The 72,089-nt window shown below is 42.6% G+C and overlaps 1 pseudogene; it reads left to right on the plus strand.

Annotated features, from left to right (window-relative positions):
* Window positions 1-20,995: 20,995 nt before the first annotated feature.
* On the plus strand, window positions 20,996-36,537 carry LOC138514632 (olfactory receptor 10V1-like; annotated as a pseudogene).
* Window positions 36,538-72,089: the final 35,552 nt, after the last annotated feature.

The following is a 72,089-nucleotide window of genomic DNA, read 5'->3' on the forward strand; positions in this document are numbered from 1 at the left end:
TGTGTGACCTTGGCCCCCGCTGCTGCCCGCCCAGCATCATCGCATCGAAGTTCGGAGAGGGTCAGGTGAGAGTGTGACCATATAGACAAGTCAAGAATTTAGAAAGTAAGTGTTCTGCTCAATGTGCTGCGTGACGACATGTGCTGTACCACCCGCACTGCCCACTGGCCACCCGGGGGGTGTGCCTGGCCTGTTGCTCACTGCAGCCCGGTAGGGGGGTTAGTCAGTGTAGTGGTGTCTGTCAGCAAACTGACTGTGCATAATTGAACACAGCAGCAGGCCAGGGCAGCTGAGCCAGCTAGGGGGCCAGCCAGCCCAGTGTTGGACGGGCAGGCCTGTGGTGGCACGTGGCATGCCACACCCCGCACGCATTGGCAGAGACAGACTGATATAGCTGCTCAGGCTGACTCTGGGCCACTGGCACCCCGGCACGCCGCATATACCACTACCAATATTTAAAGTAGGCGCTGCACGGAAGCTGGGCAATAATGGCATTCATATGTGGTTGTCAAACTCTCGTCTCTCCGGTTTTGCAATATATGTCTTCTTGAACTGGTCCTGTACAGTAACAGCGTTTCTGGGGTGCACAGCAGGTTTCCACCATCCATTTGACATTTTCGCACAGCAGCTCTCTCTGCACTCACCAGATGTACTCAGACTGGACTGTGTTTTGAAATAAGCCAAGTGCACTATATTTGTTGTGCCAAACAGTTCCATCAGTTATGTTACTTATGTTACATTTGTTTGACATTTGATTTTCCAAATGCCAGTCCACTGCACCCTCATCCTTTCCCAGCACGGATGAGGTGTGCTGCTGATTGAATATTTACTGCTGGTGCCAGCCAGGTGCTGGTCACTCAGTGGTCTAAGGTCTTGCCATCAAACAATGGCAGCACCAGCACGGCCACGGTGCACTGGTGAAAACGAATTTAGGAACCGACAGTGCACCTGGCTGGCTGCACCACCATCAACCTTCTTCCTAACCTTATAACAAACAAAAAATAGGCACCAGCCAGTGCCACCCCACATTTAATATGGACCTCATTTCCAGGGGAGCAGGCCGGATTGACTACAGCAAATATTAAAACGTCATCGTAGTAAGCAAGAATAGAAAGTACTCAGGGCCTTATTACACGGATGGCGGTAAGGATTTACCGGTACCGGTAAAATACCGGTACCGGTAAATCATTACCGCCTTACTATGAGGTCCCTTTGCGGGTTGGGGAATTTAACGCCTGCTTTTTGCAGGCGTTAAAAACCAATCCGCAAAGAGACCCAGGGAGCTAATTACGGTACCGCAATTTGCGGTACCGTAATTAGCACCTTCCCCATTCCCATTATGCCCTATGGGGCAAAAATGGGAATGGGGAAGGGCAATGGTGGAAGGGGGAATTACCGCCCCACCAACCTTGGAATGGGGCGGTAATTCCCCTTTCCGCCAAGGCGGTGCCGGTATTTTACCGGCATGAACCATGTCGCTAATAGCGCCATGGTTCTCCGCCATCCGTGTAATGAGGCCCTCAGTGTTTTATTCAAGGCAGAGGAAAGCAGGATATGGTTCTGATCTGGAGTGGGCCCTGCCCTCGGCGTGGGCCACGGTGCTGGTGTCTGTCTGTGTGCAGCAAGGCCCTGCTGGAAGTGTCAGTCCGGCTATTCGACTACTATGTGACCTCGCCTACTGTACAGAAGGATGCACATGTGTCATCACACCTGCTCATATGGATGGATGCTGTGATTGAGGTGGCGTATTTACAGTGCAATGTCAATTCATTCCTTTTGTGAAAGACTGTTTCAGTAGTACCAAGGGGGAGGTTTTTGGATAAAAACGGATGCAAATTGTGTATTTTACAGAATATTTTCTTTTGCCATGCTGATGGATCTCATTCAGAACTCTAGATTTCATTGTCATATAGAAATAAAATTTTAATTGGATGTTCCCCCCATAACAAATTTGTGGTGTGTAACTGATAATAGATGTGGCTTGTAGAAGTGTAAGGTTTTATTAATGAAATATGTATTGTGTAATAAACCCTGTTAGTTTTCCTTAAATATTAAGCTTCAACAGTTTCTAGTTATACCTGCAAAATTAAGGAAATCGTAGTGACCGGCGGCCCGACCCCAACCCCTTTCTGATCCTACCGGCATGGGGGCGGCACCTCCGAGCAGCACTTCACCCCCCTGGCATCAAAACCTGGCTCCACCACTGCATAGGAGTACTGGCAGGCATATATTGGCAGGGCTTGCTTTGTGCCTAGTGCCAGTAATGATAATATTAAAAAAAAAAAAAAAACTCAAAGCGAACATTATGTTCTCATATGGGAATACAAGCACATGTTGGTGGAGCCAGCATGGAAATCTATGGGCATAGCTAGCATGGAAATGCTTTTTATACTGTACTGGCACATATTGCAGGGACCGGCATTACAATCCATTGGAAAATGCGCCTTTGCGCTTTTGGTGACTTGCATCTATTATACTTTTTTCATATGTTACCCTACACCCTACAAAACTGATTGCATGCCAGGGGAGTGATTGGAAGGGTAGAGGGGGGACAGGAGACTGCACATACTCACAGCAGTCCTTAAGTGCATGCTTTCAGACTTAAAGGAGAGATTTAACTGCTTGCACCATTGAAGCTGCACTAGAATGATCTCATTATAATGTGTATAGAAGTGGGATGCCCCCACACAAATAAGCTTGCCCCCCCAACATCTCTGGTGTATGTATATTCTTCATGTGTCGCCCCCCTCCCTTCTCCAGTAAGGGGAAATGTGTCAGTCCAGTCTCCCCATTCAGTCTCCCAGTGTCTTTGGTGGTGGTGAATCCCCCCCCCTGTGTATATGTGGCAATGCTATCTATGCTGCACGATACGTCCCTAGAACAATGTGTCCTCTAATCCCACTACTGTGTCTTGGTCTGTGCTTTTCCTATAATCCATTGGGCCGGTCACCCCAGCCCATCGTCCTCACTATCTCCGACGTCACCGTCCGACTCTGCATCTCTGCCGTCACTGTCAACATCGTCTTGGAAGCATAGTCGTCTTAATACTGCTCCTCCCCACTGCCCTTCTCCTATGTCAATCATGCTCCTGCAGTCCACCCTCACAGAGGACCCGGTATTAAATTTTTTTGGCAGCATAACTTGCCCATCATATCTCCTGCTTTGCTCTCTCTCTGCTTGCTCTTCCCTCCCCATGCAATCCTCAAAACGTGCTAAACCCAACTTTACTTTCACTTCTCTAATTGCAAGCTCTTCCTCCTACTTGTATCGTCGCTCTCTTGCGAGCCGCTCTATCTCTAACTTTCCCCTCTTAATCTCTGCTTGCTTTTCCCTTTCTTCTCATTCCCTTTTCCAGCCTTCTGTTTTTCCCTCTGCACTTTCTCGTATTCTTCCTTCTCTTCCCTCTCTCGTCTCTCTACTTCTTCCAGTATTTCTGCCCATTCGCTTGCCTCAATTGTGTCCTTAGCATCCATTGCATCCTGAGTTGGTCTTCCTGCTTCTCGCACTGTCTTCCCATTACTTTAATCAATATTTGTCCTCCCACCCATTTGTTCACTGCTATATTCTCCAGTCTTTCCCGTCTCCCCTCTGTTTCCAGGTCGTTCTCTTTTACGGCTGCTTGGATCTCACTGCACACTCTAATGTCTCCTCCTGTGCTTTCTGTTCCTGCACTTGTTTGTCTGGCAACATTCCTCCCCTCCCTTCTGCTTTATGCTAGAGTTGCAAATATTGGGTTGGTGTACGAAGCCGCTGCTTGCAATTCCCTAGCTGGATATAATCCCTGTGCCCCTGCTGTTGCCCCATCGCCCTCATCCTCAGGAGGAGGTGGAGGAGCGGGACCGAGGGATTTTCGCTGGGGCCTCCTGTTGGATCGGCATCCATTGATGGCGCACCACATCCCTTCAGTCGTCCAGGAACATGCTCCAAAACATGAATATTGCATTTGTTTGCTCAATTTCTTCCCCTTGCAGTCTTCTTGTATGTGTGTACATAATAATTGCTGCACATATTTGGAGAAGCTCCCACCTTTCGGCCATGGTTTAGGCAGTTTACCATCTGTGCTCTGTGTCCATTCTGTGCTATATTTGCAAATTCTGACCTTATATGACGGAAGGGACCAGCACATATGCTTCCTGCAGTATTAGCTGAGGTTGATAATTGCCCTCCTAAAATTGGTGAAGCATCGTGTGTCGTATTAGCATATGCGGAATATCTGGTTGCCTTTGACAATACCATAGGTGGTTTGAGGCGTTCCGCTTCTGCCCTATGGGACTATGCCAGGACAAACGGATTGACCATCAATCTGGACAAAACAAAAGTCCTTAGATTCACGAGAAGAAGAGTATCGCGAGTGAACCTGATAGTACATGAAAATCTTATACCCTATGCTCCATCCTATCGCTACCTAGGAGTTGAAATTGAGCCTCTTGGCGATTACTTACTATGTAGACAGGGTCATATTACTAGGGGGATGCAAGCTATAGCATTAATTTCCTCCTTTACAAACAAGCAGGCTGGCTTTACCCTCTGGGGAACGCGCCACCTTTATATTCAAGTGTTTGCCCCCATGATTATATATGGCCTTGAGTCATTGCACACATTAGACCTAGCGTGGCTACAAGTGTTGGAGGGCAAGTTCTGGCGACGGATATTGGGGCTACCCCCAGGGGTCCCTATGGCCCTGATTAGACTTGAACTGGGTCTTCCTTCTCTGAAGGCAAGGGTATTGAAGAAAAGAGCAGGGTTTTACCTTAAGATGCTAGGTGGCACTATGAACCCCCTATTAACTGTGATACATCAGGAGGTGACCAAAAAATATACTACTTCGCCCCTAAATAAAGATATGACCAAATTTCTCATAGATATTGGATGGACACATAGAGGGGCTACTGTCACCAAGGAAACCTTAAACACACTAGGAAAAAAAGTGGATGTCTGGGATTGGCTCGAGAACTTTACACACATAGGTAGCCTTAAGACACACCATTTTGTGAAATATAGATTATACAATTTTATGAAACCGCAAGCCTGTCTATATCTATGCCCCTCGAGAAGACTTAGACGCTTCATCATACTGTTTCGACTGGAGCAATTGCCTACTTTGCACATCAGAGGAGCATGGGATAATATCCCGGCTGCTGAGCGTATATGCCGTCTTTGTAAATCCTCAGAATGTCCGGAGACAGCTAGACATCTTCTTACGGAATGTCTGACTCTGAAGAATACATTCTTACGCTATCTGGGTGAATTCGTGCACGATCCTACAACTATATGCGAAATGTCAATCTGGCAATATTGCACTAACACCTGCAATATGCACTTATTCATTGCATTATATAACGTCTGGCAACAGGTCGAACTTAGCCTGGCCCGTGGAATAGAATTAATACAAATACTGGGGATATCAAGGAATACACTGAGTACTCTTTATGAGATAGAAATTGAATTGATTATGGTCTAAAAATACTCACTTCAATGACATCTGAGATGCAAGTTGTGCTATGTAATACATTCAGATATGAACTTCTGTAAATAGCATAAGGAAAGTTGTTAACTGTCCTTTTTAGTTGATTTCTACATTGTTATTAATTCATGTTTTTTTTTGTATATTTATGATATGTGTATAATGTTTGTAATTTGTAATATGTGTAAAGTTTAAATTTATTTTCAATCTATACCACATTAAAGAATTATTATTAGTAGTGGTGTCCCCCCCACATTAATTATACAATACATGATGTTTAATACTTACTTGACTCCAAGTTGGGGCTTTTGATACTTCTGCTGCTTATTCAACACAGGTACTTTTACTTTATGTTAACCTCACACTTTTCAGATAATAGTTTACCTTGCAAGATCTGATACCTCTCCGGCTCTCGACCAATACCTTGGGAGTGCTCCACGCACCTCCCTTCTGCAGCTCTCTACCTCCTTAGTCACACCCACCAATCATGCGCATGCTCCTTCCACACATCGCATCAGAAAAACCACCACTCTGCCAAACTTAAATCATCAAAATGTTTGCACCTCCTCATGCTTACCAAATCCTATACACAAACCTCACTGGTGACGTCACCGCTATAATGTATAAGTGAATGACATAAAATTGCCAATACCTGCTCACTCACAATGTTGCCCACAAACCCTTCCCAATGGCACTGAGATCTAAATAAATGCAAATGACATATTCACAGCCATTGTCCTACCTCCTAACCGGGAATACCAATGTTTCACATGCTCAATCTGTATCTACAACTTTGTCTTGTAAATAAAATGCCTCTGTGCAACTTAACCAGAAGAACACCTTCTGCTATTCAAGCTAGCTTCATTTGCTAAGCCCTATATGCAGGGATACCATCATCAATGGCCCGAACTACAATGCCCAATCCACAGGAAATCCAATATTTAAATAACTTGCCACCCGTACCCTCAAGTCAACCATCTAGGCTAATTGCCTCAACCAATCTCCTCAAGATCGAATGTTCCCTAACCACTTGACAAATCACATCTACCTCTGCTCTTTTCTCGACAATACTTCACAATACTCAACAATACTTATCAATGCTCAACACCACCCTGCACCCAACATTTCCTGAACACCTCCCCTATATGCCGTATGGCTGAGTCAATACTTACACTCCGTGATCCGCTGATGCTGCTCTGCCACTGGCTCTCCCTAAAACTGTAACTCCACCATCCTGGTCTGCTGGGCATCTCACGGACTACAGGCAGGATTTTCTCCAAGGCGGCTGCTGAGGCCTCTGCACAGAGTGCACCTCTGTGTGGTCCTCGCATTCCGTGGGCTAGCCCACAACCCTCCAGGCATTGGGATGGAAGAGGCAGCTTTGTGCCTAACGAGCGTAGCAACCCGCCCTCTGCTACCAATTTGGAACAAGTATGCCGGAGGACAAAATTGCCACTCAGCAGAGTACCCAGGGCCCAACGAACCCTCCCAACGAAATGACAGAGGACTCAGCCATGGGCAAGTTAGAACTGTCTTTTATTTTCGAAACAGACAGGGATCATACAGGAAAAAACACATTCTCCACCAATCACAGCTCCTGAGCCTGTGTCACAAGCTTTTATCACTGGATTACATTACAGTTTCGAACCCTTCCCCAAAAACCTAAGAGCGTGTTCTATCGGGTATCTCGGGTACTATTACCTATTGGGTTCACCTATACGAGTGGTTTCACTAGTCCTTCCATGTCAGGTGGGTTTGCACGGCTGCAGGATGGCCATTGGACCTTGCTCCTTGCCCTTTATATTCCATCCCAGGATTTGGGCTCCCTGATAGGCTGGAGTGGGCCTCCTCAGGCCTGGGACCCTGCTCTGTTCACAGAGCTCAGTTTACTTTCTCAAGGTAATGACAAAGATGGTGTATTCCAATTGTTGCCACTGCTATAGCCACCTAGAGTGAGAGAGTGCCTGAAAGTTGCAATGTTCTTTGAGCAACACATGTAACAATTCTGTCTGTCTTCGCTGGGAACCGCTTCACTTCCCACCCCGGGTAAAGGACCATTGTTCAGCTTGGCTGTGTCACGAAGGTGAGGACTGTAAATCTGAGCTTTTCGGTCTGCAATTAGTGAGGATTTATTGTTATTTTTCAGGTGGCTCCCTGCACTGAGAACCAGGAATGTTCCACCCGCCCTTGTCCTTGGCTGCAAGCACTGGCCCTTTGCTTAATGCTGCAGAATCGGCATCTGATGTTCCTTATTCCTAGGCCTGTGGCTTCACGTGAATTCATTACAGTCATTGTATGGTTTCCCTACATATATATTCTATAATTCTCCTTAGGGTTAGTAGCATTTGGCTCTTCCAGGTTCCTTATATTTCCCTGTAGTTCCATATAGTTCGTTGCAGTGAAGCGATTGCGAGCTACATCTGTGCGACTCTTTGCTTTATTGCATTTCTGTGTTTGGCTAGTGAAAGGAAAAAAGGCTTCTGTCAGTTTGTATATTTGTATCCGTCCTCTGTCTACAGAACTGTGAATGCATGTTGTTCATGTGTGTGCGTGCGTGTCTGTGTAACTTCGTGCAGGGATGCAAATTTGCTTCGTGACTAATGTTACTATGAGGTGGTGTCACTAATGACATCAGCACAACTGGATGTTTATCATTAGTCGACCTGGTCCAGTGCTGAGGCACCTGTATCCATGAACACATCAGCTGGATAGGGTTTGAACGGTTTTCTAATAGAGTATCTGCTCACATACGTGGGTTGTACTGGCCCTCCTTGGGGCTGGCCAAACAGCGACTGGCATCTCTTATTTCTCCTTCTGCGGGCTGTCATGCGTAGAGGGGACATGAGGGCCATTCCAGGGACCCTCTCTTCAAACTTCTGAATATTGTAGCCTATGTTTCTAAATGGTGATGTGTATGATAGATGTTTTCTGTTCTGTTGCAGGTGAGGATTCCCCAGAGAAAGATCAGGCTGGACCATCTACCAGTAAAGGCAAGGTAGCAGTGTCTGGTGAACAAGCTCAGTACTTACAGGTAACAGTGAGCAGGCCTGATTACTCTTCCTCCTCAGAAAGTGTGGCTACTGATGTGGTTGACATATTTCAGGACATTACACATGAGCCCAAACACCACAACCGAGGAGGAGGAGGTGTTCCTCCAGTTCATGTAGAGGCTGGGTCAGAGGGAGAGACCCATGTCACCCTGGCCTTGTCTGTTGTGACCATGTTATGTGGGTCCTCAGCTGCAGGACCTGCATCTGGGTCAGTACCATTCTCAACAACATCAGTGGAGTCAGCAATGCTTGTTGGGCCCAGTACATTTGGTGCAGGACGTCATGCACAGACTCTTGGGTTACTATGACAGTGCAGTCCATTTTCATTATGCCTGGCTAGTCACAAACACATGGGGGCCACTTGGCCACATCAATTTCAGTGGGAGGAAGAGTTGCTGCATGTGAGCAACAGACAGGGATAAGTCCTGCATCAGTTGACTCAAAATATTACCCAGATGGGCAATGTACATGGGCAATGTAGTGGTAGCAGCCATTGGGTATCTTCACCAGGATATGCATCAAAATATGGTGCCATTGAGGGACAGCATGCACCAAGAGATGGTGGCATTTAAGGTAAGCACGCACCAGGACATGGTGACATCGAGGGAAAGCATACACCTGGACATCATGGCATTGTGGGACCGCATCCACCAAGACATGACTGCCATTGGTGGGTTGTTGCATGCCTCCGTCATTCATTGCTGTGGCAACAGTTTGTCAAACTTTGCCACTGCATGTTTTCAGTAGCGTCCCAGTCAAGCATGGACCACTGTATGGTGGGTCCCAGTGACTGTGGACATGTTGCCTCTCCTGTATTGACATGTGGTATGCATGCTGTTTGTTTGATCCCTCCCTGTTGGTGTGTAGACGTTGAGGGTGGTGTTTGGCTTCTCTGCTGGTGTGATGTGACCTGTTGGCAGTGCAGTTCTTCTTTAGGAGGTGTATTTGTTATGTGGTCTGTTTCTGTTATGGCCAACACATTTTGGTCTTCAAATGTGTTCTTCGTAGTCAAAATTATGTTCCAGTGCACAGACTGGTCTGTGATATATCACCTGCCGGTGTAGGTGCTAACATCGTGTCACAGAGAGCGCACCACTCTGCCACTCAGAGGGGTGTAGATGTTGTCCTTTTGTTGAATCTGTGTGGGTCATGGGCTCCTACAGTAATGAATATAGTCTTCCGTCAGTGTGATGTGTGATTATGTGCATTATTTTCGATGTTCACAATCTGCTTTTCCTGGGATGAACGGCTCTTCAGAAGACCACACTCTGAAAAGGCATGTAAGAGGAGCAGCTCAACTCATGCAGCAGAAATTGTAATTTAGGCCCTATCGAATGCAGAGAAGCCGAGTGTGGAGAGGTTTGAAGCCAAAGAAAGGATGGAGAAGGGACAAGAAGTGTATTAAACATAATAGAACCTATGTGACAGCTGTACCTCATTTTCATGGCACTCAATTGTATGCTATGAGGTAGAGTGCTAGATGCAGCATACGTGCACAGTGAATGGTATTTGGTTTCATGCAACAGAAATTGAGCAGATCTCTTACCTTGGCTAAGCAGTGCTGTTGCAGCACACATTATTGTGTTCTGGCTAAACTGGCCTCACAGCAGACCACAAGAACATGCATGTTTATAATGTGTCAACAGTGTTAGTAAAGCAGGCCTCACAGTGAGCCACTAGTTCATGTGGTAACATTATCCTAAGTGGTCTTGTATATTGCCTTTCTGCCACTATTTTTGGCCTTTCTGCACTTGGCTCTGTAAGAAAAAGAGGGGACGGGTGGACATTAGTCGGACAGTGGGAGAGGCAGATGCAAAACCTGCAGTGTTGATGGCTGCTGGTTTGAAGTAACCAGTTCCTGCGTGCCAATCTGCTTTCTATGGTATTAGCAGAGAATCTTAGGAGTATGTTATGCACTGGGAAGAGGCTACGATTTGATGGACTACATGGTTTTCGGTCTAGTTAGCATCTTATGTGGGAGAGTTTGATAGGGTTAAAGAGGAGAGCTTAGGCATGGTTCAGTTACTGTTAAAATGCTTTCAGGCTAGACCTGTGGCAGGTGTGTAGGTGTGTGTGTAGGTGTGTAGGTGTAGGTGTGTGTGTAGGTGTGTGTGTAGGTGTGTGTGTAGGTGTGTAGGTGTGTGTGTGTGTGTGTGTGTGTGTGTGTGAGTTGGTACAAGCTCTTCGAAGGCGGTAAGTTAGTCAGAGGAATGGGGAGTAGGCAAAACAACCTTCAACCCTGCACTTTCACCACTGGCCCTTTAAAGACAGATTCCGTTGTGTCACTAGCTCACTAATTCCTTTGCCCTCTGCCCATACAGATTTATCCTGGACATCAATTTGACTCTACAATAGCACGCAGCTCCGCTACAGAAGCATTTGCTGTGACCGTCATCGTTGCAAATCTACAAGCCCAATTCACTTCATCCACCCTTGACCCCAGACCCGAGCACAAGGTTTGTGTTACTACTACAAGATGCAACTCTCCAAGATCATTGCAGATCCCACCTACCCTTGAAAAGGTGTCTGAAGTTATCCTGTTTTTAAAAGTTCTCTTCATGTATGCTCTCCCTTTCAGGGAGACACAATCCTGAGGCCCGGAAGAAGGCACCACCACTGGGAGCCGAAACGTCCAAGGACTTGGCTCTACAGCAGCTCATCCACATTACATTTAGGGAATCCCATTCCCGAAATGGACCTAGGATTGGTCATTATTTTACTGCAGTTAGACCTACACTAGTTGGTGTCTTTTTGAGGACACACACTTTTACTTTCTTCACAAAAGATATCTTAGATTGTATTTTCACCACTATGCCTACTTTGTACGTGTATTTGTTTACTATGGTACCCAATTATGCTACGTACCTGCCTCTGCTTGAACTGATTTTTTGTTTAAATGTGGAGTCAGTACTGAAAAAGATGAGAAAAATATGAAATAAACTCCATATTATAGCCAATGAAACAAAGCTAGTTTAATTTTCCAATTGTTACAGACTGCTTGATTTCTTTACTGTAACTTTGCTGATGTGTTACTTTCATCTCAGACCATAGGATAGGTATACAGACTTTAATGCCAATATATCCTGTATGAAAAGTAAATCATACACAACTAGCAGTATGATCAAACCAATACTGGCGGCTACCTCTCTTTGTTATACCTCGTTTTACAGCCCTAGGTTTGCCAGTCAGGTCTGTCACTCATTATATTGTTACTAGCTCACATTGCCACTGTCAATCCCTTTCTCACTTTCTCTCTCACAAGTCAGTATATTGCATCTGTGAGTTGGCAGATAAGGGGAGTGGGCCTCTTGTAACTCCACTCAATAAGCTACATGCCAAGGGTTATGGGAGAGAAGAACCTTTGGTTCAAAGAAAGGCCTACTTGAAATCTGGGGCAACAGTCACCCATTTTGCCTTTCTTAGTAAGCTAGTTGGCAGGCTGTGGACACTGCAAACCTCACTGTAGCATGCCGAGGTGCTGCGCTAAGTGGTCTTCTGGGAATACTGCCCACCAGGCGTTCATCAGGAGGTCAGGGCAGGGCTCTACCTTTCTGTCTTACAAAATATCCAAAACACTTCTCAGCCAGGCAGACATGACATTCCATCTGCCCCTAACAGCCACAGCTCACCAGGTTTAGAGGAGGCACCAGGACTTTGGCATCAGAGTGATGCAGCAACCCTGCAAAGGGTTCTTCACAGTGAAACAAGGGCCAGAAAAGATAAAAGGGTGAGTCCTCAATAGCGCAGCACCTTGGCCTAAGGTGCAGCTGCTGAATGAAGATCAGCAAGTCAGAACATTTTTTGTTGTTCGGCGGGAGGAATACATTAGGCAGTCTAAAAACACTGAAATGTTGAGTTTGGAGTCTCTCAGACTCCTTGCAAGGTAAGGGTCTCTGGCTGTTGTCCCAGCAATGTTTTTTGACACAGCTAAATGATGGCGCCAAGGCAAAACAGCCATACCTTTCTCATCCAGATATTAAGGGCTGTCCTTCCAAACGGAGGGAGGGGCTGTCACAGATTTGTATATGCACAAGGTGTGTGCTGCTCCCCACAGGGGGTCTCCTGCAGCAGGAAGGGGCTGCCTCAACGTTTAACTGTTATGTATGCAAAAAAGAGAAAGCAGCAGAAAAGCTGCCTTCACAATAGTTGGTATGATGTCTGAGGAAGAACATGATACAATTGTGTTTGCAGAGGATTGGCAATGCAGGCCTTGCAGTAGACCCATGTATAAGTAATGACACTGCAAGTAGTCCATGTGTTGTTTCTGGGTAGTAATGCTGTGAGGCATGTGTGGGTGTCCTGTGTGTTCATTTGAATGTTTGCGACACCTAGAGGGAGACAGGCTTACAGTGTGTTGTGTCTGTGATTGTGCACAGACTCATTGCCACTCCGAGACAGGCATTCTCAGGATGTTATGTTTGGGCAGGAAGGACTTGCCCTCTTTCACTGTTAAAAACCCATCAGGATGAGGGTTTGTAGTGTGCCCGCAACACAGGGAGTGGTTTATGCAAATAAAGTTTGCATCACATGTGTGACAGTGGCCTATCCCTGCACCCTTTGCCCCACTAATGGTATGGGTGAGACATGTGGATTGGGACAAAAACCTTCCTTCACCTCCACAGGTATCCCTCAGCATGTTGCGATGTTATGCAGGACACAACATGCCAGTATGATATTACATACTGCTGGTTGTGTATATAGCAATACACCACCCGACTGTTAAAGGGAGCAGAACTGTGACTTGAGCATTGCGAATTTGCACTCCACTATGCCCTTGTGGACAGTTCTGCTGCATTGTAGTGGGTCTCACCTGGGTTTGCAGGATTCCTGAGGGGTTTCAAAAAGAATGGATGAGAATGGGTATGCACTGTCCAGTGCAAATTTGTAAGTAGGACATATTGGTTAGTTTGCATCCATGGTAGGTGGTTATTCTGCATTTAGTTGTTTTTGTGTGTGGTTTGAAGTGTGTGATGGGTGATATTCACCAGGGAACTACAATTTGTCAAAGTTCCAGATGCCAGAGCCTGATGGATATGGGAATGGCGAATGTAGCAGTCATGACTGCAGCCAGAAAAATCGGCATTCACGTGTATTACATGGCTATTTGCATCGCAAATGACCTGCACATTGATGGAAGGCCAATTTTCTCTATTCTATTATGTATGCTTTGTTTCTCTGGTGGTTTCAGTGCTACATGCATGCAGTCAATGGCTCCAAGGGCCTGGGGAAACTGTGCAATGGCATATAATTCCCGTGCCACTATTTAGCATGCCTGCAGATTGGAGGGGATGTCTATATGGTTGCACAGCCATGCCATGATGCACTGTAAGACCTGTTGCAGGCACCGTAATTGGGTGGACTGCGATTTGCCCCCTACAAGACTGTGGTCTGCTGCAATGAACCAGTGGCCAATAATTGAAGGGCAGATAACAAGTTCTCTTGTGGAGTCAATGCATGTGAGCTTATGGTGCATGATGCCAAGTCAGCCTCCCACTCCCTGACCATGTCCAAAATGCCACTTGGGGGCAATCAGCATGTGCCAAAGATCTCCTCATCTGACTTTAGTAAAATGGTGGTCTCGATGTGGAAGATCCCGGGCATCCTCCTCCTTGCTTTTCGTAAAAGCACCAGAGCGAGCAATGCGCTGTCGGGCATTTCCGCTGTGTTTCTCCATGCATGCGTGCTGTTTATATATTTTGCTTTCTTTGTGGTGATGGGCTGCTAATGCTTTGGAGCACAATGTGCTTTGGCAGGGTGCAGTGTGCATATGGCAAGCACAAAGTGGATTTTGTGTAGAGCATTTAGTATTTTGCACTGCGCAAAGTATACTTTTTTGGCGCAAAGTCACTTTTCACAACACAAAACGTCCTAAATCAGACCCAAATAATTTAGATGCTAGTTCTGTTTAATTGCAGAAAATAGATATTTATGAATCACACAATGCTGGCATTTAGCACAGGCAGCACCATACAGTAGATCATGCCTTGATCACTATCATTATGAAAAGGGGAAATGCATAATTATGCACCAATAATGATTGCACTTCATGTTCCTTGGTTTTGCAAATCTACGGTGGTTGACAGAGCGTTCTCAACGGTATTACCCAAATTGACCTTTTACAATTGACCGTTTGCACAATTGACCTAATTATAGTGGTCCTAATTGACCTTCTGCACAATTGACCTATATATTATTTTAGTTATTTTATATATGTATTGGGTTGATTTTGGATTATAAACAATATAAGGGGATTGGGTGGGGGTTCAGGGGGTTTTGGATTGGGTGGGGGGTTTCGGGGGGCTTCCCCCTGCATACATGTCCTAATTGACCTTATAAATTAGGTCAATTCTCCCGAGGTCATTTCTCCCAAGGTGAATTGTGAAACGGTCAATTAGTATACAACCGGCAGTTGAGCCGCCCATACCTTGTGGAACTCCCTTCCTTTGCATATTCATCACATTGCTGATTATCTGTGTTTTCGAAAAGCATTGAAAACTTTTTGTTTCATACCTGAATCTATGGTGGGTGTTCACCCTCTTTTCTTTACTCTTTTTCATCGTTTTACCAGTTGTCTGGCCCACTCCTTGACAGTCTCTAGCGCTAGGATACCTTTTGGTTGCAGTAGCAAATTTACATATTTCATTAACATAATATCAGCCAGCACAATGCCTGATGCAATTTTATTTATTTTTATTTTTTACTTTTTTCACTACAAAGGGAAGACGTACATTTAAAAATACACAGCTCACATCAAGTGTGCTACACACTTATTTCTATTTTTTACAATGAAGTGACCATTGCAGCACATAAATGCTTCACACCAATATTTGAATATGTTGAATTGCTCATACGCCCACAAAGCTTCATAAACACACTGACATGTGCAGAGGCATAGAATAACACGATGCTACCCTTAAGCTTCCAGCACAACGATGGCATTCACCTAAAGGTGATCAGCTTGTTCTTGGTGCCTGTTGCACACCTGTAGAATACAGTAATGAAGGTCAAATATTACAGAGACACTCAGGGGCCGATTCATGGAACAAACGTGCACCGAAAATCTTGGCGCAAACAGGCGCAAGCAGGCGCAAGCGCAAAAAAACAGGCGCACGCGCACGCGTGCGATTCATGGAAGTCCCTGTGCGTGTTTACCTCGGGATGTGCGCCAAACCCGTGCATGGCGCACAAGTCACTGCAACATCCCGAAAGGCGTGCGCAACGCGCACAGTGAAAGCGCACAACCTCGGCGCATACACCAGAAAGTGGGCGGAACACGGGGCGTAACGCGCGGAATGGGGAACAACGCGCGAAAATAAGGGCGTAACTGGGGATGTACTGCAGGGAAGCAGACGGAACGCCCACACGCACTCGAACCACACGTATTCATGGAATCGAATAGGGCAAAGCCACGCACAGCCAAAGACACGAAACACGTCCGCCACACGAAGGCAGGCGGTAGCGTCCCTGCGCATTCCAAAAGTGGCAACATACAGCAATTGGGCCTGTGCGAGCGGGGCACGTGTATATCGGGGGTGCGCGGGAAGTTACACACGCGATTGAGCGGGGCACGTGTATATCGGGGGTGCGTGGGAAGTTACACACGCGATTGAGCGGGGTACGTGTATTTCGGGGGTGCGCGGGAAGTTATACATGCGATTGAGCGGGGTACGTGTTTTTCGGGGGTGCGCGTGAACTTTTTCACGCGATCGGGCCTGCACCTACAGAGCAGTGTGTAACATGTAATTGCCTTTGATATGTGGGTGGATGTGATAGTTGTTGGGCCTTTTGGCAGGGGAGGATGGCCATTACAGACATGATTGGTGGGACCCAGGTGCAGGGAGGCATGGATGGGACATGGGCGAGGGCCTGGTGGAGGGTGCCCCATGACTGCTGGGGGGTGGGGGTGGTGGGAGACATGAGTTGGACATGGGTGGGGGCCTGCTGGCAGGTGCCCCACAGTGCTGGGGGGTGGGGGTGGTGGGGAACATGAGTTGGACATGGGTGGGGGCCTGCTGGCAGGTGCCCCACAGTGCTGGGGGGTGGGGGTGGTGGGGAACATGAGTTGGACATTGGTGGGGGCCTGCTGGCAGGTGCCCCACAGTGCTGGGCGGTGGGGGTGGTGGGGAACATGAGTTGGACATGGGTGGGGGCCTGCTGGCAGGTGCCCCACAGTGCTGGGGGGTGGGGGGGTGGGAGACATGGGTGGGGGCCTGGTGGAGGGTGCCCCTGGTGGCTGGGGTGGTGGGAGACATGAGTTGCACATGGGTGGGGGCCTGCTGGCAGGTGCCCCACAGTGCTGGGGGGTGGGGGTGGTGGGGAACATGAGTTCGACATAGGTGGGGCAGAAACAACTGCAAAACCCTTGTATTTTGAGGGTGCACAAACAGATGCTGGAAAATCCTTTGTGAGCGAAACTGCAATACAAAGCACAGCTATTCTAAAGAGAAGAAACAAAAACATAACCTTTAGAAGGAGGTCACAATGCCTGGTAACCAAGCCAATTCTTCTGCTTGAATGCAACCCAATGGGCTGCTGCAACGACAGCAGCATTTGGGATCTACACGTTTTCCAAATCTGCAGCTCATTACCATGGGATAAGCTGTTGCACAGCTTACCAAGTTGCTACTGGGCAACAACTGTTTGAAATTCAGGCTACAACACGACACTGATCTGCCTTAAATAGGTGGCTGGAATTACATGTTTTCCAAGGGGCTTCTGCGGATTGGGTGATAAATGGCAGGAATAGTTCGGTATTATTTGTTTAAAGGTTTACTTTTTTAAGTACAGGAAAGTTTTGCAGAATAGTTTCAGTAATCCATACTTTCTGGAGCTTTTCAGCCCTGTATGTTTTCTCCTGACTGCAGAAGGCACAGGTGTTTTATTTAAGAGACAGTAAAAGAGGATATATTTTTTGTAAACATTTTTGGTACTCTGGTCTTACAAAATACAACAACTACACGGAGTACATTTTATAAATCGTGATCTGAGAAATTCTATAATGCTTATGTTATAATTTAATTTCAGTGTTGAGAAGAAATTGTGGTAATATGAAAATGATATTTAATATGAATTGCGGGAAATTGCCTAATTCGGATAATTCCCGTTTAAACATTCGGTGCACATTCATCAAATAAGGATGTTCTGTCCCACTGCACACACTGCGAGCATGAAGTGTTCTTTTGGAATGCTTTACATGTTTTGATTTTACCGGGGACATGGCATTTCTCCAACACGGTACTTGATGGATCATGTCTAGTTTGGTGGGTGACATGAATTAGGTTATGTTTGTGGTGAAAACAAGCCACGGATGTCCCTACATACTGCCTTTTGACAAAGCAGAGAGGTATAGAGTACGTCGGTGGTGTAAGGCCTAAATAACGTGTATATGTGTGATCTTGTACTAATGGGAACAGTGGAGTTAATATAATCAGCACTTGGATAGAGCTGTGAATCTTAGCATGCTAAAGGTCACGTAACCCACTAACCAATATAAGCTCAAACTCTGCATACTTATCTCACTCAAAACACTCACACAAGCATCTCTCACACAACAAGCCGCACGCACTTCACAAGATTGCAACAACACATAAGCCGGAGCAACAGCACACGCGGACTGACACCGATCCAATACCCGCACCAAAGCTCATTATCTGGTGTATACCGAGCTGAAGCTGCCAACAGAACACCACTCCTCTCACTATCCTACTCCCGCTTCACCTTATTAACCCATCCCACCTTATCATTTACAGATCCGCCATAGCGCCTGGGGACCAATTCCGTTGGTGATGGTGCGTGGTACAAATACCTTTAACATTTAACATAGCGCCTAGGAAATAGCGTAGCTACGAAAACTCCATGTGTTCACTGCATGCAAGAAATGCAAGCCCTGCAGCATTCATTTGGTGTTCGTCTCTCATCTCTAAAATAGCCAAGGCTGAAGGTCAGGTCAGCCGAAAACATGACATGGGTCTGTCAGTATCGTCCCATGGGAGGAACAAGCTGACACTTTAGCAACACGGGAAGTAACAGCCAACACGTTGATTCGCATGTGCACTTTAGGAAAAAAACGGCATAATGGAGTAATTGCGTCGCAAGTTTTTTTAAAATCAATAAAAACATTTTCAAACTGACCGTCCAACTAGCAAATGATAAGAGGGGATAGGAGATTGCAAAGCAGACTAGTGTATATTTTGGACAGGAGATACGATAAGTGTTTTTAAGGGTCCAGTTCAAAATACACACCAAGGTAAGATGAAGATAGCAGACTGCTACTCTCTCTCTATTTATATATATCACACATGTCATGCTAAGATTCCAGGTGGACAAAAGATGTTGGAAGTTCAGGAGTTTGGCAGCCAGATTCTGTTCAAGAGCGGCTGGCAGTGCAGAGGATCACATGATTGCAGGTTAAGGCAGCGAACAGCCACGGAGGGAAATTATTGTATCAGTGACGTTGGGTACCTGTCACGTTAAGGTAAATAAGAACCATTTTTAATGTCTAATTTTATATTACAAAGACTTGAAAGGCAAAGCATACCGATTCTGGTTACGTAAGGTTGAATCAGAGACCCCATTTTAATTTAAAAAACATGAACTGTACAGCCAAATAGCATAGTGCTAAAGAAATTGCTAAACTAATGGTATAGTCATTTTATTAAAACACGGCCCAGGAAGGGGTAATCTAAAGGGAGTAGTGAGAGAAATAGTGTAGTGCTGCACACACTAAGATAAGATGAATAGAGTAGAGTTGTCTTATATATATGTACATCACACAGTAGATGGTAAGATCATAAGAGGAAAAGGACACTGGAATTTCAGGCGCTTGGCAGGTGGACGCAAGATTCTGTTCGATGGCTGGTGGGAGTGAAGAGGTTCACGTAATTGTAGGTCAAGAAGTAAACAGCACCAGCGTGAGTGTCCTTGCTCAGCTACTTTTTCACTATGTCATATTGAGCTAATTTACAACCAGTTTTAATTTCTAATTTTATATTACGAAGACTTGAAAGGCAAAGCATGAAGATTTTGATTTCCTTAGGATGAATCAGAAGTGCTCATTTTAATTTATTAAAGTGCAGTAAGATTTGCAATACAAAGGATACAGATTCTGGTTTCGTACTTTTGAATCAGAGACCCCACATTAAGTGTTTACAGAACAGTGAGTTGTGAAGCGGTAATCTAAAGTAAGCTGTGAGAGAAATAGCATAGTGCTACACAAAGTTCTAAACTATTAGTATAGACATTTTAATACAATGACCCAGGAAGGGGTAATCTGCATTGAGTGTAGCATGCAATTGTTGACGCCATAGATTTTGAGAAATGTTTTTTTATTTTATTTTTTGGAAGCTGATATTCTTTAGAGTCCATATTGTGAGCAGAATAACACATTGCTTTGGACTTTGCTTTTAGAATAAACAACTAAGGTTTGGGTTTGTGTGTAGGGGCAAGTGAGATGAGGCTGTGTGTAGGGGCAACTAGCAAGAATGTGTTTCTAAGATTGGGAAGAATCGCAACATAATTTGCTTGGAAATCAATGCTGGTACTTAGTGGGACGGAAGGTTGCAGCAATGGTGATCACATTGTTGGGCAGAACAACAGAGCATTGATGAATGACTTAGTTTAACTTTAGTGAATGGTAATGTTCAGGGCTGCTATATAGAACTGACTGCTAAACATTCCAACTTGTGTTTTTGACAACCTTCACGGTCTAGTGACTGTGCAACGAAAGTTAAATGAGTATTTTATTTGTTAGCAATAAATTACAAATTCAAATGTGCTCATCCATAATACATATTAAGAACCCCCCTTGGCCCATTCATTCCAAAAAGGGTTGGCGTGGGGGCAAGTGCATGGTCAAGCATGTTTTGTGGGAGTGGATATAACAATTGATCACATACTCAATTGTTGTATTTCTTGATGATTGAATTAGCAGAATTCTGTGCTCATCCCCTGAGAAGACCTTTTCTTAAAACTGATGCTTTCAGAGAGGTCGCAGGGGACAAAGACAGAACGAGAAGCCCCTGGTAAACAGGATGCGTTCATAATTGTCAAAGTGAAGCCAGTCCAGGCTAAGAGGTTGGAAGGACACCAGGGTTAGATTGCAGGTCACCCCGTTCCTGGAAATCGTAGGAATTCAACCACAGGCTGACGCCGAAATTAGAACCCTGTTGGCCTGCACCAAAGTGACAGCCATTATGCATTGAGCTGTTCCAGCTTCAATGGCGAAACGCGTGCCACCATGCAGTGAACACAATTGCTCACAAGCATTGAAAGGAGACTACAGACAAAGGGTTGTGGACGAGCATGGCGCAACCATAAAGGCTTTCATTCAAACCATGAAACAAAGGGAAGAGACACAAAATACCCCTATTACCCATGTGGAAGAACACATATGTAGCATCCATGGGCATCAGCCCACTTTTTCAGTGCGCGTACACTGCCCTCCATCACCCCGGCTACTGAGCAATAAAAATGAGCACTTTTCATGTTTTAAGTGTTCCCGCTTCTGCAAATTCTGCCAGAGACAGGATCTGAACTAAGATGGTTGAGATCAAAGGAAAGTCACTTAACCACATAAGGGTCTGCTTGGCTCACCTCTGACATGTCTCACTACGAAGTTACTCTTCTGGGACTAGTTGGATACACTGTTTTAGATAATACATGTGTGCACCCTTTACACTTTGAGCAGGATCATGATATGATGGGTTATTTATAACGCACTTAATACCCAGAGGTTTCTAAGCGGGTACCGGGCATGGATCCTGTGTTGCTCCGTGTAGTCTTGCTTCCAAGGCGAGCACGTTGCCCCTAAGCTTTCCTCCTGAGACATTCAACAATTACAATCATAAGAAGGTATGGAAAATCAATCTTCTAAGAGACAACTGCTTCTTTGTCCATCATGTGTACTTTCTTCAATTCGGAAAAAACAATTAAATTAAATGTGCTTATTTCACTTTACCAACTCTTCATTTACTGTATGGTCCCTTGCCATTACTATATATGAAACGCGTCACAGCCTGAACTGTCTCTCAAACTCTGACCTCCTACATACCCTTTTGGCACCATATGGGGTTGGCTACTAATACCTGTTCCTATCTCCTATCATAAAAAATAAAATTTGAATCATACATGAAGGCTAGATTGGAAGCCCATGTCTGGTTCAAACTCACAACCCTTAACCTTTGTGCGTTTGTGGCTTCGGTAACAACGTGCAACCATAACACACGTAAACTTCAGGCGCTTAGCCCACTGGGTAAAACAAACATTGCTTGCAATCAAGGAATGAAGCGGACACATAACTACATTTCAGGCAGCAAGAAAGTCCCTTAAAACGTCATTGTTGCGTGGGGAATACTATAGAACTGCAGACAGACATTTGTTAGGCGGGCATGGTGCAAAAATAAAGGAATTTGTTTAACAAATGGGGCCATAGTTACCAGGAAACAGGGGGGATCAGGCACCACACGCTCCTTATTACCCACATGCAGTAACATCCAGGCCTCGTGCAAAGAGTCCAAGTGGGATAAAAAAAAGTTCACAGCAAACAAATAGCCTTACCTCTCACTGACAAGGGGCAACAAAAAAAAAAACTTTATTGAAACAAGCATACACTCCACACCCAATGAAATGATGCATACATCTCTACCAAACTCTACACCCAATTAGGTACTGCTTACATCACACTACTTACACAAAAACACTATTTATTCAGGAAAAAACCCTAGACGGACAATCCAAGTAAGTAAGTGGCCTTTTTCCATGAAAATATAGCTACACTGGTTTTCAATGTTAAGTTCTCTTTTAATTTAAATTAATAAATAAATAATCCTTATGCAGCATATAAGCGCGGATGTATATTTGTTAGGCATAAACACAGGTACGAAACAGTTTTAAAATGTCTATACAATTGTAATCTCCCAGTATTCAGAAGCTGAATGCCAATTTGCACCCCCTTCAACAGTGCCTATAACAATTGGACATGCTGTGCATTTCTGAATATTCATATGGCCCACACGCCCTTTTGGATTAGTTGGGAGTCACAGGAACTAATCTACCGGCAACGTGACTATCATATTAAATTATTTTAATACATTAGCACACAGATTGATGAACGTTCCGTACCTGGATATTGCTTTAGTGATAGTAGCATGGGCCACTTCAGCTAAAGGTGCCACATGTACAGCAGCACCTCGTAGGCATCACTGGAAGTTCACCTCCGTGTCAGGGCCACACAGCAATGCAGTGCAGGTATGCAAATCAGGTGAAGCTTGCTCTTATCTCAATGTGATGAAATCGTCATTGTCTTAGAGGGCAGTTCCATCATATACTTACCTTTAACAGCTCTCAGGGATGTAACGTCCAAACACCTGCAGGATTTTCTCTCATTGGAGATCTTCGGTGCAGGGTTGGGTGACATCATTGAGATTAGAGCATGGAGCCATGTTTGCCATGCACCATTATGTAGGTGTTTGAAAAAGCAAGTCAACATCACTTCTAAATGTAAGGTTAAAGTGGAAGGGAGGATAGCTCAGGGGCAACGTGCTCACCTTGGAAGCAAGACAATACGGAGCAACACAGGTACGATCCCGGGTCCGTGCTTAGAAACCTCTGGGTATTAAGCGTGTTATGAATAACCTATCATATCATCTCATATCAATGGGCCACGTCCGCTAAAAAGCCAGGCATGCACTTCACCATTGATAACAGACACAGCATGCTCACCTCCAGATAAGAGCTACACACCAATGCAGTATCAGCATGCAAATTGGATGAAAATCTTGCTTTTATCTACATAGGAGAATGTTATTGTCTTACAGCGAAAGGTTATTTCATGCATAACGTTATCACCCAAGACTGACAGCTCTCAAGAATCCAGATACCATCCTCATAAGCCTTTCAAATTCATTAGGGATCTTCACTGTGATGTAGGTTGACACATTTGATATTGCAGGAATGATGCATGTTTACCATTCACCATCAATAGATTGGTGGTTTAAAAAAAGGAAGAAAATCCATTTTCCCTGAAATGTGATAGTAGAGCAGGTTATTTCAGCTAAATAGTCACACATGCACAGCACCACCAGGTAGCCATTACTGGAACATCTAAGCCGCACAGCAATGCAAAATGGGTATACAATGGATCTACCGATACAACAGTAGCAATTTCCTCTTAATAGTAAAAGCAAGCTTCTCAGCTAACTTTTATACCCATAGTGAAATGCTGTGTGGTTCTAAGCTGGAGGTGAGCATGTGTGGCTTTCTAGCTGATATGGTCTCCTATTTTAATTATGGTGTTTCAGTGTTCATTTGTATTCACTATAGATGCATTTATTAAAAGTAAATCATGTGTGGATATGAAGGTGACGTTGAAGAAAACAATTCAAACCCAATCAAAACAATCACTGGCAATGCCAACAGTTTGGGCTTTGTGTAGGAATGGCAAAGGCACTTGCTGGGCATTGATGGTAGCAGGTGCAAAATGGTTCGAGTACCTCGGCATCTAATAGCAGTGCCTGACAAATGCCTAATGCATGCACACAATCCAAAACTGTTGGCTTTGCCAATGCTTATTTTTAACAGAACTTCATTGAAGGACACACAGAGAGCTTATAAATGGAGTGCCTGAAGGCAGACCTGTTGGACTTTTGTACTACACCAGTAGCAGGTTTACAACTCCAACTACGTCATTAGCTTGCAGAAGACTGCTTTGAAGAAACACTGGCAGGCACTTCAAGAGCAAAGTTTGATGGTAAGGCTTGGTTAAAGCAAACTTGTAGAGTTCCCATGAGGTGGTGTTTTGGGTGGGAATGACCACATGGCCACGGTCAATCAAAGGGTGGGCAAATAACCAAACAACACTGACAAGCTCCTCGTATGCCATTTTCCCCTATCTGTACTCTAATGCAATAGTTTCAGTTTATAGCCCAAATAAAACATTGGGAAAACAGAATCTAAGATGAGAAAGACCTCTCTGATGAAAGCCCCATATGCTATACCTCAAAACAAGCAAACGGTTTGGCATTAGTATAAGCCTCTGATTCACATTTTCCAAGTTTTGCCATAATGGTACTATATGGGCATCAAGGCATATCTTGGCAGTGCCTAACACATGCCTATTATTAACTATACAATAGGCAAACTCAAGGCTTTGCCAAAGCTTGTTTTTAAAAGGAATATAAATCAAGTGACTAAATAAACACCCACTTGTTTAAATCAATTTGATTACATCAGGAGGTGGCTTAGCTGCTTTATAGCTGAAATAAAGCCATTACCTTTAACAAGGCTGCTCAAAAGGTACAGAGCTAAACTCAAAGAGAACCGATGGGTATGAGTTTTGGGAAGGGAGGGGCAGGTGGGGGTTGGGACTGGCATGGCTGTGGCTGGTCTGTGGGTGGGTAAATAGCCAAACAACACCTAAAGGCTTTGTGTCCCTCAACACATCACATCTCTCTCCTATCTTCACTTCCCATGACAACATTTTCAGCTAATAGGCAGTGCTTTCAGTGCCTCCTAAAATCCAAAACTCAAACACATACAGCTGAAGTCACTTTCTAAAATGGAAGATGCAGACTCCTTTTGTGTGGATTGATTTAATGAGAATACAATTTTGTATGTGCCCCGCCTTAATCTGTCAAATAAAGCACTGGTATTCATGAACTGATTATATTGCTAGCTCGAGTGACAGTACTGTCTTTCTCCCCTTTAAAACACGACAGATGAGAAGTGGAAATCTAACATATGTGACAGAGTTCATCTTCCTGTCCATGACAAACATTCCTGAGATGCAGGTTCTGCTCTTTCTGTTGTTTTCCGCGCTGTTTATTGTGATCCTTCTGGGAAACATCAGTATCATGGTCCTGGTGAAGTCGGACCGTCGCTTGCACAGCCCCATGTACTTCTTCCTGGCCAACTTGTCCTTCTGTGAGTTCTTCTACACCTGCAGTGTGGTGCCAAAAATGCTGGCCAATTTCCTTGTGAAGAACCCAACCATCTCTGTTGTGGGCTGTGCTTTCCAGATGTTCTTCTTCATCGGTCTGGGAGGTGCCGACTGTTTCCTTCTTGCAGTTATGTCCTATGACCGCTACGTAGCCATCTGCAACCCCTTGCGCTATAACACTGTGATGACCATGAGTTTGTGCTGCAAGCTTGTGGCCAGTTCCTTGTTACTCAGCTCCTTGCTCTCCCTGGAGCTGGCCATCCTTATATTCCGGCTGCCTTTTTGTGGGGACAACCACATTCAGCATTTCTTCTGTGAAATCCCTGTCGTGCTGACGTTGGCCTGCACGGACACCTCAGTCCACGAGGCGGCTCTCTTCATTGCATGCATGCTGGTCTTGATGATCCCTTTCCTGCTCATCTGTGTCTCCTACACCTTCATCATCTCAACGGTGGTGAGAATTCAGTCTACGCAGGGTAGGCGCAGGGCGTTCTCCACCTGCACATCTCACCTCACAGTGGTCCTTCTGCAGTATGGTGTTGTCGGCTTTATGTACCTACGCCCTAAGTCACTCCACTCTCCAGAACAGGACAGACTCATCTCACTTGTGTATGTGTTTGGGACGCCTCTTTTGAATCCACTCATTTATACCCTAAGAAACAAGGAAATTAAGGCAGCATTGAGGAAGGGACTTACGCTCACAAAGGTGTCCTTCTGCACTGAGAATGGTAAAAAGTAGAATCTTCATGAACCGCAACTGGCACATTGTGCAACACAGCACCAAGCTTACAGCCTTTTCATTTACCTACAAAGCAGTTCAACTGACTGGCGCCTCTACCTTTGTGTCATTTAAACAGTACTTGTGATTTAGTGAAAGTGTAATCTCTGACAAAGTTCCATGTCTGGGTCTGGGGATCACCGGAGGAGAGGGGGGTGTGACTCGGGAGTACTTCCCTCGGCCAGTGGATGATGGGTCCATAGCAGAAGAGGCAGAATCTCCTTGTCACCCTTCCTTGGTCCCATCCCTTGGCAGAGAACAGTCACCCAAAACCCACAAGCTACTTTCCAACAATGCGGGAACCCAACATTCTTACCCTGTCAACCTGGCACCCCAATAAGGGGTCACAAGTTACCCAGACATGGTATGCAGTGGTTTACAGGTTGTGTAATCCTGCAGGTATACAAACCCACTTCTTATAAACCCTTGGAAACTCACAGACCTGCTCACACAATCTAACAATCCATGAAATGACCAACCATCAGCAAAAGATGTGGGGAAGTAGACATGGTAAACACTATAAGTAATACCCCTAATACCATACAACTCCACTTACCCCTTCAGCAAGGTGATCCAGGCCCAACATATGCAGCCCGTGCAGCCGAGCTCAGGTCCCTTGGGAATTCAAAGATAGCCACCAGGCCTGATACAGGTTTAGTTCAGCCCCTTCAGCCTCAGCGGGGCTCAAGTGAGACTAGAAAGCATAGCCCGTCACAGCCAACCAGCTCTTAGAACTCATAACTGCAGATCCTTGCACTTTTCATTCCCCAATGGCAGGTTCTACAGCTCCATAAAAAAGGGTGTCAGCCATTCAGTGGGGATAGGACATTGGAGGAGCTTGAGTCTGGAGATTGGAGTTGACTGGAGATATGCAGCAGAGGAGCCTGGAGAGCAAGAGACATAAATAAAGGGAGAGAAGATTAATTAGGAGTTAAGAGAAAGGAGTAGTTGCAGCACAAGTGGGTGGTAGTGCCAGTATTGAAGAGGTGAGTAGCTTGCAGGATGGTAGTTCGCTCAGAGAGTAGTTTTAGGAGTGCCCAGGAGGTGGTTTATGAATGCCAGGAGGAGATGGTGCTAGGACACAGGAGGCAGAGTGAATGCCAGATGGGGTTGATTACATCAGGGAACAGTAGTGTCAGTATCCAGAAATTGGTTGGTGGAAACCAGGAGGAGGTGTTTACATCAGAAGGAGGTGTTCTGATGGTGAGAGTCTGGCAGTGATGGTTGTAGTGAGAGACTTAAATAGTAAGAAGGCAGAGGTAGTCCCACCGCAACAAGAGTAAGAGAGGAATCTGGATAACTGTTCAAGATGATGAGTGGAGACAAGAGATGGAAAATGAAAGAGCAAGAGAGAAAAGGGAAACAGAGAGAATCATGACCCTATGGGAAGACGGGGAGAATTGTGATCCCCACAGAAAGAGGGGGTTGACAGCACCAAGTGGTAGTGGGAACCTTATGATATTGGAGATGGCAACAATAAGCAGTGTGAACGTTGCAAAAAAAAAAAGGAATAAGACAGGCAGAGCAAAAGGTAGATCAGAACCACATAGAAAGAAACCTTGTTAGATGTGAAGGCCTGATGGGGTAGGAGATACTGGGTAAAGTAGCATAAAACCCCAAACCAGGGGCAAGAAAAAGTTAGGAAGACGAAGTGGAATTGGCCAGAAAGTATCAAGAAGACGTAAGAAGGAGAAATAAAAAATAGTTCAGCAAGCACAAGTGAATCCTAGAGGGCCATATCACTCCCCAGGCAGGACCAGAAGGTAGGAGGAGGCACACAATTGGAGCTGGAATATTATCATAGAAGTAAAGAGGCAACCGTGTACAGACTGGAAGGCATAGAGAACATGCTAGTACTGAGCTCGCTCCATCTCTCACTCTGCTTCTCCATGGAGACTATCCATGATAGTGTGTCTGCTGGTTGAATTACGTCTTACAAAAGAAACTACTGGACAGAGGATTGCAGAACCCCTGGTAAACCCACAATGCCAAGAGCGTCAGATACAAATAAATAAAATACAATTACAAATTACAGAGTCTAAAGAGGACAGCAGGACCTCCCTTTGAAACTAGCTAAGACCGGGAGGTCATTAAATAATCAAGACAAGCTTGGGAGGCCCCAGCATGATGAATCAGAGGGACATTGTGGTGTCATTATGCTGTAGTGCAGGGTTGTCCAACACCAGGAGTCGAGGGCCAGATCCATGTCGAGATTTCAGGATACCCCTCATTAATATTCATGAGATACATTTACAATTATTCAAAATATATGAAAATTATTCCTCATGAATGCTAATAAGGGATATCCTGAATGCTCATCAGGATTATGGCCCCCGAGGTTGGACACCCTGCTGTAGAGGGGTCAATGAGGAGGTTAAAGATCAGTCTTGATTTTCTTTTGCATCCCTTTTTATTTTGGCCTATTCTGGCAACCCAGTCCCTAATGAAAGCCTGTGAAATTATATATTGGTCTTGACATACTTCTTGATCCCATTCAGCATTTCTGGGATCCAATCAATGACATCACAGTAATTGTCTGCGTTCTTCGAGTGTTGTCATTGGATCCAGTTCTTCTGCTAAACCTTCCGCTAACCCTTTGATGGTTCCTGAAGTTCCACAATACCAAACACTGTACCCAAAACCTGCTAATGGCCAAATGTTCTGTTCCAAAGCTACATGTGTAAGTTTTACTTTATACTCGGCATCCATGCACGTTATTGAGTGGAAATTTTGCTGGGAAAAGGTTGCCAACAAAAACTGCACCACCCAAAATGTTAAAAATAGCAGAGTCCGAACAATGGGCCTCATTACGAGGTTGGAGGTAGCCTTGCCAGTTTTACTGGCAAGGCTACCTCCAAACACGCATCTGGGTCTGGCACCCGTGAATGTGCAAGTACCGGGCTATTCCGGCCCAGCGAGACCCGGTAATTGCCGTTTCAAGGGTGCCGGGGCCCAGCACATCCCCATTCCCATTGAGCCCCGCAGGGCTCAATGGGAATGGGGAAGGTGGCAGCACCGGTACCGTTAATAATGGTACCGGTGCTACCATCATGTTCTGCTCGCGGTTGCCAGTACGGCCACCAGGTCAGACCTGGTGGCTGCAAGGGCACCTGCGAGCAGATCTCCTAGTATGGTGGTACGGTAGCAATGGTGCCAGTAGCGATACCGGCGCCATTGTTGCCTTACCGCCATACTTGTAATGAGGCCCATGACTGTCAGATGATCCCCTCAATCTGACCCCAAATGTTTCAGTACAATTCAAATGCCTATGAAGATTCAGAAAATGTGAAGGTATTTAAATATCCAATTAATCATATTACAAATGTGTATAACTAAAAAAAGGAACTAAGAGAAACAAAACATGATATATGATATGATATGATATTTTATTTGTATCACGCTCGTACACAAGTGTTTCAGAGAGCGACAAGGCAAGGGAGGGGAGCAGGGGAGAACAAAACAACGATCTTACTAGGCCCAGTGACATTGAGAACGTGCAAGTGCATGGGAAAGGGAAAGGGGAAAAGTGCATAAAAGTAAAAATAAAAGTTAAGGGCAGGTAACCCCACTTGAATACAAAAACAAAAAATAATAAAAAACACAGAAAACCTCACAAAAATGTACATTAAATTCAAAAGTAGAACAATGGAGTATAGCCCTGCACTCAAGGTCACATAGAGGAGGGTAAGAACAGGGCAATTAAGCATCAGTGACCCCAACCCACAGTTATAAATATTTCAACAACAAACACAATTTTGGAAAAGCACCATAAATCCAGACCTAATGTCCATAAATCAAAATTAAAGAAAACAAAAAAGATTGAAATATTCATTTAAGCCGCATGGGGCTATTACCTCAAGACGGTCTTTCCATGCTGCCAAATCTCCATCTTTTTTTAAATATCTGAATTACGTGGAACCTCATTTAGATGACATCATCACAAAGTTGATTGTAGTGTCTGACCACAGGGGACTTAAAGAGATTATTATTTCAGATTTTGACCTGTGCCCATTCCATTAGAACGTGGCTTCTCTTTTCCATTTGCCAATGTACAAAAGGCCACAAGCACACCTTTTACTAATCATTATATTACCAGTTATGCATGTCACAAAATTCATTAACCTGATTTGTTGGCCCTTGTGGGGATGGCTCACACTATCTCCTTTTATAACAGTACTGGAATTCTCAAAATGTAGACAAGGCAATGGTGCTTTTATCTGTGTGTACAAATGGCTTTGATTGTCCTTCACTTGACACGAATGCGTGGACAAGTACATCTCAGAGAAAACAACTACTCGAGTAGGTTAAAAAAGGTTAATACAGGTTGTCATGGGAACGATCTTAATAGGTAGCCGTCTGCTTTAATAACATTCTAATTGAGTAATATGATAGTATGTATTTGCTTACTTTGATGTGAATATTTGGAAATTACATTCAAATCAGGTGCTTCTTATTTTGGAGGCAATTGTAACAGTTAAGTATGTTGTTTGTGTTGTGCTGAAGGCAATGGCCCTCATTACAACACCAGCAGTAACCAATGGCGCTATTAGCGCCATGGTTTCTGCCGGTATTGTAACGAGTCCGCCATGGTGCAATGGGGAATTACCACCCCATTCCAAGGTTGGCGGGGCGGTAATTCCCCATGCACCATTGGCCCTTCCCCATTCCCATTTTTGCCCCATAGGGCTCAATGGGAATGGGGAAGGCGGTAATTACGGTACCGCAAATTGCGGTACCGTAATTACCTTCAAGGTCCCTTTGTGGGTCCCTACTTTAACGGCTGGTCCAGACCAGCTGTTAAGTTCGGGAGCCGCAAAGGGACCTTGTAATTAGGCGCTAAGGGGTTGACGGCGCCGCAGCCTTTTACGGCGCCGTTAACCCCTTTGCGCCAGGGTCGTAATGAGGCCCAATGTGTTATCAAATAACTGTTCAGGATTCCCTCTCAAGAAATTTAAATTTAATTGCAAGCTGACTTTGAGCCAATTGTTGACCTTTCAAAAACTAATCTCTGCACTCAACATTTGTGAATAAGGTAAATTTGATATAAGAGATCTAGGGTGGAAATACAAAAATCTAACAAATTATTCTGATCTGTTTTTGAAATATATTTCTATTAAACCTTTTCTTCAGTAATAGTTATTTCTAGAAAATTGAAAGAGGATGAACTGAGTTTGAAAGAGAATTCATTCTAGAATGAATAGCATGCAGAGTATCGACAAATCATTCTAAAAAAAGGTTTATCACCTGACCAAGTGCCTATGACATACTCAATGTACTTTTACAAAACAACACATTTGGATGCCTTCCAGATGGAGCCACTATGTGATGCTCTTCAGTGAAATACATACATGTATTTGCAGACAACAGGGAATTGTGTGATGTAGGACAAAGTGTAATAATCGTAAAGTAAAAGTCTTCTTATCTCTAATTTGATGAGATAGTAAGAGCAACCATTCAACTGCATCAAGGGCATGTGGGATTGATGTATAAAGACTTTTGGCATCCAAATAAAATAAAAGCCACATGTATTCCATATGTTGCAAATGGTTAATAACATCTGTAGAATGACATTAATACGTGGAAGCATTTTGAATGAATGGCTGCAAGTAGACACCCAATGGTTACCCTAGGCTATCAGTGGCTGTAACAATGTAACTACCTGGGGGATGGTTTAAGTCTTATGAATGCTAGGAACAATGTTCTATAAAGACACTTATTGATGCTCTAACAATTAAAACTGTTTGCTATATTCAGTAATCCTTTTTTCATCACACGCATCTGTCAAGAGTGTATTAAAAAATGTTTACTTCAGTAGTTGGATTGAGAGATTGAGAGATGTATTAGCATCTCTCACTTGAGACACATATTACATGTGGTATTTGTTAGAGTCCCTGATAAATAAGGAACAGCCTTTGACAGCAGCCTTGAAATAAAAAAAATCATTTTGTGATAATCTTCTAACCAAATCCCATTGATTTTCTGCAAAGAGGCCAGATTTTCGAAGTCATAAATTAACAGATTCAAAATTCTTAATCTTTGTGCCCACAACCAAGTGCGGTGACTGTCGGCTCTGAGCCCTTTGAACCGCCTTTTCCAACTATTAAAAGCTGCTCCGTGGCATTGAACCCCCGCGGCGGAAAGCCGGAAGAGGAACAACCGGCACGGTATGAGGACCATGAGATTCTGACAAAAACAGCACACTCCCTACCACGGAACAGAAGACATATTGACTCGATGTCCAAAATAAACAAATGCAAATTTGATCGGAGGCAACCACATATATGAAAAAGAACACCCGTCCCCTGCACTTATCTGTCGCCTAAAGAAGCCAAAACATTCAGTATATAAATAATAGTCATTATGTTGTAGTGATCAGTATTTGGATGAATAAAGTAATCATACTATGTAGAGAGCAAAACTTATTAGGTATCCAAATTGTTATTATAAAAAATGGATTCATCGTTTAAAGCAGAAAACAGCTGAACCCTTTTCTAAGTATAGACAGCTGAAACCAGCGCGTTTTAAGAAGCAATTCTCTTCATCAGGGCTGTAATCAGTGTTATCATTTACAGGTTCTGAAAGTAATATCAGTCTGATGAATCGAGATTATTAACTATTGTGACATTATAGGCTTGATCAATGACCCCTGCATTTAGAGTAACATTTTGCTAACAATAACACTCTAATTTGAACTATGCACACTACATTTGGCCCTTTTGTAATATTCAAACAACTCCTTACTTAATGAATAGTGTAAGTAGTCTGGATCCGGCATTGACATTAAGTCATGGACCCCTTTAGGGGTATGATTCGATTTATGGACACTTGTTACACCGCTCGCCCTGCGAGGAGCCTCTCACTCAGGAACACTTACCTTAAGACGTCTTCTGTCCTGCCCTTCTCTGCGCTTCCGCTTCTCAAATGGGGTATGGCGCCTCTACCCACGCTGGCATTTCCCTCAGCTCCGCTTGTCGGGGTCGAGGCATTTCGTGGGCGCAGCCATGTTGGGCCCAATGCACATGCTCCGCGCATGCGCAGTGTTTCAAGCGCTTGACAACAACGGCTTGTGGTCCAACCCTCGTTCTGGAGCCGGCGCCACTTATTCCCCGGTAGTGCTCAGCTTCCTTGCAACTTAATGAGGTTGATTCTTTTTCCTCCTTGCTGCACTCCGGAACCCTTGTTCTTTCTGCCTAGTGCCCTTTGCCTTTCGCTCCTGGCTTAGCCCTTGATTCCTTCCTTCCTTGCAGTTCTGCCTGCCGCTCCCACCTTAGGTCCTGCCCTGTTGTTCCCACCTTTAGTTCTGTCCTGCTGTCCCACCGCTCCTTGGTTTTGTTCCGTCTTTTTGGTTCTCTTTCTTTCATTTCCTTTCTCCATCTGTGAGCCCCAGCCCGTTCCTTGCCATTCCTTTATCCAGTTCTGGGACTCCTGCTGGTTACTTCTGCTAGTCGGTTTCGAACATAAAGACACCAACGGGCATTCCCAGTCAGTGTTTGCACTGTTCCTGCACCACATAAATCCTGGGAAGAGCCATGCTGTGGTGTGGGAGCTGATTCAGGACTCCCCAGTCGCACCCTGGTGGGTCCTGGGTTGGTTTCTCGCATTATAAAACCTTCACAACTCAAGACAGTCTAGCGTCAACCACACAACCTTCAGGAAAACCAGTTACGCAGCGCCAACGAGATGCATCGCTTAATAGATTCAGTTGCCTATCCACCAGCTCAGAGATAGATCCAGCTCAGGAAATTCAGGAAGAACTCCAGGCCTTCCACCATGAAATGTCAGTCCTCAGACAGGCGAATGTTGCCTCCCGACAGATGGTTGTCGCCCAAGCGGCTCCAGTCCTACCCCATGCTGATAACGCCATGGCACATACGGCTCCCATGAAGTTTGATGGTGATTGGCGGAGTTTTGTAATCATTGCAAAATACATTCCATGTACCGGCCATCTCATTTCATTCAAGAGCAAGTAAAGATTGGTTACATCTTTGAGAACTTAACGGGAAGCGCCTTTGCCTGGGCAGAACTGTATGTATCCACCAACAGTCCTATCCTGGATGACTTTGGTGTATTTGAAAAGACTTTCCTGGAGGTGTTTCAGTCACCAAATTTGGCTTCCGCAGCCTAGAACCAATTCATTGAGATCCGTCACGGAGGTAGCAACATCATAACCTATCTGAGTCGATTCAAACAATTAGCAATGGACTCACAGTAGTCGGACGTGACGGAGAAGAATCTATTTCATCAGGGACAGAAAGACGAGTATAAGGACGATTTGTCACATATTCCAGGACTAGGAACTTTGGTGGCTTTAATTGAATAAGTCACGAAGATCAACCATTGTCTCACAGAAAGAAGAGGCGGAGATCCTAGCGTATGTATCCAAGGCTACTGACAAATCCTGTTGTGCCCAACTATTCTGCAGACCCGGTTCCGGAACCCATGCAGTTGGGGGCATTCTGTGGTCCTCTGTCCGAGTCAGAAAAGCAATGTCGTTGCACAAATTGCCTCTGCCTTTACTGTGGGGCTGTGGGACATTTCTTGGGATCCTGTCCCTTGCGTCCTCAGAGACAGTCGGAAAACTAGTTGGCTTGTCATTAGTGAAGAAGGCAACGACAAGCTCACTGACACTTCCAGTCCTTCTACCATTTTCTTCCATGCAATCAGAAACTCTTCTGGTTTCGAAGGTCCAGATCTCCTGGGACAACAGGCATGATGAAACCATAGCTTTGCTCTATTGTGGTGCTTCCAGAAATTACATTGATATGGCATTCGTAGTCAAGATCTGGATACACGTACAGCAGAAGGAAACAGAAACTCAGGTGGAAGTCATTGACGGGACTCCTTTGTCTTCTGGACCCATATGTTTACAGACTGGATGTGTTAGTCTTTGTATCAACGACCACATCGAACAAATTCCGTTTGATGTGATCAAGACACCTTCCTACCCAGTGGTCCTGGGCTTACCCTGGTTACTGTTTCACAATCCCCTCATTAACTGGAAGACACGGACATTGATATTTGCATTCAGTCAATGTACCCGGAATTGTTGTGCCACACCAGTGTCCTTTGTTTCCACTACTACTTTGGAGTCCTCGAAGGCTGACGCGATTCACCATTTCTGTTTTCTCAAGAACAGATTATGTGAATACCAACAGATTTACCATGGGTTTTCTGATCCACAGTCAATTCCCTACCCCCCTCACAGGGAATTTGACTGCTCCATCTACCTGTTGCCAGACCAGACTATACCACATGGCAAGGTCTACTCCTTAACTGAACCTAAAAAGGAAGCCCTGCAGATTTACATTGAAGACTGTTTGGCTAAAGGGTATAATACTCCTTCCAAGTCACCGGCAGGTTTTCCTCCATTATTGGTACTCAAGAAAGAGGGGAATCTTCATCCTTGCATCGATTATTGCCAATTGGGAAAAATAACATGTGAGGATAGATACCCCTTACCCTTGATTCAGACATCATGGAATCACTACATGCCGCCAAGTAATTCACCGAGCTGGACCTCAGAGGGGCATATCATCTGGTCCGGATCAAGGCGGGTGATGAATGGAAGATGGCTTTTAAGACACCCAGTGGGCATTACGAGTACGGGATGATGCTGTTTGCCCTTTGTAATGCCCCTTCTGTCTTTAAGCGTTTCGTGGATTCCATCTTTGCCGACTTGATAGGCCTCTATGTCTGGATATATCTAGATGACATTCTAATTTTTTCCACCACTAAAGAGGATCATGTTTGGCACGTGCGGGAGGTGTTGTCCCAGTTGGCCAGCAATCATCTCTATGCCAAAGCTGAGAAGTGCCTTTTCCACCAAGACAGTATTGAATTCCTTAGATATATACTTAGTAGTTCAGGGATACGTATGGATTCAGCCAAGGTGAAAGCGATCTGTCAATTGACACAACCTCAAGATCTTAAGGCTCTGCAGCGCTTTTTGGGTTTTACCAATTTTTACCTGCACTTTTTACCTGGCTTCTCCCATCTAATTACCATACTGATTTGACTCACCAGTACCAAGGTGCCATATGTCTGGGATTCTGACGCCAATGGAGCTTTCAAGAAATTGAAGAGGGCCTTTGTTACCGCACCCATCTTGTAACATACTTCCAAGGACTTTCTCTTTGTAGTCGAGGCTGATGCCACCGAATATGCTGTCCAACCTGTACTTTTGCAGAAGGAGACCTCTTCCAGAATTGATCATCTTGTTGCCTACTTGTACCGAAAAATGACCTGGAGTGAACGGAATTATGCCATCATACAGAAAGAACTGATGGCGATCAAGGCCGCTATTGAAGAATGAAGGCATCATCTCTTGGGTGGTTGGTTTTCTGTAGTGGTCCGTACCAATCACAGAAATCTCCAGTATCTGCGCTCCCTTCAATGTCAGAAAACCACACAGGTTCGAAGGTCCTTTTTCTTTTCTCAATTTGATTTCACCATCTCATATGTTCCTGTATCCAGAATTGGAAAGCGGATGCATTATCAAGTTTCTCTGGATACGAGAAGCTGCCCTGCCATTTGGACTCACCCATTATTGCTCCCAAACACTTTATATCGGCTTTACAGCCACATCCGGGAACCCTGCGTCACGATACCTTATCCGATCCTGCTCAGTCCGCTTTGTTAGGTAGGAGCAACTTCAGTGAGAAAGACAATCTTCTATATCACTTAGGACATTTCTATGTACCAACATCTGATTTTTGTGTGGCTCTAATGCAGGGGTTTCACGTTTCTAAGATCGGAGGACATTGTGGTGTGAAAGAGACCCAGGAACTGATCGCACAACAATTCTAGTGGCCAGGATGGACTCGTCAAATCCACAACTACGTAAAGATGCGTCATGTCTGTGCACAAACCAAAACCCCACACAGGAAACCCTTGGGGTTGTTACGGCCAAATGAACTGCCACCTTTTCCTTGGCATTACATAGCCATTGATTTCATTGTAGAATTGCCATCCTCGGGGGTGGGGTCACACATGTATAATGGTTGTCTTCGACTGTTTTACAAAGATGGCACATGTTGTTCCTTTTCCCGAGATACCATCAGCTATTCAGATGGGAGAGTCTTTCCTCCATGACATTTATCGTTTACACAGACTGCCCGAAAAGATCATTTCTGACGGCTGATCTCAGTTCCTTTCCCCTTTTCTGGTCCCAAATCTGCAAGCACTTGGGGATACATCGTGCCTTACGCTCTGGATTTCATCCACAAACCAATGGCCAAACAGAGAGTACAAATCAAACACATGAACATTACATATGTTGTTATACCAATGCTTCTCAGAACAACTGGTGTTCCAATCTTGAGATGGCTGAAGATGGCCTACAACAACTCCTTGCATTCAACCATCCGTTGTAGTCCTTTCTATTGTACTTATGGGATACACCACAAAGTAGTTCCGTTCTGACCATTCTGCCTAGTCCTGTTCCGTTGGCTGATGATTTGGTCTCCAGGATTCAGTCAAAACATTGGCACGCCTTGAGAGACCTTGTGGAGACTAAGAATCGTATGAAAGACCAGGCAACCGACATCGTACTTCTGAACCTGCACTCTCAGTTGGAGATATGGTATGGTTGTTGTCCAAGAACCTCCCTCTTCACAACCTACCCACAAAGTTGGCTCCATGCTTCCTGGGTCCATTCAAGATCACCAAGCAGCTGCCCTCTGCAGTTTACCGGCTTCAGCTTCCCCCATCCTGACATGTACATCCTGTCTTTCATGTCTCCCTTCTAAAGCCCTATGTCCAAGATACCTTTGGGAGAGCATGCCCGCATCCGGCTCCCTTATTGCTAAATTGCTCTCTAGAATATGAGGTGCAGGAGATTTGTGACTCTTGTATCAGGCATGGGGTTCTCCAGTATCTGGTGGATTGGAAGGGCTACCCAGCTTGTGATCACTCTTGGAAACCTTGCTCACATGTGCACGTACCAGGTCTGGTGCTGGAGTTCTTTCTCTGACATCCATGGAAACCTGGTGCACCCAGTCTTCTTGGGAAGGGGCATAGTGTTACACCGCTGGTCCTGCGAGAAGCCTCTCACCCAGGAACACTTACCTTAAGAGGTCTTCCGTCCTGCCCTTCTCTGCACTTTTCTCCTCGGCTGAGGTATGGCGCCTATACCCGCGCTGGTGTTTCCCTCGGCTCCGCTTCTCAGTGTCGAGGCATTCCGTGGGTGCAGCCACGTTGGGCACACCACACATGCGCGCGCTGACGTGTTCACTTTGTGCATGCACAGTGTTTCAAGTGCTTGGCAACAATGGCTTGTGGTCCAAGCCCCGTTCTTTTGCTGGCGATACTCATTGGGCCTCATTATGAGTTTGGCGGTAGCCGTGCCCTTAATAAGAGCACGGCTACTGCCAAACTTGCTACCGGCACTGGGAACCCGCGAATGGTCCATTACTGGCCCATTACAAGTTGAATGGGCTGGTAATTGCCCATTCGTGGGTGCCGGTATGGCCGGGCTCCCGATCCCTATTCTGCCGCATAGGGCAGAATGGGGGTGGGAAGCATGGTTGCACCGGCACCATTTATAATGGTGCCTGTGCAATCACGAGTTCTGCTCACGGGTGCCGTTCTGCATGCCTGGTCTAACCAGGCGTGCAGAGCGGCACCCGCAAGCAGAACTCGTAATGTGGCAGTCTGATAACAATGGTACTGGTAGCACTACCAGCGCTGTTGTTGCCTTACCGCCACATTCGTAATGAGGCCCATTCCCCGGTAGTGCCCAGCTTCCTCGCATTTTAACAAGGCTGATTTCTTTTCCTCCTTGTTGCGCTCCGGAACCCTTGTGCTTCCTGTCTTGTGTTCCTTGCCTAGTGCCCTTTGCCTTGTGCTCCTTGCCTAGCCCTCAATTCCTTCCTGCCTGCTACCACCTTAGGTCCTGACCTATTGTTCCCACCTTTGGTTCTGCCCTGCTGTCCCACCTCTCCTTGGTTTTGTTCTGTCTTTTTGGTTCTCTTTCTTTCCTTTCCATTCTCCACCTGTCAGCCCCAGTCCGTTCCTTGCCATTCGTTTATCCAGTTCTGGTACTCCTGCTGGTTACTTCTGCTTATCAGCAGAGACTTCTTCCAGACCACACTATTCTCCTGAAGTCCCAGCTCTTGCCTAGGACCTGTCTCGATGTTTCGAACAAAAAGACACCAACTGGCCTTCCCAGTCAGTGCTTGCACAGTTCCTGCACCATTTAAATCCTGGGAAGAGCCGTCTCATGGTGTGGGGAGTTCATTCAGGACTCCCTAGTCGCACCCTGGTGGATCCTAGGTTGGTTTCTCACATTAAACAACCTTCACAACTCAAGACAGCCTGGTGTCAACCAAACAACCTTCAGGAAAACCAGGCATGTAGCACAAGCGAGACGCATTGCTTAATAACACTTCACATAATTGACAATGAATTACACTTTTTTAAGGATACAATTATTGGAGCAGGAGACATACCCATTTACAGGAACATGATTGTATGTGTACTTTTCAGCACTATGCAGGTGCCTGATGTAGGGATGGATTCCTGTTAAGCTATGTGTTTTCTCATACATTTTTCGATTTTGCAAAGTCTGTAGGCCCTAAAATATCAAAAAAAATAATGGACACAGAATGAACAGATTGGAACTCATCTGATTAACTCAGCCGTAAATTGCAACTTTCTCTACTTGAAAAGCGAGTGCACCACGTGATGTGATGAGATCATTTTGTCACGTCATTACAAAATGGTGGCCATTTTGCGGCCTTATTAGATCGGAAATGCTCGAATGAGGAGACTCTGTCACCCATGTTCTAGGCCAGGGCCTAGAGTCTTCGGTGCATGGCCTAAGGCCGTAGACCGTAGGCAATACACCCAAGACTCTAGACCCTGGCCACAACCACCGCAACATATCACAACCATAGATCACACCCATAGAATCAAACATCTATCAAATATTTGCAAATATACAGTTTGTCTTCTGTTTGATTTGTATAGTTTGTATGTGATGTTTTGGCTACGTCATGTCATTCAGATTGCAGAGTTTGGTAACAAGCACTGCAGTATAACATATCCATGGAAGTAAACATTTTGTATTGTGGTGTATGGTTAAATGTTTGCTTCAATGGTTGTGTTATTGGGCAGTATTTATGAGTTGTATTTGTTATAATATACTTACTGTTTGATTTTTTGTGATTGGATATATTTTTTTCATGACGTGGGTAATTGGAGCAGATATTCTTTTTCAATTTCTGTGATAAAAGAAAAGATCATGTTAGTGTAGGTAGTTTATACAGACTTATTGCATTGCATATTAGACATTTCTGCTTTATGTGTACTGTGCAATTTGCTCAGTTTCTGTGTGTTGCTTAAATCATTGGGTCTGTGGGAAAAAGAATCAATGTTGGATTAAAAAAGAACTTTTCTTGTTATGGTATAGTAATTTTTTTCTTTGTTTTTAGTGTTTACTTGTTGTTTCTGGCTAATGTTCTATCTGTTGGTTGTTGCAGATTGTTAGGTCTTTGATGTCGAATTGTAACTGATTATAGTTTTTTATTTATACTATTAAGTTTGCTAATATACCTGTTGGGTTGTTGCAGATTCGTGAGGCAGTTAGATACCTGTTGGCGTATTCTAACTTGTATTTCTTCTTATAATTTAGTGGTGTTGATTTATCTGTTTGGTTGTTGCAAAATCTTGGGGCAGTTAGATACCTGTTGGCGTATTCTAACTGTGTATTTCTTCTTATAATTTAGTGGTGTTGATTTATCTGTTTGGTTGTTGCAGAATTTTGAGGCAGTTAGATTCCTGTTGGCGTATTCTAACTATTTATAGTTTTCTAATTGAGGTTTTATTATTGTTTATGCACAGACTAGTTATTAAATTTTGGTTTTAAGAATATTAAATAAGCGGTTATAAGATTTGCTGGTAACGTTTGCTTTAGAGTAATGGTATTATCATTACATTCAAACCATCCACAATTATTTTTTATATATACAGTGTAGTGACCTGCATTGGTTGTGGCTCCTGCATGGTAGATTATACCTATTGTTGTGAAGGTTTTCTTACCAAGTGATACTTGACCATGTGTGAATCCAGTGAGCTTGCAGTTGTTTTTGGTACCATCTGCATTGTAACGTAAAAGCATTAGTATTACGTATTTACTATGTGTTTGTATTTGTAAGGTGGAGCGATTATCTGAATTGCAGCTAGTACATAATCTGCCAGGGTTTGCATTTTGTAGAAGTCGCTGAAATGGAATGGATTCACAGTTAGGTATTGATACATACACAAAGCGTTCATTAGGGATTTGTTCCTGTAATACATTGTTGCAGAGAGTGCATCTATGTTTCCACATAAATGAAATCTTCCAGATTTCATACATATGTATATTTTTGTTTTCCAGTATTGTAGTAAGTACATTAGAAATTCCTGTGGATCTTCTTGTGAGTTTATGGTGAATTTCACCATTCCAGCACAGTAGTCCAATTCTTGTCTTATTCCATGAACACTGTAAGTGTTGTCAGGATTGTTGGTTGCATTAATATGAAGGACTGACATTTGCAAATGCAATTGGTCTGTATTGTGTAAGTAAATGTTGTCAATAATTGGTGGCAATTGAAATAGAATATTTATTGCTACATTTGCGTAGCAATTTACACAAGTTACATTTGAATATGTGAAAGGACCAGATAGATCTGTGTCCAAGTCATTTCTTCGGAGTGAGTGTTGTTTCTTTGAAGAAGTATCCGAGTTACTTTGAGTAGTACATTCTTCTTTGGTTGTAATAATTTATGAAGTATTAGCTTCTTTTACTCTCTTTGGAGGATTTGCAGTGAGATTCTGTTGCATTTCTGTTTGAAGTAGTTTTCTTTTATAACGTTTTGCTTTTTGTGGAACAGGACAGGTTTTTAGATGGGGGTGTACAGTGAACATAGTCTATTGTATTCCAAAATGCAAGGAATATCAGCGTTTTACTGCACTTGCATCAAAGTTGAATAGAAATAGACCGTCAAGTTTACTTAAGCGTGATAGTGCTGTGTACCTCATGCCTTCTTTAAAGACTGTGTTCCCAATATCTATCAATGCTTTATCTAGGGTAAGACCTTGTGATTTGCGAATGGTGACTGCATATGCTAGATTTAGAGAAAATTGCTCTCTGCGTACATGCATGTCTTTGAATCGAAGGAATCGAGCTGGTGAGCGTCATATTCTTTTTACTTCTGATAGTTTGTCAAAGAGAATATTGACAAACTGAATTTTGTTGTCACGTGGATATGTTTGAAAGCCAACAACTGTACCATACTCCGAAGCTAGTTGTTCATTCAGGTACTGTGGCCAATCCACCCTGCCTTATTCTAGGCGTCACTCAATGTATTTTAGCCAACCTACCACACTTATACCTAGTTGCCTACCTCCTAGGTGTTATTCAATGCATTTTCAGTAACTCCGCCCCTACACCTCAAACCCATGCCACTCCCGGCATCCCTGCCATTTCAACTACCCTTATCTAGGTGTCACGTAGTCCATCACAACCGCTTGTGGTCACCTAAATACAGGTATTACTCAGGGCTTTACAACACTCTCGTCCGCACCATTTAGTAGGTATCTATTCACCACTAACCTGTTGGCCTATTTCCTGATCAACCTCAATACTGCATCACCAAGATGGCCCCACAACTACCCAACATGCCAGCCCTATCTAGGCTTAACAACCAAGTACCATATTTAGATTTAAACGACCCTCAGGTACTGCTACCTTCCAGTCACCCTCGCACCACCATAGAAAGGAACCTAGGACTTACAGCCAGACTAGCCAAAATCTATGAGCCCCCTGCCTGTTCACTGCCCACTACACAAAACCCCAGAACGTCACCACTCTGACCTAATCCCTCCACACAAATTAGTAACCAATTACAAAACCTCTACCCTACACCCCTCCATAACTCCCTCAACCAGGGCACTCCTGAACCAACACAGGACAAGTGCCATTCTACTACTTCAAATAACATAGCCACTACCTCTAAAAACATAGTTAGTCCCAAAATTAAGGGAGCCTTGATCAACGCCAGATCATTAGTAGCCCATGCTACAGAAATTGCAGACTTAATCCTTACTGAAGACCTTGACTTCCTCGCCATCACTGAGACTTGGTTACACCCAGCAGCAGGCCCTATGCTCATGTTGGCAGTCCCAGATAACTACTCTATCTTGAGACAAGACCGCCCCAATTCCAGAGGAGGTGGTGTCGCCATCATCCATAAGTGCAGTCTTACCATGAGACTAGCTACTTCTATTGATGCCCTCTCTTGTGAAACACTAGCAGTCAAAATACCACTCACTAACACCCAAACTCTCAACATCTATTTGATCTACCGCCCGCCAGGCCCCATTGGCGCCTTCGATGATGACCTTAACTCTATTCTATCCAGCAACCTCAAAATCTCCACTCAACCTCTTACCTTAGGAGACTTCAACTTGGGCCACAATGACCCGGAAGGCCATCTCGCAAGCACAATAGCTAACACTCTCACTGAATTAGGCTTTGCGCAAAGATGCACGATACCTACGCACTCGAAAGGCAGAACACTTGACTGGGTGGCTGACTACAATTGCCTAGCGAGTATCACAAATATATCACCTCTAGCCTGGACTGACCACCACCTGGTATCATTCATGCTCTCCACCGACAGACCTCCACCCCCGCCTACCATTAAGGCCCCACCCACTCGCACTAGAAACAAGAAAAACATGACAGCAGAAAGACTTATCCCAAACCTAGTCCCCACTCTCAACACACTTCCCGACAACCTGGACCCTGAATCTCTGGTTGAAGAATATAACAAGATTATGGCCACCTCGCTGGACCGCATCGCCCCCCCTTAAACTTAGATCCAGTAAACCGAAAACGCACCTCAACAAATGGTACACACCATTCCTCAAAAACCTAAGGCAGCAAAAAAGAAACTGGAGGCCATTTTGAAAAAATTCCCTTCAGTCTCAAACAAATTCAAACTCTCCAAACTAGCTGCACTCTACAAAAAAGAGCCTCATTTGACTTTCGTATAGCCGAATCTAAATCCAAGATGAAAGAACTCTTCTCAATCCTCAAAGAAATAGAAACCCCAATAGCACCCATCGACACCTGCACCAAAGATAAAAACTGGTGTTCAGAAATTCAAAATGCCCTAGCGAATAAGATTGTGACTCTTCAAAGCAAAATCTCCAGCAAAAGAGCCTCCTTGAATGACACACTCAACTCAAAAATTCCCGACAAGCTCATGCCCACTGATCTCGCCCGTTTCCAGTTCTCCAAAGTCAACATATTGGAAGTTGAAAAAAATCATCTTGTCTCTGAAACCGTCTAATTGCCAGGGAGATCTGTGCCCAGCACAGCTCATTAAAGATGCTGACTGTGACCTCGCCCCTTTCATTACAAAACTGATTAATGCCTCCTTCGCTACTGGATCCATTCCTACTAACATAAAACAATCCTGGGTTCTCCCATTACTGAAAAACCCTCTCTCGACCCAGCCATACCCACAAATTACCAACCCAAAACGACTGTTCCCTTTCTACTAAAAATTTTGGACAAGGTTGCCTATGTACAAATACAGAAGCACCTGGAAGAACACAACCTCCTAGGATCTAGACAATCTGGTTTCTATCCCCAACACAGGACCGAAACTGCTCTCATTGACTTGAAAGCGCAGATCGATTCGCTCAGAGACAATGGGCAAGCCGCCCTACTCCTCCTCCTTGACTTATCTGCAGCTTTCGATTTGGTCGATCACTCTGTCCTATGCTCACACCTCCACACCTCAGCTCACTTTTCCACTGAGGCCATCACCTGGATCACATCCTTCCTTAACGGCAGGACTATGAGGGTCTTTTCTCCCACGGCTGCAGCAGACCCGATACCCATCACCTGCAGCGTTCCTCAGGGCTCCTGTGTCTCATCCGCACTATACAACATATTTATCAAGCCCCTTTTCGATGATTTGGATCATCTCGGTATCACCTACACTAACTATGCAGATGATACTCAGATCCTCCTTCCGCTTTCTGGAGATTATGGAAAGGTTTTGGCCTTGCTAAATAGGGTGTACATCACCATCCAGGCATGGAGGGCCACTCATGGACTATGCCTGAATGATGATAAAACAGAACTTATCATCTTAGGCACTACATTCAGTATAAAGAAACTTGACCTGGCCTATAACTCCTTCATGATTGACGGAAACAACATCAAAGTCAGACAGGAGGTCAAAACATTGGGATTCTATCTAGACTCCAATTTTTCCCTCAAAAGACAAGTGAGCTCACTCGCATCCTACAGTGCTTACACATGCAAATTGATCTGTGCAGCTAAAACTTTCCTGTCAGTCTCTAGCTTCCTGACACTCGCCAGAGCCCTCATATTGTCTTGCCACGACTATTGCAATGCCCTTTACCTGGGATCTACCAAGGCCACAACCAGTAAACTGCAAACCCTTCTTAACAATGCCCTCACAGCAGCTCTGGGCATCTCCAGAAGAGAACACATTACAGTACTCAGCCAACAGAATAATTGGCTCTCCACCAGAGATAAAATTAGATTAAAAACGGCGTCTCTCAACAATGCTGCCCCAACTTACCTGATCAACAGATTCCACAGACAGTCCTCATTAGGACCCATCAGAACTGCATACAAAAACTGTCTATCTGTTCCCCACTACAAACGGGCCTCCTTAGGGGGTAACAGCTTCCCGGTAAAAGCTGCCAAGCTGTGGAATTCCCTGCCTCCAAACCTCAGAGCAGACCTGCCCTATCAGAACTTCCACTCCATGGTAGTCTCCTGGCTGAAATTGGAGACCCACTAAGACAATGAAGTGCCCAGCTCTACCTGCACACACTGTAACCACGTGTGCCTTCTTGCTTACCTGTATATAACGCCTGCTGGCCTTACTGCTGATTTGTATATAACTTTGGTGTACTTTATTCTTGTATTATGCATATTCTTTGTGTACTGTAACCAAGCTTCGAAAATTCTTGTAAAGGCTGCGCCCTGATACCCCCGGGTCACGCATTATAAATAATAAAACAAACAAACAAACAAACAAACCAAGTGTTCCATTAACTAGTCCTTGCTCCACATCAAGGTTACGTTTAGCATTACTCTACAGTTTAAAGATAATTTTAATATTTTCTCCAAACCAGCTGTGTTGGAGATAGAGTTTTCTAAGGTATTTAATCTTGTTGTGGCTTGTTGACCCATGGGTAGTGGCATACCATGTACGTCCAGTTTGTCTGTAGAGCAAATTTCAATTATTGGTTGCATTTCTTTTTTCAACATTGTTTCATTGAACTTGGGACAGCTTGCAAGAGTTGGCATCAAGGACATACAAGTGACATTTTTGTGTGCTAATTGTTCCATGACATCACTAGCCCATGAGTTATGGCCATAAAGTGCATAGATGTGCCAGGTTTTTAATATTGCTTGTGCTTCTTGAGATAGTACACCAAACTCTAATACTTTTTAAAATGTTGGCGTAGGTGAGGTCTGCAGACTGGTGCATGTTTTCTGATAATTCTCTGTATTGAAAATGTTGTCAAAGGCTAACATTTCCTATGCTGCCAACAGTTTTACATCAGAGTTTGTGTCCTAAGGTTTTAAAAATAGGTTCACCTTTCACTGGTGTCCATTGAAGAAGATCTCCGAAAACAATGTGTTTTCCTCCAAAGAGATCTTTGTAATTTGTTTTGATTACTTCTTGTAATCTGAGGTGACTCAAAGCCAACATTAGATTGGAGACCATGCTCACCTCATCTATTAGCAGCATTTTCATTTGTTTTAACACTCTGCGTAATTCCATTGCAGCTTCTGTAAGTTTGCAATATTGTAATTTGTTTTGGTGTTCTACTGGAAGGAGTAGTAATTGGTATAAAGTGACACTGCCTATGTTGTACACAGCTAAACCTGTGGGGGCAGTTACAACAGCTGAGAGTTTGTTGTTTGTCAATTGTTGAAGGAACTTGCTGATGATTTTGATTAAGAATGTTTTGTCTGAACCAGCTTCACCACTGACATGTAGTAGTATAGTTTTGTAATTTTGGCAGGTACATTCTTTATTTTCATGTTGTACACCATGTGCAACTTCTTTTGTTACTTCTTGAAACATGGTATGCTGCTCTTTGTTAAGTTTTGATTGTAGTACAGTTAGGTCTTCTGTATCTTCTTCATAGTGACACATGGTGTTTTCTACTTCTGTCATAGCTAATTCTGCCTCATTTGCTATTAGTGGTTGTCCCAGTGGTTCTTGGCTTCCTGTTGCAAAAGGTTGACTACTGTCAGGAGTGTCTTTATCTAGTTGAGCCTGGAGTTCTTCTTCGTGTTGCTGTTCATTGTGCAACATTGTTTTGTACTGTGTAAAGTTTACATCGGTTATAGTGCTTTCATTTGCTTTGAAAGCGTCTTCATAAGAGTCATAGATACCTAGTATCTCTTCTTTTCTCCATGGTTTAAAAAGTTGAAGCAGGGACATGTAATATAGTTCTTTATGTTGAGGAGTTTTTAATGACAATTTTATATGATTAATTAAGTTTCTTTTGGTAAATTTCACTAAGCTGCCATGACAATTTGTCACTCTGTATCTACCTTTGTTTTCATAGGGTTTTATAATATTTTTGTATGTGAAGTTTTGGGCCAAGTGGTATAGACACATGGTTTCCAAAGTGGTACTTCTGTTTGGGTAGTACGTGTCCAGTAAATTATTTTTCAAAATGTCTTGGCTGTCGGGATCATTTTTGGCTATTGTTTCTATGTCGTCGTATGATTTGAGAACTCTTTTTCTAGATTTAGCAGGACCAAGACTTAGTCATACTATATTTTCAATTTTTTCCATATAAAGCAGTACCAGTTAAACGATCTGCAGCTTCATAAGAGCCACATTCTCTATGGGAGAGCATTTTTATGCCCAAGCTGTACAATTTCTGAGACAAGTGTTTTGTCCAATGATAGGTCATTCCAGAGGTCCTGCAGCTCTTTTCTTCCTGCTTTGGTTAAGTAGGCTGTAACATACAATGCAACTGCAGTGGAATTATCTGCAATGTACTGCACATCTATGTTTGCATTCCATAAGAGGGCAATGATTGCACTGTAATCATTGATAAAATTTGCTTCTTCTGTTCATTTTATGTAATATGTGTTCTTAGGTGATTTACCTTTAACACTATGTCTAACTGAAGACATGAAGTTGTTCACTTCACCTGTTTCTGTAACTGGTCTAGGGAAACCAAAGCAGCATTTGGTGTAGTATTTTCCTTTGTTTTTGTATTTGCAACGACAATATTTCCCACATTTGTGTCTTTGAAATTGTACGATTTGTGCATGAAGATCACTATTTGTTGCTTCTGATGGAATTTCACAAGTAACATAGTTTTCGATAAACTGCAAAACAGTGGAATCACTGTCTTGACCACATTTAGGAGCATCTTTAATCCATAAAAGCATGTGGATATGTGGTGCTCCTCTGGCTTGGTATTCTTTTCTCCAAAAGAAGTGTTGCACTTCTCCGAGGGGAGGAACAGTATTATTACAAATAAAGTGTAGCATAGCAATGAAGCGATGATGGAAATATCTTGAAACATTAACAGGATCTAGAGAGCAAAGTTCTCCAGGTGTTAGTATATCTATGTTTTTTTTGTTTTTGTTTGCTATGTGTAGGAAATCATGTAAATCTTCCCATGCATATTCTGCACAACTTAATGTAACAAACCAAGTGGGCGTGCCAAGGTTTCTTATCATACAACATACATCTCTGTGTAGTCTGAACCAGTACTCTTTTGTATCACACGTTTGCTAACAGATTTGTTATGCTTGATTGTAGAACCTCATCCTTTTCTTGCACTTTTTGTAGTAATTGCGTATCTGACATATTTTGAAATTGGGTACCTAATTTTAATGTGTGTGCAACCCGTAGCATAGAGTTGCTAGTTCACTTTCAAAGAGTAGGTGGAATATGAATTCCACATTTTGTCTAAATCTGGGATTTTCAGAATACATTCGTAATGAGCGGTATTCTGATGCTGTTATCTGAATGGGTCTATCATCGTACCTCCCTCCTTTTCGTCTAGGAAAGAGTAGAGGAAACTTTTTTCTCATATGCTGATTGGTGATCCTTTGGTTTGTCGCATTTGGTACATTTCTAGTGCATTATCTATGGTGTCACTAGAGTGTAATGGATGAATTGTTTAATGGTCTAAAATATTGGATCATGTAGCAGGATCTAGAAGTTCAAATTGACCAGTTTCAGGTGACTCTTGAATTATTTTAGTGGTTTCCTTCAAGTTTTCTTCAATATTAATTTCTTTGTAGTATTCGTTATTGTATTTTAGATATTGCAAGGCTTGTCTAACATCATGTAAATCTACGAGTTGTTGCCAATTTTTTTTGTCTTTTGTAGGTACTAGGACAATTAAAGATTGCTCTATTGGATGTTGTAGTCCCAGAGTGTTCAGATTTTCTTTTCAGATCTAATGGTAAATAAACAACTTTGCCACAAATGCCTTTCTCTAATTCAGAGGGAGGTAATTTTGCTGTTTTTGGTTGAAGGCATATTATTGCTTGAAACAAGTGCACTGTTTGAATTATGATGCTCTCATATAAATTGAGTTGTTGCAGGGGTTTTGGTAGTGGGAATAATTCTAAGTTATTTGTGATAGCACGTAAAGGAGTTTGGTTGTTGTCAAGGTTTGTAGTGCAGTAAGTGTAAAGTATTAAAAGGGTCATTTATTTCATATTTGTTTTCTGCTATAAGGTACAGAACTAATTCAAACCATTTGGAATCTTCATTGTCTTCTATTTTGTATGTTACATCTACAGTTTTTGTGTTACTTTTATAAAATGTTCTGCGGCAACACACACTCAAATGGTTTCGTACTTCAGCGGATGTACTTTAAAATTTTAGTATTTCTTTTTTGTATGTGTGTAGTAGAGGGTTGCCATCAATACTATTGTTGCTAGTCTGTTGTAAAGGTATTGCATTTTGTAAGTGCCTTTCACTTCCAAAATATTTTCTCAGGATATGCTCCATTTCTTCAAGTAGATATTTGGCTGTACCATGTAGAAGATTGTTATTTAAATTGGCCAGTGCTAAAGCAGGACTTTTAGCATAGTACAGTTTATAGACTAGATTTCTTATAGTTGAATGATGTGTTGATATCATTTTGATATGATGGAAGGTGCTTTTGCAAATAAGTCCTGAAATGCAGGCTAATGAATGTCCTTGTAGTCCTGTGTGTTTGCACACTGGACAGTTATCCATATTTTGCAATAGTTTCATTTTGATTTTGTCTTTGCCTTTCACATACTGATTGAGGAATTGGCGTAAACATTTGAAAGATTTTCTGGCAATGTTACACATTGACGTGCATGGCCATTTGTATACTGGACGTTCTGGTTCAGTTGAATGTGGAGGTGATACTGAATTTTATGGGGACATTTTTTGTAAGCAGTATTTCTTGCTCCATAATGGTATTATTATGTTTTTCATAGCCTCTTCCACTGCGATGTATGGCAATTATGTCCGTTTGATTTTGTTTGTATGCTTCTGCATTGAAATATGGGTCTGTGCTGGTGGTGTGACTCCATTCACCTCCACAGATATTTAAGAAGTTATTTTTGTTGACATTCCATTTATTTAGAAGTCATTTTTGTAATTTAGTAGTAAGTTTTGTTTGTGGTTTCATTCTGTTCAACAGTAAAATAAATAACTTCCTTTTGAGACGGATTGCACTGTCTATCAAAGCTTCTAAAATTCATTTTCTACGGTAGGTTTTAAGGGTTATGCATGATTTCTCTCCTGTTTTGATAAGATTTTGAAGGACTCTGTGGGGGAATTTTTTTTCTAATATATGTTTTTTGGTATGGTTACTTGCCACTACATAAAGATTTATAGGAGCAGTGTTAGCAGTAGTGGTAGCTGAATTGTTGTTAATCACTTTTTGTTTCATTTTACATTTTGAAAGAGGAGGGAACGTTTTTGTACTGGAAGTTTTTTTTTCACTTAATGACTATTCGATCTTTTGTTTGAACTTTTTTTTACAAATTCTGCTAGAGATGGATGCTTATTTTGGACAGTTTAATTTTCATTTGCTCTACTTCTGCATTGCTTTCTACAGACTTGGTTCTTGGTAGGCATTCTTTGGGGTCTGTATAAAAAAAGAAGGTATGGGTTGGGCTGTTGTGCAATGTATGTGTGCTGTGTGCATCAGTGTGTGAGTATGATGGTAAGGATGTATGTGGTGGTGTGTGATTGTGCATTGGGCAGCTACAACTAGTTGGGAAGGATATTCTAGTATGTGTGTGTTATTATACTTGGATTCAGATGACAGTACAAAGTAAGCTAGTGGTGAGGAGAAGTACTAATACTAAATCTAATGGTATAGAATTAAAACAGTTCTTTGTTCTGTAATACTAACATTCTAGGGGCTGAGTTATGTCATGTGTGCATCTAAAAACAGGGATTTGTGTGCTATTCTGCCTGTTAATCCCTCTTTAACAAATGGGGATTTGTGGGCAGAATGGTGTACACATGTCTGTTTTTTGGCGCACAAATTCCATGAATCAACTGCACAGTGAGTTTGAGTAACAGTAAGAATATTATGGTAGTATTGTATTTACTTTTTTGTTTGGAATGAGCAAGTTTCTTCTGAGTTGTTGTTTGTACTTCAGATGTTGCTGCTTTTCAGGAGAGTGGTCTTCACTGCAATTGTAAAAGATAGAAGTTAGTAATTTTGTGTGTTTTTAGCACTGATGTTAATTTAGACGTTTATTTTTATGTTTTTGTAGTAGTATTCTTGTTTGATAAGTGAACATAGTGTGTGAATGCAGTTACCTTTGACTATGTGTAGGCTTTATATTTTACTTACAATATGTTAGTTCAATATGCTTTGCAAATGAGTAGAATACTAAGTCTATGAAACTCACTTGGTTTTTTAAGGCCGTGTTATTGAATGTTAGGAGATAGAAGAAATAATGATCTACTTATTTTGAAATTTTTATAAGGTAAATGGCAGAAATTGTACAGAAAAGCATGGAATGAATGTATTTGTGAAGGTATGGGTAATAGGGTTGAAGAATGTGATTTATAGGCAGTGGTGTTTTTTCAGCTCGGAGCTTTTCAATGATACTGTCTATCTGTGTGAGCGTATGAAGATGCATAATCTTATCCTGACTGTGTGTAATTTTATAATACACTACTAAGTTTTTTTCTATACCTATACTGTTCTTTTAACCATCTTTTAATATTATAATTTTTTAGATAGCTGTGTGTTTAAAAAAAAAATAGATAGTATATAGGTTGGGAAGCGAGGGTTGATTATAGCAGATGGGAAAAAAATGACTGTTTTTTTTATAGGTTATAGAGGTTAAGTGGTAGTTACTCTGTTTATATTCATTCATAAGAGTTGTTCATGTATTATATAGAAAATATGCATACCTGTAGTTTGTATTCTTGCATGTGGATATGCCTGTAGCTGCAACTAGAAATCTTGGATACTTGTACAGTATTTTTTGTAGTAGGTGCTTTCCAATTAAATGAGAGTTGTACTCAGAGTGACCAACAGTACATTTGAAGTGTTGAACTCTGATGATGGAGTTAGATGTAGAGGTCTGGATGCGACTGGTGGATGGTTGTGCGACTGCTTAGCTGTGTCCATTGAGGGAATGGCACAGTGATTGAAGTGGAAAGGGTAGAAGGGCTGTCCAAGAGTTACGCTGTCCGCGGACACCGTAGCTGTCTGCAGACAGGGCATGCCACATCTGGGGTTTTCCTGCAAATCCAGCATGGAAAGGGGACTGTAGGGAGTAGCCAATCAGTTGTTGAGGTTGTGGATTTGTGTTGAAAAAGATTGTGTGTAGTTAAGATGACAGAGGTGGAGAAAGTCAGGGTGTTGGTGCTTGGGGATATGTTTGTACATGGTTTACAGCAGTATGCTCAATGTAAGCATGTGGCAAACAATTTTGATGTTAAAGGATTGGAGATCTTGTGGAGCACTGTGCCTGATTGCAATGTACAGGGAATTGTACAAGTTTGTGAAGATATGGGCAAGGTGAACATTTTGGGCTATGTCAGTGCCCCTACTTTGTTGGCAGATTTGGAACACTTGGTTCAAGCAGTAATGATCATCCTTCCAAATGCCAATTTCTGGATTAGTACCTAGAGCAATATGGGACAATAGTTCTGATTTCTGTCCTCAGCAAAATATTGCTAGGTGTGCAATCAACCGAGGCATGTGTATTTTCATTCTTAGAGCTGGTATGTCCTTCTGTAATAATGATAATTTTGATTCCAGTAATGCTGTTTATTTTAGAGAAGATGGCATTTCTTTATCTTATTTTTGGACTGTGAAAGGCGGCTCTGAAAAGAGCCTTATTTTTTTGGGAATTTTTGTTGTTTTATATTTTTTTTTTTTTTTTTTTACACACAACACACTAGGAGAGGAGGGGAAAGGAGCGCAGGGAAGGGACGCCAACCAGGGGGATAAGAAAGGGCAGGTGGAGAGAGGAAGATGTAGGGTGGGCCTTATTTAGGTAGTGGGCAGACCTTCTCATGCTCCTTGACCATAGTCTCGAAAGTACTCCGAAGAGACTCCCCCCTGCAGAGTACATACACAATATTGTGACCCTCGAAAGGTAAGGGTCAACAGCATCGTAAATGGCCTGGGAGGCAGCTGGAGAGATGCGCTGTCCCACAGGAGTGTCTCTTGTGGTGACAGGAGCGGAAACAGAGGATGTGGTAAAGGAACTCAACCTACTACATTGATCACAAGGTACAACCTTGTAAACGGCCCCACCGTGGAACGACCTTAGGTGTCGCTTCATAGATGTCGTACCAAAGCTGTACGAACCAGGCCTCTCACGACTCAGTACCATGTGGCACTGATTGCAGGTTATCAAAGATAACATGTCATTGATGACATCACATGTCTGGCTCACTCTTTTTTCCTTTACTAATATATCTAGGCTAGTAACAGTCAGAAACTAAAAATGATCTATACTATAGTACAAAGTACTATATTTGTAGACTTATACTTCAAATATGTTCTTACAGTTCTTCACTTAGGGTCCACTCAAAGCATATGAAACATATACAAAGGGGAAAACACAGACTTGGAAGACAGCAATGCTTTCTATGTATGAAGATGATTAGTAAGGTTATCAACATTGTCTTATAGTTCTGTTGTTTTTTTATTACTGTACTTTTCCTGGATATGGTCATATTTGTACATTGCACTTACATTACTTTCCATAGGGTCTAGGCACAATATGTTATAGTCATACATAGGGAAGTAGTAGCTTTGAAGCAGAGCAATCATTTCTGTGCATGAAGATAATCAGTTAGGTTATGAAGATTGTCGGGTAATACTGCTGTTTTTTTGTTTACTTCATTTTCCCTGTATATGCTCTATTTGTATGTGTTGTTGTCTGTTTGTGTTTTGTGTGCAGTAATATAATAATATAGTGAGTGGGTTTGATTCGGTACTTATTAAATGTTTCACAGTAGGCAAGACTCTAATAAGGAAGCATTTATAATTTTAGTATTTATCATGGCAAGGTTATTAATATTGCATCTCCATCATGTCTGCTGCACACTATGCCTATGTTACTACATGTGTACCTTAGTATATTGGATAAAACTTCATATTACAATGCTATTTGGATTAATGCACTACTTACCTCATGATATTTATTCCAATGATCCTTGACACGTTTTTATTAACATTACAATAAGAATCCCTTGTACAGACTTTTCCTGAAAGGTAAAAGCACACGTGATGTCATCAGTGATGTCATCAATGACATTTGTGATGTCATCTTTGATGTCCTGGGTGTTAGTCTTAGCAGTGCACGATGGTGACACGAGTTATGGTTGCTTATCTTATCATAACTGGTGAATTTCAAGGGGTTTTCGGTTTTACTTGGAACCATAACGTCCCTTTAACAAAGTTTTTTCCCAGAATTTTGTATAGGTTTTTAGTAGCGCAAAAGTTTTTTTACTGAATATATATATTCAATGCAAAAACATTGTTAAAGGGGCATTATGGTTAAGTTGCAGTAATAAAAACCTAGAAAATTCAATGAAAAAACGTTGTTAAAGGGATGTTATGGTTACAAGTAAAACCGAAAAACCCCAGAAATTCAAAGTTTTTTTACTGAATATATATATTCAATGAAAACACATTGTTAAGGGGGCATTATGGTTAAGTTGCACTAATAAAAAACTTGGAAATTCAATGAAAAAACGTTAAAGGGACATTATAGTTACAAGTAAAACCGAAAAACCCCGGAAATTCGCCAGTTATGGTAGGCTAAGCAACCATAACTCGCGCCACCAGCATGCACTGCTAAGAATAACACCCATGACATCAAAGATGACATCACACATGGTGGCCGGCAAGTTCGTAGGCAAACAAAATGGAGTTGTCCTAAGGGCACTGGAACTGTCCGTACAGTGAACATAGCATGCGTGGACATGCGCAGTACAAACGAAAGGATTGCCAACATTGCGCCAGTTCCTAACTGTCCGTCTCACTTGTGTCGCACTTTGAAGTAGTTTCAGAACCCGAACACTGTCCGTAGGACAATTGTGCGCATGCGCATGTTTGAATCTTTGCATTTGCTATCCAGGGGACTTTCATTAAGGGGGCGGATGTGTTGAGGACGTCATCTTGTGACCGTACCTACAATGCGCGTGGGGACTAGTTTCCACGGTTTGTGTGCTTCTGCAACACTACGAATTGACTTGTAGACACAAGGCAAAGTATTGAGGAGTGTAAAAATTTAATTTCACACATCCCAAACAATAGGCCACCTCAGGAGTTGCTGTGTAAAATGTGTGTACCGCTTTGTAGGGATGAAGACGGTCGCGAGGCGCTCCCCTGTACCCTTTCAAAAGGCCACACCCCCGAGCGCATCTTCATTGTCCTTCTAGCTATAGTAGATAGAGGTGCGTTGCCTTTACTGCTGTAGTGACGAAAAGAAAACGAATTGGTATGGATTCGATGGTGGCTGTTGGGTTATTAGCCTCTGCACCACCCCCAAACCTGCCACCATCACCACCTCACCAAGGGCCTGCAGAGAGATATATGGGTGAGGATGTAGAGATTGAGGAAGAAGAGGAGGAAGAGAATGAAGTGGAGGAACTCCGCACTAGGAGCACTCGGCGGGAGTCATGGGTGTGGCGGTTGTTTTCCGTTTATGGGAATGTACCAAAAGCATGTGCGAACCTGGTGAAGTGTAACCAGTGCGACGAGGTGTTGAGTCGGGGGAGATTTGGAGCATACAGTTTTGGTACGACAACTATGAAGCGACACCTCACTTCGTTCCATACTGCGGACATTCACAAGGTGGTGCCATGTGAAGGGTGTAGTCGTTTGAGTTCCTCCACAGCATCCTCGGAATCTGCTCCTCCCACCACAAGAGACACTCCTGTGGGGGAGCGGCTCCCTCCAGCTGCTCCACAAGCCATTTGCAATGCTGTGGACCCTTACCTTTCAAAGGTGAAAGTAGTATGCACGTATTGTGATGCAGTACTCTGCAGGTGGGAGAGTTTTGCGAAGTGCTTTTGAGGCTGCAGTCACCGAGCACCAGAAGATTTGCTCCTTACCTAAATAAAGATCACCTGTAATATTTGTCTGTTGAGTTGCCCTTTCTTATCCCCGTGGCTGGTGTCCCTTCCTTACCCTCCTTTCGCCTCTTCTCCTAGTGTGTCGAGTGCTGTTAATTAATGAACGTAAAAACAACAAAAATTACAGAAAAGGCTCTTTTCAGAGCCGCCTTTCTCAGTGTAACAATATAACTATGAAGTGAAGGCCGTAGACCCCTGCGGAGTTCAGAAAAAGGTCACGGACAGTCGTAGAGGGGAAAAAGGGAGGGTGCAAGCCGCGCAAACGCAATAAAGTGTACATTGGGAGTAAGTGGCGGCTCTGAAAAGAGCCTTTTGGTGGTGTGTTGTGTGGGTCAAAAACAGTGATTTGCGGAAAACGGATTGTCAGATAGGTTAGCTTGATTGCAAAAGAGGGCGCAATGCATTTTGTAAATTGTGAAGAAACATCTGATTACCAGCATATGTGAGGGCGTCTCGATCTCTGCGGAAAATGAAACTGGTATGAAACAAAATGTTTTCATTGTGGAAAGAGGACATGCCAGCATCTCTTAAAAAGGCACACACAGCCTTATTCACATTGCGTCTCGCTTTCTCCATTTGTGGACCAAATGCAGAAGAATGCAACCATTTTTGTCTTTGGGAAATAAGCGAAAAAAGTATTTGACAATTTGGAAACATGTCCCTGAGCTTCGCGAGTCCTTCCTTCATGCCAAATTGTAAAGAAATGCCAGATACATGGCCTAAACTGTTTCCTCCACAATGAATGATGAGTATTTCTGGAGGACGCTCTGTCTGTAAAGTAACACAAAGAGGTACCAAGTCCACCCATCTGATGCCACGCATGCCATGCCAGTGCACGTCCGCATGTGGAAATCCGAAATTTGAAGATAAACTGCATCATTCTGCATGCACCTTCAACCAATGTATCCATGAGTCTCCCACATCCAGATAATCTGTTTTCGAGCATGGAAAGCCATGGCTGTGTGGTGTCCTGTGAGGGAGAAGACGGTCTTACTAAAGTACGTCGGTCAGAACACACCTACTTTATGGATCAATCCCTAGCTCCGCTCATTCTCATTTACATGCGGCTCCACCCTTCAATCCCCGGTGGTGATATTTGCTGGCTGCTAACTACCGCCATGTTCGTGGACATGTACAGGATCAGAGCGTGACGACGGTACATTAAAGTACTATTCCCATTTTTCCCCTTTAAGGTAGGCACTGAAAAGAGCCATTTTTTTTTTATTTTTGGCCACATATCGTACAGACATGTGGAATTGTATGTATTTTTTTGTATTTTTGTCCTTGCTTTACACGTGCAAACATTATAGAACCTTCTCTAAAGCAAGTCTTATGTTCCAAAAAAACATCGCATTTCCCAAAGAGGATAGCGCAACACCATCTCCTTCAAAGTAAAGTGCATTGCTTGGAGCAATGTTATCGTGGCTACAAAAAAAATACCAACTCGTAGCATGAATGCACGCATGCCGCGATTGATGATGCACCTCCCAATGCTTTGATCTGGACAGAAAACAGAGTGTTGTTCCATTGCACTCTCGGGAGTAAAGCAGAAAAAATAAATTTCGATGTTGGGAAGATGGTCATGAGTGCTTCAAGCAACTGTGCCAAATCTGCCAACAAAGTACGTGAAGTCAGGTATCCCAAGTGGCAAGCACCGTAGTGCAAAATTACCACATGAGGAGTGGTCATTCGACCCATGGCTCTGCAAACTTGCAGAATTGCCACAGCATTGGCATCAGTGTCAGTGCTCTACACCACCCCCACTCCTAGCACATCGAAATGGTGTGCCACATGCCTACTCTCTGCATAGTGTTGTAAGCCTTGCACAAAAATGTCTCCAAGCAGCAAAACCCTGACCCTCTGCACCTCTGCCATTTACAGTGTGCGCACCGTCTTTTGACACAAAAGACTAATGTGAACATCTGATTGGCTGATGCCTACAGTCGTCTTTCCATGCAGGATTTGCTGTACAAACCCATACGTGAAACGCCCTACCAGTGGACAAGCGTTGCCTACGTGCGGCATGTAACTCTTACCCAGTCCTTCCACCCTTTCTACAGCGGTACCAAAGCGAGTCCCTTATTGGACACAACTAAGCGGGTGCACAATCATCCACCAATCACATAAACATCGCTAATTTTAACTCCGTCATCAACATTGCGCACTTCAAAATTACTGTCGATGATTTTTAATGCAAATCGCATACCATTGCAAAGCGCCTACTTCACAAGAGACTGTGCAAGGATTGCGAATTTCTACGTACAGCTCCATGCATGTGCACATGCATCAGTATAGAGTACGGGTATGTACATTTTAATCAGAGTACATGTGGTACCCTTATGATTTAAAATAGACAAAATAATGGCGGTACATTTCCATAAGGAAGACATAACAACGCTCGCCCTTTTAAAGTGCAACAATGCGGATTTGTCATTAACAAATCGCACGACCGCTTACTGTCTTCGGCATAACCTGTACATACGTTGCAAGCATGCCTATTTAGGCATAGCTCTCAACCATTTTTGTCTTAAAGGCGGTGAAATCAGCCGATTTTGTTCTTGGCGGGTGAGATGCCCGTTGGATTGAATGGGCGTGCAGGAGGCTTGGCGGGTGAGTCTGCCCTTTACAAGGCGGGTAACACCCGCCAAAAGCGTGTGAGTTGAGAAGTAGAATTTAGGGCAGACCTCAATTTTGTATGTGAAAATGTCAGAGTTCTGTACTCTGTACTGCCTACAGTAATGCTACTTGCAATGTGATCGTATGAGAATAGTAATCGCTCCCGATTGTGGTGCTCACATGTCCTTCGGACGGCCTTCCGATTTTTGGACATCGTGCATTTCATTCACAAGTACAAAATGTTTGCCCATTTAGTACTTTGCCCTATCGCTTACAAACCTCTCTCCTATGCATACTACACTTTGTAAAGAACAAGGCATTTCCAAACCCTTAAAAAATTTAGTTATTTTGAAGGACTTTCAAGTACCATATTGAAAGTAGTATGGAAAGACTGCACAGAGAGAAGTGAAATGTGCACGTGGACTGGGTTGAAATATGAAAGTTAAATCCTCTGACGAAAAAAATACAAGTGAAGTCTGCAGTATCATGACCGCTGCAAACACACAAAGTAATTGATATCGTTTTTTTAATTCACAGTGAAGAATACTTGCCTGAGAATCAACAGCATCTACACTGCAGACGACATATCCGAAGAAACCTGGTTATCTTGTACAAAAAAGTAAGTACAGTACAACCTTCATATTGTTACTACTCCTTAAAGAGGCTGCGTGGGTTATTTGTTTATTTTGGGCACCAAAGCAAGCATTCATTTGTAAACCATTCTACCTACAAATATCCATTTATTGAACAAAGAATAACAGATGGAATGGTTGACAAATCCCTGTGAGTTTGGTACTGAAATAACATAGGGAATCCTTAAAAGGTTAGATTGTGAAAGGAAGTTGTGGTAGCAAGTTTTTGGCATTTCGGTTATTAATAATGGTTCTCGTCACAAGTAGGGCACTTTGTACTCTCATCTAAAACACATTGTGCTAGTATACAAACAGTAAAGTAGTCTTACCAAATGATAAGTAGAGGTCACTGTGCGTTGACACACCATGCCAAAGAGCTTCCCCATCAAACTTATGCACACATCACACATACATTGGACAACAGACCAAAGTATACTTTTTTTGTCAACAGACACCAAAGAATGCCTACCAAAAAGCAGCTCCGTAGAAAGGAACGCAGAATTAGAGCAAATAAAAATAAAGGTGCCCAATGTAAGCATCCACCTGTTGTAGAGTTAGTGGAGAATCTTGGTACAAAGCACCTAATGCAGTTGGTTAACATAATAAAAGAAGTCTCAACTACCAAAACTGTACCTCCTCCATCAAAAAGTGTCACAAAACACAGAAATATTGTCAAAAAAACGGCTGCCAGTACAGCTAACAATGTTCTTAATAATCCTGATAGTGTAAGAATAACCCATAGTAAAAAAAGTATTTTAGCAAAAATGTTTCGTCACAGAGTCCTTCAGAATCTACTAAGAGGAGGACCAAAATCATCCTCGCCCCTTAAAACGTACTGTAGAAAGTTAATTCTACAAGCACTTGTGGACAGTGCCATCCTTTTCAAAAGGAAGTTGTTCATATTAGTGTTGAAAAGGATGAAAGCATTAACAAAACTAAGTACCAAACTACAAATGAAACTCAGCAATAAACGGAATGTGAACAAAAATAATTTTTTGCATGTTTGTGGTGGTGAATGGAGTCACACAACAACCACAGAGCCATATTTTAATGAAGAAGCATACAAACAAAATCAAACAAGCACAATTGCCATCCATAGCAGTGGACGAGGGTATGAGAAAATCAATACTACCATCATGGAACAAAAAACACTGCTTATAAAACTGTCTTCTGAAAACTCAGAATTACCTCTTGATTCAGCAGAACCACACCGTCCAGTATACAAATGGCCGTGCACATCAATGTGTGCCATGCCAAACAAAGCTTTCAAATCTTTATGTCAGTTCCTCAATCAATATGTAAAAAGTAAAATGAAAGTGCTGCAAAATATGGATATTTGTGTAGTGCGGGAAGTCACAGGACTAGAAGGACGTTCATTAGCCCTATTTGCAAAAGTACCTTCCATGATATCAAAAGAATAGCAGTACATCCTTCCAAAGTAAGAAATTTAGTGTATAAAATATACTGTTCAAAAAGTCCAGCTTCAGAATTAGGCAATTTAAATACCACTCTTCTGCATGGTACACACAAATACTTACAAGAAGAAATGGACCGTGTTCAGAAAAAGTATTTTGGAAGTGAAAGCCACGTAGAAAATGAAACAGTTTTAGAGCATAGTAGCGGCAATTCTGCACATAGCAACCTTCTATTACACACATACAGAAAAGAAATACTAAAATTTAAAAGGTCATCGGCTGAAGTACCAAACCATGTGTGTGTATGTTGCCGCAGAACGTTTTACAAAAGGAACACAAAACATGTGGACATAGCATACAAAATAGAAAACAATGAAGACTCTAAATGGTTTGAATTAGCTTTGTACCTTTTAGCTGAAAGCAAATATGAAATAACTGAACGCCTAATATGTTGCAGTTACTGTACTGCAAAATTAGACAACAACCACACGCCTTAACGTGCAATTACAAATAATTTGGAATTGTTTCCATTACCAAAAATCCTGCAACAGCTGAATTTGTATGAGAGCATAATAATTCAAACAGTTCACCCATTTCAATCAATTATACGCCTTCATCCAAAAACAGCAAATGTACCTTCCTCTGAATTGGTGAAAGGAATTTGTGGCAAAGTAGTTTACTTGCCATTAGAGCTAACGGAAAATGTGTACACTCTAGGAGTGGAACGTTCAATAGACCATTCTTTAATAGTCTTGGTAAATGGAGTACCAACAAAGGATAAAACAAATTTGGAAACACTTAGTAGACTTACACAAAGTTACACAAGTATTTCATATCTAAAAGATAACAATGAATACTACAAGGAAATAAATATTGATGAAAGCTTAAGGCAAACAACTGAAATAATTCAAGAGCCATCAGAAACTGGCCAATTCAAATGTCTGGATCCAGCTACAGTATCCACTCTTTTGGACCATTACACAATTCATCCATTGCATTCCAACGAAAGCATAGATGATGCACTAGAAACTTACCAAATGCGACAAACCAAAGTGTCACCAATGAGTATTTGGGAAAAAAGTATAGAAGCACGTGCTTTACCACTGCTATTTCCTACTGGCAAAGGTGGGAGATACGATGATAGACCCACTCAGATTGGGGCATCAGAATACCGCTCATTACGAATGTATTCACAAGATCCCAGATTTAGGCAAAATGTGGAATACATATTCCACCTACTTTATGAAAGTGAATGAGCAATGCTATGTTATGGAGTTGCACACATTCTTAAATCTGGAACGCACTTTCAAAATATGTCAGCTACGCAGTTAATACAAAAAGTACAAGAAAAAGATGAGGTTTTACAATCAAGTATAACAAATTTGTTTGCAAACATGCGTGGTACAAAGGAATATTGGTTCAGATGGCACAGAGACGTGCGTTGCATGATCAGAAACCTTGGACCACCAACTTGGTTTGTTACGCTAAATTGTGCATAATATGCATGGGAAGATTTACATGAGTTCCTACGCATAGCAAACAGCAACAAAAACAACAGATATATTAACACCTGGAAAACATTGCTCTCTAGATCCAGTTAATGTCTCAATATATTTCCATCACCGTTTCATTGCAATGCTACACTTTATTTGCAATAAAACTGTTCCTCCCCTTGGAGAAGTGCAACACTTCTTTTGGAGAAAAGAATATCAAGCGAGAGGAGCACCACATATTCAAATGCTGTTATGGATCAAAGGTGCTCTGAAATTTGGGCACCACAGTGATAGCACTGTTTTGCAGTTTATCCAAAAATATGTCACATGTGACATCCCTTCACAACAGACACATAGTGAGCTGCATGGGTAGATTTTACAATTTCAAAGACACAAATGTGGCAAATATTGTCACCATAAAAACAAAAACAAAGATAAATACTACACCAAATGCCGCTTTGGTTTCCCTAGACCAGTTACAGAAACAGGTGAAGTAAACAACTTCATGTCTTCAGTTTGACATAGTGTGAAAGGTAAATCACCTAAAACACGTATTGCATAAAAAGAAGGGACGAATCAAAATATATCAATGATTACAATGCAATCATTGCCCTATTATGGAATGCAAACATAGATGTGCAGTACATTGCAGACAATTCAACTGCTGTTGCACGATATGTTACATCCTACTTAACAAAAGCAGAAAAAACAGAGCTTCAAGACCTCTGGGATGACCTAGCATCAGACAAAACATTATCACAGAAATTGCACAGCCTAGGCATAAAAATGCTCTCTCATAGAGAATGTGGGGCCAATGAATCAGCAGATCGTTTAACCGGCACTGCTTTGTATGGAAAATCAGACAACATAGTATGGCTCAGTCTTGGTCCTGCAAAATCTAGGAAAAGAGTGCTAAAATCATATGAGGCCATAGAAACAATTGCCAGAAATTATCCCAACAGCCAAGACATTCTAAAAAATAATTTACTGGACACATACTATCTGAACAGGAGTACCACTCTGGAAAGCATGTGTCTATACCACATAGCTCAAAACTTTGGATACAAAAATAATGTAAAACCCGATGAAAGCAAACGTCGATATAGAGTGACCGATTGTGAAGGGAGCTTAGTGAAACTTAACAAACGAAGCATAATTTATCATGTGAAAGTGTCATTAAAAACTCCTCAACAGAAATAACTATATTACATGCCTCTGTTACAACTTTTCAAGCCATGGAGAAAAGAGGAAGACATACTAGATAATTATGAGTGTTATGAAGATGCTTTCAAAGCAAATGAAAGCACTATCACTGATGTTAACTTTACGCAGTACAAAACAATGTTACACAATGAGCAGCAACAGGAAGAAGAAATTCAGGCCCAACTAGATAAAGACTCTTCCGACAGTAGTCAACCTTCTGTAACAGGAAGTCAAGAACCATTAGGACAACCACTAATAGCAAATGAGGCTGAAGTTGCTATGGCAGAAGTAGAAAACACCATGTATCAGTATCAAGAAGATACAGATGACTTAACTGTACAACAAGGAAAACTTAACAACGGTCAGCGCAACATTTTTGAAGAGGTAACAAAACAAATTGTGCATGGCATACAACACGAAAATAAATAAAGTACCTGCCAAAATTACAAACCTATACTGCTGTACGTCAGTGATGAAGCTAGATCAGGGAAAACATTCTTAATCAAAATTATCAGCAAGTTCCTTCAACAATTGACAAACAACAAACTGTCAGCTGTTGTAACAGCCCCCACAGGTTTAGCTGCCTACAACATAGGTGGTGTGACTTTACAACGATTACTACTGCTTCCAGTAGAGCATAAAAATAAATTAGATTACTATAAACTTTCTGCAGAAGCTGCAATGGAATTACGTAGAGTATTGAAACAAATGAAAATGCTACTAACAGATGAAGTGAGCATGGTCTCCAATCTAATGTTGGCTTTGATTCATCTCAGATTGCAAGTAGTACTTAAAAGTAATAACGAAGAACTCTTTGCAGGGAAACACATCATCGTTTTCAGAGATCTTCTACAATTGACACCAGTAAAAGGTGAACCGATTTTTAAAACCTTAGGCCACAAACTCTGCCAGAAAACTGTTGGTAGCATAGCTAATGTTAACCTTTGGCAACATTTCCAATACAGAGAATTAACTGAGAACATGCAGCAATCTGCAAATCTCACTTATGTCAACATCTTGAAAAGTATTAGAGTTGGTGTATTATTGCAAGAAGCACAAGCTGTATTGAAAAAGTGGCATATACATGCACTTTATGGTGATAATGCATGTGCAACTGATGTTATGGAACACATAGTGCACAAAAATGTCAATTGTATGGCCTTAATGCCAACTCTTGCAAGCTGTTTCAAATTCAATGAAACAATGTTAAAGAAAGAAATGCAAGCAATAATAGAAATTAGCACCACAGACAAACTAGACGTACATGGTTTGACAGTACCCATGTGTGAGCAAGCCACAACAAGACTAAATAGTTTAGAAAATTCAATCTCCAACACAGCTGGGTTGGAAAAAGTATTGAAATTGTCATTAAATTGTAGAGTATGCTTAAACGTAACCTTGATGTAGAGCAAGGCCTAGTTAATGGAGCACTGGGCACAGTTGTTGGCTTTGAATCATACCCACGTGATAGCAGCATTCAGTTTGTCAATATTCGCTTTGATAAAGTTTCATAAGTAAAAAGGATAGGGCACTCAATGTCTCAATTCCTTCTCTTCAAAGACATGTATGTACGTACAGAGCAAGTTTCTCTAACTCGTGCATATGCAGTTACCATTCATAAATCCCAAGGTCTTACCCTAGAAAAAGCAATGATAGATATAGGAAAGACAGTGTTTAAGGAAGGCATGAGCTACGTAGCATTATCACGATTACGTACACTTGACGGTCTAATGCTAATAAACTTTGATTCAAGTGAAGTCAAAGCTGATATTCCTTGTATTCTAGAATACAATAGATTGCATTCACTGTACTCCCCTCATCTGAAACAATACCCTGTTCCAGATAAAGTGAAACGCGGTAAAAGAAAAGTAAATGAAACAGAAATGCAACAAAATGCAACAGGAAATTCCGCAAAAAAAGAAAAGAAGCTAAAGTTTCATCAATTGCCGCAAACATAGAAGAACCTATTAGGGAATGTAAACTAGGCACATCGGCAAAGAAGCAACAGAAAAAACGAAAAATGCACTCAGATACAGAACTTGCTGGCCCAGTCAAATTTACAAATGAATGTGGGGTAGGTTACTATGCAAATGTAGCAATGAATATTCTATTTCAATTGCCACCAATTGTTACCAATATTTACCTGCACAGCACAGACCAATTGTGTTTGCAAATGTTAGTGCTGCATAGAAACGCAACAAGCAATCCTGACAACACATACAGTGTTCACGGAGTAAGGCAACAATTGGACGACTGTGCTGGAATAGTGAGATTCACTATGAACTCACAAGAAGATCCACAAGAATTTCTAATGTACATATTATTAGTATTGGAAAACAAAAGCATACATGTAAATGAAATCTTCCAAATTCCGTACGTGTGGAAACATACATGCACTCTCTGTAACAAAGTGATACAGAAAGAAATTCCAAATGAGCAATTTGTGTATATTTCCATACCAAATTGTGAGAGCATTCCATTTCAGCAATTTGTACAAAATGCAAACCATGGCAGATTATGTAGTATTTGCAATTCAGACAATCACTCTACTTTACTGATACAATCACATAGTGCCTACATAATAGTTATACTTCTACGTTATAATGCAGATGGCACCAAAAACAACTGCAAACTAACTGGATTTACACACAGTCAAGTGTCACTTGGAAAGAAAACCTTTACAACAGTAGGAATAATCTACCATGCAGGAGCTACAACCAATGCAGGTCACTACACTGCATACATTAAAAAGAATTGTGGATGGTTTGAATGTAATGATAGCACCATTCCTCTAAAGCGAGGTTGCCAGCTAACCTAACAAATGTGTATTTAATGTTCTTGAAGCCAAAATTTACGTAATAAGGTGTACTTGAAAATTGTCAACAAAGTATGTGAAAGACTACAAACAGTTAGAATACGCCCACAGGTATCTAACTACCCAACAGGATGGAAGAATGACACAAATAAATTATTATCACAGATTGTTGGAAACAAATGCACAGGCAGAATATGCCTAAACGTATCTTACTGTTGTTAAAAACCGGCAGAAAGGCAACAAAGAAAATATTAATGGGAAAGATAAAGGAAACAGGATATGTCAACAACACAAATGAATATCACAAATCTGTAGGAACAAATGCACAGTTAGAATACGCCTACAGGCATCTAACTACGCAACAGGATGGAAGAATGACACAAATAAATGATAATCACAGATCGTTGGAAACAAATGCACAGGTAGAATATGCCTATAGGTATCTAAGTGTTGGTAAAAATCGGCAGGAAGGCAACAAAGAAAACATTAATGCGAACGATGAAGAAAACACTGAAAGGAAAAAATGAAGTACTTAGTTGAATAAGAAATTAAGTTTTTTTTTAATCCGACAAGGATTTTTTTCCCCAGACCCAAGGATTAGAAAAGCAAACACAGAAACTGAGCGCAATGCACAGTACACTGGTTTGTTAACTAAATATGAGGGTCTAAAAAAAAAAAGTTAACTGTCTATTATGCAATGTGTCAAATGTGGAAAAACTGCAAACATTATCACACCTTTTTCTTTCATCACAGAAATGGAAAAAGTGATTCTTCCGCCAAGTACGATAACCAATTTAAAACAAAATGTATGGATTCTGAACAAAGTAAGGAGTAAGTGTATTGGCAGGCATTTTCTACGCATGGGAATCAACTTGTCTAATCTATGGTAGTAATATGCTGCAGTGCCTGTAGGCTGGCCTTTCGTCTGCGGTAAGTAACCTACCACCTATGCCTTACAACCAAGTTTCAAGGAGTACAGTTCCTATCCACAACCATCGCTGCATATGTAAAACATGGTCCTTGTAAATTAGCTGCTTATAAATGTACTTTGCAGACCATCGTCTGCAGACATGAAGTGAAGAAACTAGGGCATGAACACAACAACCACAATCCACCACACCCATATTAACTTGTAACTCCACTGCTTATGACTTGAGTCTGGCGTGCATGGGCTTTAGCCATGCTCCCAAGACTGCAGGGTCTCCCCATCACTACCTCGGAGATGTGTGGTAGTGGGGGTTATTCTATATGTGTGTTATCATTAAGTACCTCTGCCCAGAGGCTTCCCTCCTAGGTGTGTGTCTGTAGATCTTACATGGGATGGGTGTGCAGTGTCTTCCAACTCTAGTACTTGCCACTTTGTTCTTGGTTGCATGGCCTTTGGCCATGCACACAAGACTGCACACACTCCCCACAACTTCCAATGAAAACACAACACTACGGGTGTGTGCATGGGTGGCACATGTGGCGGTGGTTGTGGCCAGGGCCTACAGTCTTGTAAGGCCTTCAGCCTTTGGCCGACGGCCATGCATCCAAGACTCTAGGCCCTGGCCACAACCACCGTAGCATGTGCCACCCATGGCGGCGTACTAATGATTATAATGATAACCATTAGAAAAAATAATGCATTCAGGGCATGTTGTTAATTTCAATGTTCCCTAACACCACACGTGTCCTTACAAATCTAACAACTCCCCCGTGCACTGCACAGGCTGAAATATTGGCCTTATTGGACCCCTCATTTTCTGTGCGTACAAGGAGTCCACAGGACATACATCATAAAGTAGATTTAAGTGTATTATTGGGTGCATGGCCTTCAGCCCTGCACCCAAGAGTGCAGAATCTCTCCACAGCCACCTCTTTGTTCTTGGGTGCATGGCCCTGGGCCATGCACCCAACACTGCACGCACTCCCCACAACTAACCAATGAAACTGCAACACAAGGGGTGTATGCATGGGTGCCACATGGCCACATGCAGTGGTGGTTGTGGCCAGGGCCTACAGTCTTGGAAGTAAGGCCTTCCGCCTTCGGCCGATGGCCATGCATCCAAGACTCTAAGCCCTGGCCACAACCACCGTAGTATGTGCCAACCATGGGAGCGTACTAATGAATATAATAATAGCCATTGGAAACAGTAATGTATTCAAAGCATGTAGGCAATTTCAATGTTCCCTAACACCACACGTGCCCTTACAAATGTAACAACTCCCCCATGCAGTGCACAGGCTCAAATACTGCCCTTATTGGACCCCTCCTTTTCTGTTCGTACAAGGAGGCCATAGAACGTACGTCATTAAGTAGGTATAAGATTACTGTGAGTACAAGATGTCCATACACATTACATCATGACGACTGACCCCCAGAACAAGTGCATTAATTACCCATATGTTAAGACTGTAGCCCCTGGCCACTACCACCGTAGCATGTGCCACCCATGGCTGTGTGCTAATGAATATAAAAATAGCCATTGGGAGAAATAATACGTTCACGGCATGTTGTCAATTTCAATGTTGCCTACCTATACCCGTGTGCTTTCATGAGTTACAAATTTCCTGTCCACTACATGGACTGAAGTGTTACAAATTTCCTACCCACTATATGGACTGAAGTGCTATCGTTATTACCCCCCACATTTACTGTACGCACAAGGTGTCCATAGAAATTACATCATGACGGCCGAAGAACAAATGCATAGATCACCCATTTCTTACTGTCTGAACCTTTCCCAATGCTCTGTGACACACCAAATAGGTTAATGAAAAAAGCATGTGTACACTGGTTGTTGCTCCACTTTCCGCGGATCCAAGATGTCGGCGCATCCAAACCATCTAACGCAGAACACGTCTCGCAGCAGCCAATGGGCAGAGACATCGCATGTACGCGGTCATGATGGCAGCCCCTTAGTCAATCGGTTTCTTGTTCGTCGGCCGAACAGGGAAGTGTGACAGTGGAGCGAACATAGATATCACTAATTATTTCAGACCTACTTTTTCATAATTATAAAAAAATGTACTGCACGTATGGTGACAACATTTACAAAAGCACACTTTCTGGACCAAGCCCCTGTACCGGTCACAGATTTCGTAAAAATCGGTCCAGCGGTTTCACCTGCAGCCGTGCGCAAAGATGTTTTGGGACCCCCCCTATAACTCCGCTCCCCCTGGACGAATTCTCACCAAACTGTACAAAAAAATTCAGAGTGGCCCATATACTTTTTTTGTTTGTTGAGGATTCGTCCAGGGGGAGCGGAGTTATAAGCTGCCCAAAAAGTGCTCTTCCTATGGAAACAGCAACTTAACCAGAACTACCGTGGCCATGTAATATTTTTTTACTATAGGCTCACACCAGAATTGTGGAAATTGTTGAACTGTTCATCTGACCATTCACTATACTAAGGCCATTTAGGCACCAATAGCCTGGAGGACCGTTTTTGACATTCAGACACTTCTTTCTGGTTGTTGTCTCTTTAGGCATTTAACACAGAGGTTCAGGACCAAGGTCCTACACCCATCATTCAACCAGTCCAGATTTTCTCAACATGCAGAGTCTCCTGGTGAGACATTTACTTTTAATATGGTATCCATAGCATATCAAGATACATTTTTTTGAAGTTAGGAATCTATGTTAGCTGAATGTATTTCTTCTTAATCATCTAGGGCAAAGCACCATGGATAATTTTATGTTTGTAAGGATGATAGTTGTTTTTCAAGGCATGGTCTAAAGATCAGATATTAGGTAAGATATTTTGGCTCACCAAGAATACCATATGGGGACTATTTGGTCACATAGATAGCGGACAATAATCTTAACAAGGGTTTTTCCTGTAATTACAGATTGGATGTACTGTCTAGCAAGTGGCTGTGAAACACTATGGGGAAGAGTATCCCAGTTTCGACAATTTGATCGAATTTTAAGCACAAGAGGTGATTTACCAAGCATATTTGGAGCTATATAAAGAGTTCATTATTTGAAAGAGTCCTTTGCTTATAATCTTTTTGTGATTATTTTCAGAACCTGTAAATGATAACACTGATGAAGAGAATTGCTTCTCGAAACACATTGGATTCATCTGTCTTTACTTAGAAAAGGGTTCAGCTGTTTTTTGCTTTAAACGATTAATACATTTTTGTTAATATCAATTTGGAAACCTAATAAGTTTTGCTCTCTAACATTGTATGATTACTTTATGCATCCAAATACTGACCACTACAACATAATTACTATTATTTTTATACTGAACGTTTTGGCTTCTTTAGGCCACAGATAGAGTGCAGGGAACTTTATTCTTGTTTGTGTTGTACAGTTCATGTGCCAGGACTGTTGTTTCTCCCCTGCACCTTCACACAATCTTGATATGTCTTTACTGGAGTTCATGTATATCATTATATATCTTGATTTCCATTTTCCACATAGAGGTGTGCTCTGTGCTCTTTCTGTTCTGCAACCACATACATGCATGCCTAAAACTATCCATACTAATAATCTGTCCTCTGGTAAATCAATGATGCAGACTACGAAAATCACGAAGTTCTTCCCCTCTGGTGAGAATGTGTTCACTAACCAAATTACACCATTGGATATACAGCTTTCTTCTTCATTATCGTGTTTGGAATCTAAATTGGCTGCAGAATTTACACATGCCATGTTGAATCAAGTTTCAGATTGCCTCGCCCCTATTTCCCCAGTATTATTATTGGAGACCAAACCTGCTGATAAAGATAACACTGCCAAAGGGATTAATTAAGCTAATTCTACCCAACACAAATGGAACACTAATTTAGATGGCATGCTAGATATACAAATAACCAACCATGAACTTATGAGTAGAAGCCTCCTTTGCACACCATCTCTCCCCCAACTTTAACTCAAGTAACATGGAGGAGGAGGCAGAAATGTCATCCGCTGATGCAACGCCTCTAAATATCCCTCATACTAGTGTTGCATCAATGCATGAGGGGGATATATCACAGACTGTGTTATAGTTAGATGAGTAACAGAATCACACATTAAGTTGCTCAGCTCTAACTATAAGCACCTTCATTTGGAAT

This window comes from Ambystoma mexicanum, chromosome 12 (genome assembly GCF_040938575.1).
Source record: "Ambystoma mexicanum isolate Mex_15411 chromosome 12, UKY_AmexF1_1, whole genome shotgun sequence".
Lineage (NCBI taxonomy): Eukaryota > Metazoa > Chordata > Amphibia > Caudata > Ambystomatidae > Ambystoma > Ambystoma mexicanum.